A 71350-nucleotide genomic window follows, 5' to 3' on the forward strand; every position below is an offset into this window, starting at 1 on the left:
CTACTCGATCCTAGACGTAAGAGTCCGGGACTCAGGATCGTCTCCACAGATAGTCTGTGTTGAGGTACTTTTAGTCCATCAGGGATGGGACAAACTGAAAGTAGGGGACCCACAAATATGGGTCAGCGTGGTCCGATAGTCGATATCATAAGGGGCAAATATGGTAACAAAGTGGTGGCATGCCTTTTTATTTTTTATTCTTGCTTATGTATTTTTAACCTGTCTTTTATTTCTGTAAAGCACTTTGAATTACTCTGTGTATGAATTGTGCTATATAAATAAACTTGCCTTGCCTTGCCTTGCGTCACTAGTGCGTTTTCTGGTGTCATCTACCATGTCCTCCTCAGTGTCCATGTCTTGCTTTCTGCCTCTGGTTCTCCTCAGCAGCTGTAACTGAACTGGATAAGACCAGACAGTGATGAGGCATAGACAACTCCATAAAAATGTCTAAAGCTTTCATTCGTACATTCTTAGTTAAATCCTTAAACCCATTCTCTTCTCTTTTTTTTTTTTTTTTTTTAAATGTTCCACATTGTTCACATTACTCTCCTCCTTTTATTACCATCCATCACTCTCTCCATCTTTCTCCCTGTCGACTTCAGCCTCTTTAATGCCTGCTGTGGGCAGGTCAGATCAATAATCTAAGACTAACTGCACAGACATAAACACGCACATGAATGCACCTAATATAAAGGCAGGAAAATGAACAAACTACACACATTAAAGGTAAAATATCTGGCCCCTTCAACTGCAAACACAAAAACTCGTGTTGTAGAGATAAAACTGTTCTCACCCATGTTTGATACAACTACAGCACCTGATTGTTGAAAACAGACAAATATAGACAGTGGTACAAAACAGAAATGACTGGAACTGAGGATGAAAAGTAAAAACATTAGACAGATAGGTAAAGCATAAGACTAGTCAACCACCTTCACAGACTGGCTACACTTCCAGAGATGGCATCAGCCAGAGAGAGCATGGTGCGATTACCATCATGTGAATATGTATGAGCAGAGTGGAGCTGAGGTGAAATGACTTGTGTCACATCAGCGGGACCACAAGTGGCTGACGGGCCTCATCACGCACAGCCCCGAGCGGCCCGCGTGTAAAGCGCACTCGTCTGCTTGCGTAAAAAACCTGATTATGACTTTTTAGCTTTTCAGATTTTCTCTGCCCCTCGCTCAGCAGCGAATGCACCCAGTCACAGTTACTCAGTCCCAGCCTCTGCACGATTAGGCACCATCTCACTCCAAGCATGACCGATTCTTCTGCTCCCCTCTCACACACTTGTCACTCCCCAGTGAGGTCAGGGGACAGACAAACCGAGGACTTCATTCCTTACGCTTCTGTCGTTTAAATCAGGTCGGATGAGTGTCATCCTCCCCTCCCCTTTAAGATCATGGTAATCTGATTCTTTCTACCCATGCCTCTATTCACTCTCTTCTCCACTGCATCTAACACTCTCAGTTTATCCCCCCAGCTCAACTTTTTCTTCTTCACGGCTGTGATGAATTATGCCCTTTGGAGCAGCTCTACAGAGCCCTGTACTGTATATCTGCTGTGTCACCAGCAAATATACATATCCCCTCTATGCTGCTCAGGCCACTCTATGCCCTTCCACTATATGCTCACCCTGTTGCTGATGTGTCATCTTGGCTGACACCAAACACACACAATAATTACACACAATACCAAAGCAGCCCAATAACACATACAAACAACATGGCGATGAGTTATGTTGTATGTTTTACAGGCTTTTAAGTTGGCAGCACAAAGCAGGAGCTGCACACAGAAAATGTAATATAACAAGTTGGAAAGTTTTAGCACATATGTTGAATGAGAAAAATATCCCTACCTTTAAGCAGACAGAATGGGACCAAACCAGGTGTCCTCTCCTGAGTTGCTATTTTGGGGCCTTTGGCCTGAAGTTTCGTTGATCCAATAAAAGCAGGAGATGTGGCCGATTCTTCAGCATGTGCTGACAACAACACGACTCCATGCAATTATCATTGGGTTGATGTAGACTTTATTTGCCTGTTGATCATTGTCATCTTTGGCCAGAGCTAGTAATATTTGCTTGTATTTTCATCTGTTTTGGCATCTGTCTTCGTCTGCTTGGCCATGAAAGAGTTGAGCTGGGGGGGATAAACTGACAATAATTATGTGCATTGCGTCCACCAACTGGTAGGAGCATTTTCAAGTCACAGTGCACACAAAAACAAGACAATCTCATATTATAAGGGACAGGTATCAACTCTACATGCATCATGTAATAGCTGTGCTCAAAATCTTCCACTTTTATAATTCTGCTGTTCACTCAGACAGTAGAGTAATAAAGTGTCTGCTATTTACTGTAAAACTTGAAAAGTAGATATAATCTCTGTTCCACTGCAAGTTGCTTGTATATTTACATATACTGTATGTAGGTACCTCATGATTCATACAGAGCACCAATAGCAGGCTGAGATGGGGCTGGGGGTATGAAGGCAGCGGCTATCCAAACAGTCTCATAAGAAGCACGTTGTCTTAATTAGGCCTGACAGCTTCCTCAAAGAAGATAAAAAGTGTGGAGCCCCAGACCTGGACTCATGCATAATGGGTGAGGAGTGTCGGGAAGAAAAGTATGGCTCGCACTTCACACTCATGTAATTAATGCATGGATTAGGATATTGATAGTGCAGAAGGTGTGCATAAAAATTTGTGTATGCAAAAAAAAAAAAAAAAAAAGTAATGTCAGGGAGCAAATCAGACAGCACAGCATCTTTGCAGTGTACTACACCGAATATGTTTGTACATGGGAAGAAAATCTATTCTCTATTTTCTCTATTGATTACTCCACTTTTAAAACATGCTCTGAAAGCAACACAGTATTTGCTCCATTGTGCTCAACTCTTTTCAGAGCTTTTAGAAATGAAACATTTTTTCTCTCTCTTGAATCGCAGGCGTTGCAGAGTTGTGGCCTTTGAGTTTCATCACACTTTATCAGGTTGACCAGAGGGTCCTTGTGTGATTTACCTTTCCTATACTCCGTCTAGCTCTACCGTAGTCATATGCTCGTTTCCAAGGCAACCAACCAGGACCTGTGTCCAGAGAGGGTTGACAGACGTTCAATGGAAGAACATGAAGCGTTGGCTGCTCTTACAAAACACCCTTTATTAGACTGTTGCAACATTATCTGTAAGCCTGTGCAGTATAAACAACCACTTTGCAAAAGCGATACTAAAATGCAACTTTTTTTTATATCCAGGATCTTTATTGCCTAACAAAATTGCCTAGTATAATATTTTCCCTCGTCAAATGGATGAGGTAAACTCGATTTTTCAGGATAAGCTGGAACCCCTCTGGAGAAAGAAAAGACTTAATTTTCTTTTCCCCTGGGTCACCACATCAAATAAGCCCTGTTAATGTAAAGAGAGAAATTAGAGGCTTACAAGAAGTGAAAAAGAAAAACAAAACTCAGTGGACCAGCACTAAGAGAGAACACTACTATCAGTTGTCTAATTAATCTGTTGGCTCGGTGATGTTCAGGGAGTGGAGGGAGGGACGAGGAGCTGCAGCGACAGCAAGAGACAAGAGGAACAATAGAAATCTCAGTCTCACACATTGTCACTGGGGTCTTGAATAATCCTGTTATTTTCAGCAACAGAAAGTGACAATTATTAGCAAGACACTCGGTTAAAAGCACTTCAAGGGTCACAGAGTTTTGAGTTGTTTTGTGTCCACATGGGTAAAAATACACTGTAGGAACAAAGCTAACATAATGCAAAGGTCATCTAGACATAAATCTGAGGTCAAAACTCATTTTTGAGCTGCCCCTTAAAGCAGTGCTGTTGCTCTCCAATAGGGGGTGCTGTTTCCTGTCTTTGTGATGAGGCTGAACAGTGTGATTGGGCCACTTCATGAGAAACAGAGCTCTGGTGCTGGAGGCCAAGTGACTCTCCCAAATTTATTCCAGTACCCCAGCACTCACCAGCCCACCAAATGTTAATATGAGTCATACATAAATTCCTTGCTTCTCTTCTTTTGTTCATCACATTAAATTGGACAATATATAGGGAGGATATTGGTGTAAATGAGCTGCTATGGTGTCACTGCAGGTGCAGGGTCTGGATTTTGTCTAATGAGCACACCTCTTTTTAGTTTTCCTAAAATGTCTGCAGACAAAAAGAGATAACATAAGACCAAAACTCAAACAGGAAATTTCCACACAAAAGAATAATGAAGGAGCGCATCAGAATGTGAATGTTGAATGAATGTTGCTTTAACCAACATTTTTGTGCAGAATTACTCAAAAAATATATATTTTACAGAGCATCTTACAGTTTTAAAGAAGATAATAATCATGTTAAGGTCATGTGAAGGGCAATTAAGGAAATTTAAATTTCATTTAGTGAGGTCAAACCTGCTGAATTTAAGACTGTGATTAATGAGATAGAGAGAGAGACAGGACGCTGCTGGTGGCTCATTTGCTCTGCTGTTGGGGAACGACAGCTGATAGTTGATATCTAATCAAATTCAATTTAGAGGGGATGTTTTCATTATGCCTGGAGCATCAGTCAATATGTCTGCCCTGAATCCAGCTCAGGGTGATAAGAGCTTTGGTGCAGATCCAGGTTCAAAAAGAAAATCTTTTCTTTTCCCAATTTTATCTTACATTACGAAAAAAAAAAAATTTTTTGCCGTGATTTCAAGCTGTATTTATTTTTACATTTGAATGTTTATCTTGTCTGAAGTGACCTGTCTAAGGTGTACCCTGCTTCTTGCCCAAGCTCGACTTCAGCCTCCCGCAATAGGCAGTATAGAATATGGATGGATGGATGTGCAATTGCAGAGTGAGGCAGGCAAATAATAGAAAACTCTCCTCTGTTTTTTTCTAGTACTGAATTTTATTCCTTGTGAAATTTTTCTTGATAGACTAGAGAATAAAATGATCAAGAGCAAGAGTCTTTCTTTAGACAACACTGTCCCTGGTTTTCATTATTTCATTCCAATTAAGAAGCAAAATACTGATTGGGTGACGTTATACATCTACCTGTCCATCACTAAGTCAAAACCTAAAAGAAAAGATCAAAATTGTGAGCAAGGAAATAGAGGCTGTCGTAAAAAGGCTTTGCATTCTCAAATTCAGGTCTTGTACGGTAGATTAGGAAGTCAGAGTCCTTCAGTTTTCTTAGAGTAACCGCGAGTATCCCTGTGATGAAGTCTTACAGATCTGAAGCGCATCAAGAGACATATCTAAGAGAAGTGCCTTCAGTTTTTATTCATGTTCCTTCCCATTTCTTTTTCAAGTGAGCTGCAGCTTCAGAGAGAGGAGGGTGACGAAGAGAGGCAAAGATAGAGAGAGAGAGAGAGAAAGAAGGAGGGAGAGGGAAAAAGAGAAGTGTTTTCCGATAGAAATGAGGCGAGTCGAAGTAGACTCTTCAGTTGGGTTGAAGCTGTCACTGCTTAGTTCAAAACATTCTGCCAAGCAAAACAGCCAAAAGCCCCCCAAACATTTTATATGACTTCACTTTGAACATCAGGGAAACTCATTCATAAGCAGGTCAGGCTCTTTCAAACTCTGAGAATTTTTTTGAATCAGTCCCCCATCGAATAATGAGTTAAAGGCTGTTACATTTCTGGTGGTACAATTACTTTTATTCATTGTTCCAAAATTTTGTTTGGTGCTTAACTTTTGTCCATGTGGCTTATTGGCAAGCAGCAAGGAGTGAATTTATCATAACCGCAAACATGTACTGCAAATAAACAGACGTTTGTAAAGCTATCTTTGTAAGGACACTCTGACATAATACATTCCCCAGCCCCTTATCCTAATCTTAACCATCACAACTTAATTTCTGACTCCAACCTCATCCTGATTCTAACCAGAACCCTAAAACCAAGTTTAAACCCTCAAACAACTCGACAAAGGTGTGTCAGAAATTGAGGACTGGCCAAAATGTCCTCACTACCAAGGTATAAAACTCCAACTGGTCCTCACACTGCTGGACTAGTACATAATCACTCACACACACATGGTTCTCATATTCTGGAGGACAGCTGCAGGGGCGTGGAAGCCTTGGGAAAATGCATCATGGACTCAGGCCAATCAACTTCCTCTGTAGCCAGCACCTGTTTGTCTCTATCTGCTGCTGACAATTTCACAATACAGAGTGATTATGAAAATATACAGAGATTAATACATCATAAATAAATACTGCACACACAAAGGTAAACACTATAGATTACTGTCACAAACATGCCATTGTGTGTGTGTTTTTTTCTGAAGTCACACAGTAGAGTAAGCACATGATTTTCTGCTCGCATGTTTATCACTAAGGTTTATTCAACAGAGATTATGCAAATTTGAGTCTATTACACATCCTGCCCTAATTCACTAAACCCTGTTATAATTAAGACACACATCCACCATGGAGAAAACCACACTCAAACACGGACACATATCACAGCACTAAAGTGCTACCTTGAAATATTCCCTCGACCAAAAAGAGAGATGAAGAGATGCTGAGATGATGACATTTAATATGCCGTGATGTTTTTGTCACTCAGACAACAGGAAAGCTGAGTGTGTGCCTGTGCACATGTGTCAGTGTGTGTCACAAGAGAGGCCGTGCACGTGCACGCGTGTGCGTACGAGCTGGGGGGTGGGGGTGGGTGCAGGAGTTTAGACGATCTTCTCTGAAGCGGCCCAGGCAGGCATCAGCACTCAATCATCCCAGATCTGCCAGACGACACCAGCAGAGAAAACACATTACCCGTGTCGTGTCGCCTCGTCTTCATCTGTTGTCTTCTCTTTATTATATTTAGGGCTGCCTTGCCTCAGGGTCAGGTGACAATCTGCATTCTCTTTCTACAAGTTTTCTCAAAACTGTCTAGAGTTTTATTTTATTTTATTTTATTTTATTTATTTATTTTTTGTATTTTATTTTTCATTGTTTTTTTTTTTTCTACCTCTCTGTTAAAGGGGAGTTGTTGATGGTTTTTAATCCCTACATGAGTCCCTTTGCAGATGACTCTGCTGGCATGGTGTCAGAAAGCAACTAACAGAGAGCAGCGCTACGCATTAGACAAAAGATGAATACCCTCAGAAGGGAGGGAGGGAATAGAGAGAAGAGGCAAAGAACCCATTTGATGTGCCTGTCTAAGTTTTAGTAAAAAAAAAAAATAGTTCTTTATAACAGCATATAAATATATAAATGAAACACTTAAAGACATTATCAGGCACTTTCATTTCCCTCTGTCTTTTGTGTGCTGGTTGAGGTGGGAAACTGAAGAGAAGTAAACACATCTGCATATCTGAGTCATTGGTTCCAAGGGAGATGTTATGGGCTGTCTCTGCAAATCTCTTCTCTGTGTAGCTTATAGCCCACAAACAACAAAATCAGCACCCCTGTTCTGCTGATGCCAGGTCAGATAATTCAGTACGGTTTTAACTGATGTGGTTAAATCTGAGAGGGGCAAATCTGATTTCAGCTCTCCTGATTTCTCTGCTGTGCATCGTTTTAGTGTATCTGTTCCCGGGTCTGACGACATGTGCTCACGGTCTACAGCAGAGGAAGGCGGTGTATGCGTCGCTGCCGTTTAGTGTTCACTTGACGGTAACTTGGCACAGTCGGTGTAACGGTGTGGGCCAAGACTGGTCAGGCCCTCTGTCTCCACGGTAGCCATCACCTGGACAACCAACCGTGCCAACCCTGTGGCCACATTTGAGGGATCAGAGGAATGGCATCAACTGGCAACAAGCTTTTGACTGGCGTGGCCCACACCTACAGTGCAAGTCTTCCCAGTTGACCCCTTCCCTGTCACTGAAACAAATCACAGCAGATTTCTTGAAAGCTCTACAGAACACATTAACCATGTTTCCCTGAACTCCTCATTGCTCAGTAGGTCATACTGTACAGTATAACAGGTAACCACTAATTGAACAGTACATAGAGTATAAGAAGATACAGTGTAATTGCCCAGACTCCATAACCTTACATCTTGTCATCTGTTACCTATATGTATAAGTACATGCTGTGCTGGTGCATGGTAAAAAAAAATTACACTTTCAATTCCAAAAAATTAGGCTGGAATCCAAAGCTTTGCTGCAAATAAACAAGCAGTTCAAGTAAAGATGTAAAAATGCATCTTCTTATTGATTAATTCTACTAGTATTCAATGTGAGGTGTCAAAGAAGGCCAGGAACAAATGAAGCACTTGGTGCTACTTTTGGTGTGTTTAATTAGCCATGTCTAGATTTCTTCTAACCTTGAGATGCTTTTACTTATTTGTAGCCCTTGTTCACTTGTCCTCGTGCATTTATTCCTTCAGGTCAGTGAGCGGAGTCTATCACTGTGGCTGTCACCCCCAGGACTGGGCTCATACAACAGGAATAATGAGCAACTATTCTGGTCTGTGGCAGCAAACCAAACGAGCTTTACAAAGAAAAAGGACTCCAGGGGTCAGGGCTGATGACCAACTCGCTTTCTCCCTGCCTACCATAAGCTGCGCACACACACACATACACACAAATACATACACATACATTTGCACACACTTCTTTATGACTTCCGATGTATGTCCCCAGTGTGTAGGGGTCACCATGGTAACCTTGTTTTCTGCAGAAAACGGCTAGGGTGCTGTGATGGGGTCTTGACCAAGGTTTATTGATCCACATGATTTGGTGCCTGTTTCAGAGAAAAATCTTGTTCTGTGTTGGTGAGACTTGCAATCGATACAAAAAAAAAAAAAAAAAAAAAAATCCCTGGAAACAAAGTTGATGAATTTATTCTCTTGAGATATTCGAAGTTTATGGGCTGTGTTTATGTGTTATTTGTGGCCTGTTGTTTGTTCCAGTAGTTCACTCTGAGTGTATCTGGTAGTGCCTTTGTATATTAGACTGTTTATGTACATATGAGTCTGTGTTCCATGGGTACTTCCTGTGGTTGTGCAGAGATACAGCAGAGATGATTCATGACTTTCGGTGTTTCAGAGAGAGATTTCACACTATAAATTTGTCTCTTTCCAACACACTGTGTCATACTCATAGATATGCACGCACATGAACACAAGCATATACACTGTGGTGCTGTTACAACTCCTACACAAATAGACAAAAATGAGTGCATCTTCGTTTATGCTTTTTGGATGTAACTGACAAAAATATCTTTCACATGCACTCATTTCGCATTTCCTCTGACTAGCAGCTCATGTTTGCGGTTATAAATATCATAATCACTTAACAATAGGCAACATTTACTCAGTGGTGTCTTGTAACATTCATTCATATAAATAAGCAGTTTATATAACAGATTACTTTCAGAAATCTGTCTCCTAATTCGACACTGCACTTATCAGGAAGTGCTGCAGCACATTTGTGTCTAGTACAAAGGATAAAGTCCTTCTTTGTTGTCCTGTGTGTTCTGCTGTGCGCTGTGTGCTTCACGGAGGTCATGGCAAACAATAGCCCACAGGAAGTTAGAGCAGCTACAAAGGCACGAGAGCTCGAGACTATATGAGAGAAAACAAGCATTTATATGTGTGCATATGACTTAGATGCATAACATTTTATACAACAGAAAATAGAAACTATTTCACAGTTATTCAAAGTAGCAGCAGTATATTCACTCTGTCCCTTGTCTTGCCACCACTATCATGTTATCTTTAAGGGGAAAGTCCACACAAAGGAAACTTTACAGTTCACTTACAGTACCCATTTACAGTTCAGTCAACATTTTTTCCTTTTTCAAATGAAGCCACAACTTCCTCATTGCTGTCTTTCCACGCCTCTCTGTAGCTCTCTTTCTCTTTTTTTCCGACTGTTGCGTCACTGGGTCGTGGTTTTCTCACTACTCACAGCGCACAGGAAATGTGTTGTGGCAAAACAGGTCCCTGTCACTGTTTCCACTCCTCACTAAGTACCACAAAGCTAAATTTAACACCAATAACAACATCACAGGTGCCCAAAATACTAACTTCCACATACATAGAGGTTTAATTTAACTCCTCAGAGCTATTTATACTTAACCATGTTAATATACTTATGTCTGGGTTGAGGTTAAGTTTACTGTGTGACGTAGTGTGCCACAAAGGAAGAAGCACAAGCCAATTACTGAACCTTCGGGCTGAAGAGGAGCTAGTCAAGTGAGGACAGTTTGCTGCTCAGACTTAACTGTCCATGATTGTCACATCAGTAAAGGTTGGTCAGAAAATAGCTTGAATGGCACAATCTAACATCTGGCTGAGGGCCAGCGCATAGTTTTCACGCAGATCTGGTCATTATTAATCAGTTTATTGGCTTAGCCCTTCACTTCAGCTAAAAATGTTTCTAAAACAGATGAAAAGACATCCCTGACATCTGTTTGTACCACAGAAAGTACTTTAAATAAATGGCCATTATGAAAAGTAAAAGTCATTCCTCTTGAACAAGTGTAAAATTTTACGCAACCAAAACGGCTGCCACCTCAAAACCTTTGATCTGGTAAATATTAGATTGGCTATTTTAATTACATATATGGTTCTTGTGCTTCCTACCACAGAAAAAGGAGCAAGGAAAAATACTTTTGCTCTTTTTAGCAGGAGAGCGATACGATGACTGAAAAATACAAAACTGAAAGGTAGAGTACAAAAAGAAATATGTTGAAGATAGAAAAACTATCCAAACAAGCCAGAGGGAGAAAAAAAAAAACGATGAAAGAGTACAGGGATTAATCGGGCTGAGATGAGTTATATGTGAAGCTGTGTAACATTGGTGAACGCCATCAGATCATGTGTAGGAATCTATCTGTAAGGGCAGTATCAATATCAGCCCCTTTATCTGGAGCAGCTCTTCTCTACACTTTGTGTCGAGGGCATTGTGTGGCTTTGGGTGAACCCACCTTCATGCAGTGCTAGTGTATGCTCAGTATTGGTACAGATGAGATGGGGGGGGGGGGGGGGGGGGGGGTTGAAAAGAAGCCAGTGGACTTGGACCACAGCCAGGGCCAGAGTGGGCTCTACTCCGACTAAAGTTACGTGCTGCTCACTGGCTCCACTCCTTCAGTCTGACTGGAAGCAGATGTCAATCGTGGGACAATTACTCTGGCTGCTACCAAGTCACATTGGCCCAAGTCTGGTCTTTGTTCAAGTGGGTGCAAATTCAACTGTTCGTCCACATCCCGTATGCAATTTGGTATGTCTGACAATATTATGAAGAAAAGATTAACTGTATATTCAGGGTTTTCAGTTTCATTATCTAACTTTTTTTCCATTGCCTAGTCATTTATTCTCACTTACTCCCTGCTCTGTTTCTCCATGCCAATCTCATACCATCTTCAAGGCCATTCTGACTGTTTGCCACTGCGGGCCTATAGATAGGCTGATGTAAGGTAAGTGTGGTGAAGATTTAGAGGAAGCAGATTAGCTCTTATTGCCACTACTAGAAAAGGAACCTAAAGGCCTGCTATAAATAGGCAGATTTACTCCACCCCACTACTCAGTGCTCGGCAGGAGATCAGGCTTAGGACATCTGAAAGGCCAGGGTCAGTGTGTTACTATGGCGACACGGTCACAGCTCTGTGTGTGTGTGTGTGTGTGTGCGTGTGTGTGTTTGCCTGTGTGTTGGGAGTGATTGTGTGAGTGAATGTGTGAGTGAGTGTGTGTCTCCACCTCCTTGTTCTCCGGGGTCCTGTGTCTCTCCAGCAGCAGCAGCAGCAGCAGCAGCAGCAGTCACTCTCCCAGCCCCTGCAGAGACAGAGCATGTTGGGTAACAGCAGTCTGGAGTTCCCCTGGACTCGCTCCAGACCTCCTCTCCCTTCCCTCCTTGCTCTCTCCCACAGTCCTTCCCTCTCACCCACCAGCTTCCCCTTCTCCCTGCTGACTCTTTCACTTAGAAATGATATCGGTTTGTGTGTGTGTGTGTGTGTGTATGTGTAGGTGTGTGTAGGTGTTTGTGTGTGTGTGTTTGTGTGTGTGTGTGTGTGGCTTTTCCCAACATCCCATACAGTACAACTGCTGGTTTATTTGTCCTGTTCACAGCAGGCCATCCTGCTTTGTCATTGTCAGTGTTTTCAACACCACCCTTCCTCTAAACACCGTTTTTTCTATTAACCCCTGTGGGCTCAGGTTCCCTATTAAACCATGCTGTAGACCTGATCTAGAGTCAGTATCTGCTGTCTCAGCATCTTGACACATCTGCTCTGACTCATTTTCTTTATAGTTCCCCATTTTGAATATGAGAATTAAAGACAGCTTTCAAAACAATTTGTGCCTATTTGTAGGTCTGGCCAGGCCAAGTCAGAATACCATCATCAACCCATTCATCATCATAGCAACAAATGTTGGGTAATGTATGATGAAACACCTCATTTAAGTGTATTTGTCTGGAAGGCTTGATTACGTTGGCAGACACTTTCAAAAATCTCTTCAAAGAAATTTACAGAAACCTATATGATTCAGGTATTAAGAACGGAACTACCCATTTCTTGTTTGAGATGATTCAAAAGTTCAACTGTATTTATAGTAATATGCATTTATGGTCAGATCCAGTTTGGTTTCTTTTTTTTTTTTTTTGCTGATTTTTAAATCGCTGTGTACCATGAATCCTCTAACCACCAGATCCCAAACAGAGAAAAGTCAGAGAAGATATGACAACAGATATTGAGTAAAAGTAGGCGTACAAATGTGAAGGATGTCAACAAGGCAGCACAATTACTAAGTGGGCCTGTTTTAGCATGTTTACCTGCACCCACTCCATTCAGTATTTAGACTCTGTGCCAGAGGAACAAGCCGCTGCATGCTTTTGCCACAAAAGCACCCAACAGTAACTCACCCTGCTTTGCACCCAGCGCTGACAAAGCACAGCGTCACAGTTTCCGAAACCTCTTCTTCCACTTTTGCATCACCTTGCATGCAAAACAAAAACCAGAAATGTCAGTCAGTGTATCTGTGTGAAATGACAGGTCATACACACACACCAGATCTTTGAAAGTAGATTGACATTTAAATATAGTACATTAAATGACTGTACAAATGATACTTTAAACTAAAATGAATTATTTCTCACCCTAAATGTGAAGACTATTTTTAAGATCCTTATTCCTGATATAATTTAAAACAGAACGATACATATTAAAACAACTGAATGAACTAGTAATTTAAAAATTAGACAACAAGAAGGAATGCAAGAACTGAGTAAATGTCACAGACTCATCTAGCAACTGCTGACGTCGGTAAAGTCTAGCCCAAGAATATTTAGTGTGTGCATGATTATAAAATCCCTGTGATGGACTGATGACCTGTCCAGGGTGTACCCCTGCCTTTCACCCAAGGAAAGCTGGGTTAGGCTCCAGCAGATCCCTGTGACCCTTAAAAGTGGAATAAGCGGGTATAGATGATGAATGAATGGATGATTATAAATTCCTTAAAAAATAACTTTTAGGTGGTGATTCAAATCAGTGGTCTGAGGGTAAAGGAGGAGTTGAAAACTATGTTTGTAACCCCTGCAAAGAGAGATTAAGAAGATAAGTGACTTAAATTAGATTGGTTTATTTGTCTGGCCGGCCTTAAACAAGACCACAGAGTCTGGGATGTCTGAGCCAGAGCCAATGAATGAGAATGAAACACAGACAGCTTCCTCTTTCCACCCATCAGTCGTGCTCCTCTGTCTCTATGTGTTTTTTCTTCCTTTCACTCTATCGTTTTCTCCGACCCAGCCTGGTGATATCACGGAGCAGCGGATGCAGTGACGCTTCCTGTTTGGTTTTCAGTCTCACTGCTAGCAACTACACAAGCAGCAGCTTACTGACAGCTGTGAGTGGAGCTGGAAACATGCAAATGAATGGGGTTAAAAGTTAGAGCTCATTGATTGTGTTTGCAACAGCTGCTTTGAAAATCATATTAGGGTCACTGATCATGTTTTCTGTGTTGTTTGGTATGTGGCTCATCTTAAGCTGCTTGTTGTAGTTCATGGCTCTTATACAGGTACTTCTGCAACTTCTGTAACAGTGTAAGAGCACAAATCACTGTAGGTGAAATAACACAATAAGCAAGGTCACATAGCATTCTTATTTACTGTGTGTGTGTGTGTGTGTGTGTGTGTGTGTGTGTGTGTATATATAGTCATATCATATATACATGTATATACATGTATATATATATATACATGTATATATATATATATATATATACATGTATATATATATATATATACATGTATATATATATATATATATATATACATGTATATATATATATATACATGTATATATATATAGAGAGAGAGAGAGAGAGAGAGAGAGAGAGAGCGAGTGAGTGAGGGAGAGAGATCTATACACATTATGTATGTAGATATATATTCTGTATTATCTGTTCTGCTGCTGAAAAGAGCAGGGGTAAGAAAACTCCAACTCCTTTTCCTCATCATCTGTCGCTAGTTGAGCGTCTCCTGGTGACAGACAGGCAGGCACTGTGACACCCAGCCCTGGCAATAGAAGGCAATTATAAGCCCTGGCGAGAGCTGTGGCAATGGGGAAAACTTTTATACAGCCCCCCTCCTGGGGCACTGACATGCAGACACACTGAAATTAATTGCTACAAAACATCAGACGAGCTTGACGCACACATGTGCATAGTCAAACTCCTGGAAAGGAGAAGAATGAAACAATACGCATCATGCGACGTTGCATTGATGCTCGTGAGGAGGAAGAAGAAGAAAGGAAAGGCAGCAAAGAGAAGCAGCGAAAAAACAAGTAGATCCCTTCCAACAAATCATGTTTTCATCTAAATAAAGAAGCCAAAGACAATAGACTCGGGTACCTTGGAGACCAGGAGGACTATTTCTCCATGGCAACCAGTGTGGTGTGTGACAATGCCGCAGTGCGAGGGTTTGAACTGCTAAAGCTGTCTGGGAATGCAGAGATAGATTGGGAGAGAGAGAGAGAAAGTCAGAGAGTGAGACCCATGGAGGGCTGTCTGTGTGCTCATAATGAGAACACACACTGTCACAATCCCACTGAGAGAAAAATGGAAGTTCATGACTTTCCAACTCACGTTATTTTCTTTCTTTGACTCTTTAAGTCAATACAGAGAGAAATCCTGTTCCTAACTAAATTATGACACTAAGCCTGTTTATGTTTCCAACAGTGCATATCCAAATATTCTCATACATAAACTTTTCTCTGGTGTTGCTATGGAGTTGTTCCCTTGTTTGGCTGTTAGAAAAAAGCAGCACCTTGTGGCCTTCGTAGGAGATTTATTTTAATTGTGTGGTGTATTGTGGCCAAGAGAATGTCAGACTATATGCTGGGTGTGTGCTGTCAGCACACTTGTGGATACATGCACTCGCGTTGGCCCTTGGACATGATCATGAGGGTGTTTGTGTTCAATACACCACATGCATAGCATGTTTGGATAGCAAGACAAACACAAATAATGGAAAGCGTTGGCGTGTGTTCTGGTAGCAACTCATGTGTGTGATCTTATTAAAATATGGGTGATAAAATAAATGTAAAAGCGTTTTACTTCCAGTTTGTTCATTCCTCCTCATACATGTTATAATCCAACATTTACTCTTTTCTGTAATCTTGACTGTAGCAGTTGCAAAGAAGGAATGAGTGATTTTTTTCTGAAGTTCAGTTTGAGGCTAATGGATTTTTTTTTTTTTTTTACAAACTGTAAATTGCTGCAAGTCTCAACACCATCCTCACCCATTTCTCTGTGTCAGCATCACCCGACAACCATCAACATGCAATCTCCTTTGTGTGTCTTTATTTTTATTTGCAGTGCGCTTTATAGAAATTCATTACACTGTCTGCCGCCGGCGTAGGCAGAAAAATATTCCCTCGGCTCGGCTGAACTCTCACCCTCCTTTAATGTAAACACTGCTCACCAGTCACGTTCCTCCCATTAAGGTAAATGCCTGCATTATGTATAAATCCAGTCTCTTTAATCCAGTTGTGCCATTAACCTGCACACCTAGTTGTTTCCAAGTCCTCTCGAGAAGAGAGTGAGTGTGACCGCGTTAATTTATAATAGACGATCTCAACTTTAAGCATTAGAGATCATTAAATGACTTATAAATACTTATCACTTTAAAATCTTTACTCTAAATGGCCTGAGGAGGAAAAAACCATTGTCCCATAAGCCAAACCATTCTGTCAGGTATTCATTTATTCATTCTGCCCTCCCTCCCTCCATTTCTTGTTTTTTTTTTATTCTTTATAAATGTTGTTTGTTGTTTTGTCTCACTGCCTCGTCAGCCGTCATACCTGTTGACGCATGGCACTCAAAGTTAAATGATTATCGTATGACTGTAAAAGATTGCAGGGCTTTCTGATGGAGACCTGTCGCCTCAGCCCTGTAGGCTATCCCACATTGGCAGTCTCCAGCTGGTGTAGAGCGGAGGACTGGGGGGGGGGGGGGGGTCGCGGGAGAGAGAGGGGGGAGAGGGGCTTACCTGAATCAACCTGTCGTACCTGCCCTCAGGCCCACCTGTCAACAACCTAGCGACAGTCGTTTTCTCTTTCACTGTCTCTCAGTCGCTTTCTGGCTCAACATTTCCATCACTTCCCCTGCTTCTCTATTTCTCCTCACACATTTATCTCCCTGCCATTCACCCTCTCTACTCCCTCACTTTACTTCTGCTGTGACACTACAAAACAAATAACTCTCACCTGAGAAGATGTGTCTCTCTCGGACTGTCATTTTCATTTCACAGCAAGTTATTGGGAGCAGCTTTGGCCACTGGGCCCAAGGAGACTATTTGTCTTGGCAACTTCTGATCTGACTCAAAACTCAAACTCTGGAGAACTACTTAAAGGTTTGTATGTGTGTGCGTATATGCCTTGCCTGTTTGGATAACACCAGGTTTAGACAGGTCATGCTTTGAGAGAGAGGGTGATTTTAGGGTAAGTTTACCAAATTTTTCAGTAGTCCAGGTTTTGTGTTTATAGCTCTTGGTTCAGAAAGGAAAAGATAAAAACCAAACTTTGTCCCTTTTCTTTTCATTCTCTCACTAAATGTCAACGGCCAAGGAGAACGCAACGATGATGGCGTGACTGTCTGATGCAATAATAAACCCACGCTGCTTCAAGTCACTCTTCCACATAAACAGATGTGGACTGGCAGAGCTCCATGAGACTGTGGACTAAAGCAAAGTTTAAATTTCTGACAAAAATCTTAAGACTGTCATAAAATACAAGCAGCTCTTGGTGTCTGGATGTTTTCTGTCTGCTCAGACTACGTATGTACATGAGTCACACCCAAGCGTGTTCGCTAAAGACAACAAACCAGTTACTGCTCAGTCTGGACGCTGAGGCCACATCTTTCTGCTTCTCTCGCTCCTCGTCTCTTCCTGTCTCGCTCTCTGCCCATATGAAGACGTCAGCACTGTGAAAAACAGCTGGTTTCATTCAGCTCAGTCAATTGGCCAATAACGGAGCTTTGGTAAACTTTAAAGGAATCAGGTCTGGCCTGTGCCTGGTTTCCTCCTCCATAAACTGACTGACAGCTGACCATACTGTTAAACTGTTAAACATGTTAAACTTAGGATGGAAGAAAGAGGAAAGCAAACCAAGAGAGGCTTGTGTTGGATGCTACTCTCTGGAAAAGCCTGTATGCTCAGAAAGATTGTTAGGTGCGCAAAATCTCATTTCTCATTAATCAATAACAGCACAACTGGTGCCTTTACTTATTAAGGTGGGTAAAATTCAATAGCATTTTTAAGCAGAGTATTTTACTTTGAGAAGCGGCCTCAGCAGACATTGATCTGTCACTTGATCTCTTAAGTTAATGTACTGGCTTTTCAAGTCCCAAACATTAAATCAAGAAGGACTGCAACACTGGAGACGCCATACACAGAGCTGACCTATTATCTGTCAACATGCTGGGGTCTTGCTGCCCACGGATTATGGTATACATAGCTCTGACAAACACAGAAAAGTGGTTTGTGCCACCTTTTAAATGTTACCCTTCGCTGAGCTGTGGCTGCTGCATGGTGTGGGGAAGCCCCATCATTCAGCACACTACCGGTGACTCATCGGGAGCTGAAAGGTCAGAGGTCAGATCTTTTGTCACAGGCATCAAACAAACAGGCCAGGGGCTCAGTGAGTCACACATCCTCTGGGACGTGGTGGGGTCGGTTTGTGGGGGCCTTTGTGCTATGTTTGGTAATTGTCACTCTGTCACCTACCACCTTCAGGAGACAACAACAGGCAGATAAGCAGATAGACTGGCTATTTGATGCTGGGGTCCTGTTTCTGTGAGATACGGTAACACCAATCCTGCTCCGCTGCCTGAGGAGAAATATGACGGGGAGGTGGGGTGTAGTGGGGGATGCCTGCAGTGATCTGAAGTGTGAGCAGATTGCCTTTCAAATATCACTGGGACCTAAAACTTTAGTAGGTCTGCTCCCAGAGTAAAAGAAAACTTACGATCTTACCCACAGATAATCATATGCTGCTAAGACAAGGCCGGCATTCCTCAGCGGCATTCCTGGACTCCTCTGAACAGAGCAAATAATGACTGGCTGCTTCACAGCAGCGACAGGTGGTGTGTTGTAATCTTCTGTATTGTGTTGTAATGGGCTGTGTTAGGTTTCAATAAGTGAGCCAAGGTTTATGATGACTGGAGCGATGAGTTGAGGTGTCAAGTATTTAAAACAGACATACTGGATGTCTTCATCAATGGCCGTTTCCAGAATCCCATTAGAGCCATTTGGTTTTTCATGCACATCAATTAGTCCTTTTACTACACTGCCAGTTTGCCCAACATTTCCAGCACAATTTATCCCTCTTACACCAGTTTGTCTTTTACTAAGCACATCTCACTCTGTACGTTAAAGGTCAGGCTGCACACTCCTGCCTGCTTTAAAAGCTGGGAGAAAAATGACATTTATCAACCGCCCCCCCCCCTCCCCTTCTGTTCTCTGCTTCTTTCCCCTTCCCCTCTATGACTATAGGCCAATATTCAACCTGTCACTCTGCACAAGACAATAAGGCTTCCACTCTTCTCCCATTTAATTATCAAGTCTTCATGTGTGTTATATAGGCCCTGACACATCCAGGCCAAATTTCATTATTTATCATCTTAAAATCCACCACTCTTACCCAGTCCCACTGGACAAAATAAAATTAGAACAACAGAGTTCTGTACTCAAAAATACACATGAATTCTGCTTCTGTCTCTCTCTCTCTCTTTCATTACACTATCACTCCCTCCCCGTCTCCTCTGCCATGTTATGTAACATCCAGGCTTTGGTATCTGTCATCATGCACCTTCCAATCTACCATCATGCACACCAAGCTGAACACACCTGTATGCACCTTGTTGGCATGGAGGTCCCTGGAAGTAAGGAGCTGTGACGAAGGAGCAGGAGTGTCTGTCTGTCTGTCTGTCTTGTCCCTCTGACTGACTGCCTGAAACTGGCTGCTGACAAATGCCAGCACAAAGCTTGGTATTTGTTCCCACGTACAGGATGTGGGTGTGAGGATTCTCTCTCGGTCTCTGTACTTTCTATTTTTCTATCGCCTTCACTTTTCCTTCCCACCTTCTCCATCTCCTTTTCTCAACCTGCCTCCATCCCCTCGCTATCTGGAGCTCTATTTCTTTGCTTTCTCAACCCTGTTCTTTTATTTTTATGTTCCAACTCTTCTCCTCCACCTCCTCTCTTTTATTTTGGCTTCCATATTTACTTCCTTGTCTTTTCTTCATGGCAGATTGGGGCATAATTAAATATTAACTAGTGCTTGTGCATGGTATGTGTTTGTGTGTGCATGTGAACTAGGGCGTGGTGGCTGCGTAGGTAATGGGAGAGCCGTGCTTTCTCTCTAGCTGGCAGAGCGTTGGAGTTTCAACAAGCGAGGACTCCTCTGGCTGGTTTATGTGGGAAGAAATGGGGAACACACCGAGGAGAACAAACCAGCTGACCCAAACACACAAACAAACATGCAACACTGCACACACATCAGGAGCACGTACATCCACACACACACACAGACTAATTCTCCTTTCCCTGCCCTTACAGAATCGGGCATCCACCCCCTCCATGCATCACAGTGAAGGGAGGCCCAAACAGCCACTATGAACTGTTTATCATCTTTATTACTTTATTACTTTATTACTTTTCTGAGAGTTTTCCCTAACCTGATTTTATTACATTGTCATCAGATGATGAGTTCTCTCATCTGCTCTCTCTGCTCTTTCTTCTTTGCCTTGCCACAAATTTATCGACCATGGTAACTGATGCATGACAGCAGAGGGGGATGCAGTGAGGAGTGTGGATTTGGTATCATCATCTTGCCACACAGTTAGGCTATAGTCATTTGGCATATCTCACAAACATCACATCCTACCTCGTGGCCTTTTCTCCCCTTTTCATTAACAGGCTCATAGAGGAGTGGTAACTCCCTTGCTGAATAACAAAATATAAACTCAAGTTTTAAAAGTGTATGAGCGGTGGGAGCGCCATTTTCCGTCTAAAATACCACACTACGGTGCAGTGCCTCATACCTTCAAAAGTGATTAGATTGGATCGTTTATACACATCTGACTCTATGAATAAACAACATTACACATTCTCCAGCTGCGCCCTCTACTTCAGGCTTATTTGGATTTTGTGAAGGAACCTCTGCTCCAGATCATCCATAATATATGACAGAATTTTGCTATCAGTCTAATGGGGGTAAACACAGATATTTGCCAGAGGCTGAATGGGAAATGCCTTGGAGAGAATGCAATCCAATAAAGACCAAACCCAGTGCGAACCTATGTTTTGTTGCAATATGTAATCTATCTATCTATCTATCTATCTATCTATCTATCTATCTATCTATCTATCTCTCTCTCTCTCATGCATTTTGTCAGTTGTAAGACTTCAGTAAACTGTATTTTTTTGTTATATCACCAACACATGTGAATGTGGTTTGAAAGCTGGTATGCAGTTGGTAGACCTTGAGTCTAAATCAAATGATGCTTGAAAAGCAGGGAGTCTCACCTGCGCTGCCCTCTCCAACAGTAACCTATGTCTCTTTTCTCTCTCTGTCTCTCTGTCTCTCTCTTTCTCTCGGGCCCCTCAAAGTGTCCTGCCCACGATGTTTCCCAATGAGGTTGCTCGCATATAGATCCAGTCAGCAGCAAGGGAAACACATTGATTTGCCGTCAGCATCCAACGAGGAGTGCTGGCGCGCCACCAGTCCCAGGTTGGGGGGTGAAGGGTGCATCGGTATCCCGCAGGCGTCCCAGCAGCTGTGGGTAGCGTTGTTAATGCGGCCCATTAGGCCGCTGAGTGGTGCAGAGATTCCCTGAATACTGAGCGGGGGACACCCCTCAATTAGACGGATCGCCCCGCACCTCGTCGGCATCCGCGGTTATCTATTCTCATTAGTCAATGACACAGCCGAGAGAGATGGAAAGTTAACAGAGGAAGTTTTCTACCAGCCTGCAAACTTTACACACTCTAATATTTAGAACTCCATAGCCTCAAGTAGCCTATAAGAACAGTACAGGTCATAATTTAACACGTCGGCTATTTATTCATAATCAGACTAATGGGCTAGAAATGCATGGAGATGTATCTTGCGATGATAAAACTAAAACTATAGGAAAATTATGTTCCAGCCTGCAGGATGAAGTCGATCTTATTCTAGTTATAAATTATCTGTAGTCTGCTGATTTGGTTGAAATATATAGAGTCGTTGCACTTGGGATTGAAACGTTTAAAACCGCGTCTTAAATGTTATTCTGGGAGGAGGCCTGTTAACTGGTAGGCTCATCTCAAATAATTGTAAATCAGTTTGTCTGCTGCACATAAAGTCTAAGAGTCCAGCTGAGGCTTGTGTTTTAAGCCGAGAAGCAGGATTCTGCTGCTGACATTAGTTATTGTGCGCGCTGGACATGATTTGCACTCCAGCTTCTCATTCACTGCCAAACAGCAATCAGCGCTGCCTCAGGAAGCTCCAAATAAGGACAGGGAAATGGAAACCCACCGGAATAGGTCCTTATGTAGTCACGACCTTATAAGGCACGGCGGAGCAGGGCTTTCCGGCAGCAGCCCAGCCTGCTGCACAGATGGGAAATCCAAATCAAATCTATCGGGCGACGGGGAAAGAGCAAGAATTATACTGCTGTCTCAAGGAGCTGTTCTGCTATGAAGATACATTGATCTGGGACAGAGGTGGAGCGGCGTTGTCTTCGCAATTTACTGCAAAAGCTTAAGATAAAGTCTCTCTTTTCTGCTTTCCCTCCAGGCCAGCGTCATGTGTCCTCCACTGCAGTGCCTAAATATGGGCTTCCTCCTCTCCAAATATGGACATCTACGTCACGGCAAGAGGGTATAAAAGGAGCGGGGAAACCTCTCAGCTCAGAGAGCCCTGAGAGTCCACAAGAGCAACTGTTAGAGCAGAGCTAGACAGAGAAACACATTGAAAGCCCTGACTGAGAAATATCACATCAAACGTAAACAAGTCAATTCAAAATAACATCCATCCAAGAAGGTCAAAACCTGACTGGATAAATAATTTAATACAGAGAAAGAAAATCAAGATTAATCTGTTGATTCATTTTTGATGAGTTTTAGGGAATGAGCATAAAGGACACTTCTGATTTTTTTTGAAAAGACAAGTGGATCTTTACTCATCTCTGAGAAAAAAAAAACACGGAAAACGGGACAGCTGGAGAGAAATTGTCACGGAGCAAAGGCAGACAACAGCATCTTCCACGGCATCAGCAGAAGTGTGCAGCGCTCGAGCTCCCGAAGCTGGGCTAAGTGATTCCCACCACCTGCGAGGCACCGCTCCGCCAGCGTGCACACAGCCACCCGCCATCAGTGCAGCTTCAGTGCAGCTTCAGTCCTGCAGCTCCAGCACAAGCAGAGGATGGCTGCAGCCAAGACCGAGATGATCCTCCCAGCCCTGCCGATCTCAGAGCCTCTGAGCTTCCCTCACTCCCCCATGGATAACTACCCCAAGCTGGAGGAGGTGATGATGCTCAGCTCTGCAGGGACCCCCTTCCTCACCGCCTCCGCACCTGAAGGTGCAGGCTTCGGCTCCGGGGAGCCAGGAGAGCAGTATGACCACCTTGCTGGAGGTAAGAGTTGAAGATTTGCCCTTTTTGCCTCTGTTACTCTGTGCTGCCTGTTTAACTGAACTAGGGATTCGAGTTACGAAAAATAAACAGCTGCTTAATTTAATTATATTTTGCTGAGTATTGATGAATATTTTGAATTGATCATATAACTGCAGAGATATTAATGTCAAGCCTGTATACGTTTATTTTATCATGGCATGTGGTGAGACATTTTATAACGTGGGATTACAGACTAGAGGTAGATTTGAATTTTAGCTGACTGGACACACTATGTAAATAAAATAAAATGCTACAAATAAACAAAAACAGGGAAATTGAAAAACATCTGACTTAATGCCAGTTTATTAAAAGCTCCATATCCCTGTGGACTCTCTGAGGACTTAAACACTGCTCAGTCACCGCATGCCTGTAGACACTCCTACAGCTCAATTCAAATTGCATTCCTAAAACCAGCTGAACTGCAGTTTCAGTAATCAATTGCCTCGGGCTCTGAGATGGGCTTCAAGAATGTGCGTAAGTGTGCATGCGCGTGTGTGCAAGACAGGAAGACAGAAAGAATGAAAGAAAGATCGAGACAGGGTGAGCAGAGGAAAATGTGAATCTAGAAAGCTTGCACAGCAGCTCTGTTTATGTTTGCAAAGAGACTGTCTTAGAGTTGATGGGGACAGAGTTTAGTTGGAGGGGGTTTCTCTGTGTGGGCACCTGATGGATCTGTCACGGAGGAGAGGGGTAACACACTGTCCACTGCTCTGGCAGGATTCCCCCTCGCCCTCCCTCTGGATATTGACAGTTTAATTAATGTCTCTCCTTTCTCTGTGCTCCTTGCAGATACATTACCCGATATCCCCTTCAATTGTGAGAAATCAGTGGCAGAGCAGACCTACCCCACCCAGAGGCTTCCCCCAATCTCTTACACAGGCCGCTTCACCCTGGAGCCCGCCACCACCTGCAGCAACAGCCTCTGGGCGGAGCCCATCTTGGGCCTGTTCACCGGCCTGATGAACAATGTTGCCGCCAGCTCAAGCTCTTCCTCTGCTGCCTCACAGACCTCCTCGTCCTCCTCTTCATCCGTCCCATCCTCCACTACTTCTTCCTCTTCTACCTCCTCTTCTCAGAGCTCCAGCCTCAGTTCGTCCATTCACCACAGTGAGCCCAACCCCATCTACTCAGCTGCCCCAACCTACTCCAGCCCCAACTCTGACATCTTCCCAGACCAGGGCCAGGCTTTTCCCAGCTCGACAGGAGCAGTGCAGTACCCTCCTCCTGCCTACCCTAACAGCAAGAGCTGCAGCACTAGCTTCCCTGTGCCCATGATTCCTGACTACCTCTTCCCTCAGCAGCAGGGAGAGATCAGCCTGGTGCCCCCTGACCAAAAGCCCTTCCAGAGTCAGTCAAGCCAGCCCTCCCTCACTCCACTGTCCACCATCAAAGCCTTTGCCACCCAGACTGGTTCCCATGACTTAAAGAACGCCTACCAGTCCCAGCTGATTAAGCCCAGCCGCATGCGCAAGTATCCTACTAGGCCAAGCAAGACACCCCCTCATGAGAGGCCCTATGCTTGCCCCATGGAGACCTGTGATCGTCGCTTCTCACGCTCTGATGAGCTGACACGTCACATCCGCATCCACACGGGCCAGAAACCCTTCCAGTGCCGCATCTGTATGCGCAATTTCAGCCGTAGCGACCACTTGACAACACACATTCGCACTCACACTGGTGAGAAGCCTTTCGCCTGCGAGATCTGCGGACGCAAGTTTGCCCGCAGTGATGAGAGGAAGAGGCACACAAAGATCCACCTACGGCAAAAGGACAAGAAAGCAGAGAAGGCAGGAGCAGTGGTGGTAACAGCAGCACCGGTATCAGCGGCTTCACCTGCCTCCAGCTACCCCTCTCCCATCACCTCCTACCCTTCTCCAGTGTCTTCTTACCCATCTCCAGTCACCTCCTGCTATTCTTCTCCTGTTCACACTTCCTATCCGTCTCCCTCCATTGCCACCACCTACCCATCAGCATCCATGTCCAGCACCTTTCAGTCCCAAGTTGCCTCTTCCTTCCCCTCCTCAGTCGCCTCCAACATCTACAGCTCCCCCGTTCCCACCCCGCTGTCAGATATGCAGACCACTCTCTCACCAAGGACAATCGAGATCTGCTAAAAAAAAAAAAAAAAAAAAAAAAAGCAAAGAAACTTTTTTCAATCTCTTCTCCCATCACCTTCCTTAAGAGTTCTTTGAGGGGAAAGAAATCAGCATCAAAAGACTTTGTTTTCCCCTCCAAAAAGCACTTTTCTGTCTGCTCCCTGTGCAGAGTTAGGTGAATCTTGAGAGTTACCTGAAAGAGAGAAAAAGACGCATGTCAAGGACCGGGCAAAGACAATAGAAGATAAAAAGGGATTTTTTTTTTTCTTTATCTGTAAAACAAATGCAGCACTTCAAGTGTGGAAGAGACTCAACGACTAGAGAGTAGAAACAATGATGTTTCTCTCTACAATTAGGTACACAGAAATCAAGAGACAGATTGCCAGCAGTTGTGGTGCTAAGGCACATTTGCCCTTGCAGGCACTCAGTACAAAAAGACATTGAATGATATACATAAGCTATGTATATTGTACATGTGCCATGTTTCGTTTTTATCATTCTTTGGTACCATTGATGTGAAAAATTATTTGCATATTTGCATTGTATTATTTGAAGTGAGCAGGGCCATATTTTCTACATACTTTCTCTATTATGTAGTGACGATGCTGTGATACGTTTTGACATTGTTTGAAAAAAAATCACTTAAGTATTCAAGCATGAGTAAGAGTGATGTTAGTTTCTGTTTGTAAATATCATCTACTGGTACTATCTCTTTCTCTCTTTCTCACATGTGACATATTGCTTGGTTATATGGAAAAATAGAGAAAAGAAAAAACATTCTAAAAAAAAAACAAAAAAAAAAACAACAACAACTTAACAAGACAATTGCTCCCGTTATTTGGTGCCTTTTGTGAAGCCTTGCTGATGTTGTGACTTGGCTATACGCGAGAGAGGATGCGCTGCATCTTGCCTTAAGGGTTGAGGGAATATTTTTGTTACAGAATGTAAGTCATACTCAGAGGGAGGAAAAGGGACGAGCTATGAGGGCACCGCTTCATTTCATTAGAATGTAAGCAAAAAAGGAGAAAAATTATAAAGTATATTTTTGTAAAACTTGTAAATGTAAATATCCACATCTTCAAGAGCTGGAATGTTGAAGTTACCTACTGAGTAGGCATGGGATTCTTTTGTATGTTATATACATGCAGTTCATTATTTTGTGGTTATCTTTATTTTGTATTTGTGTTTGTTAAAACAAGTGACTGTTTCTGGCTTCTAAAGACATTGAATGCGCTTAACTGCCAGTGGGATATTTGGTGTACAAGATATCCTTCCAGAAATGAAATATAAATAAAAATATAAATATATATGTATACTTGTTTTGGTACTTTATTGTTCGACTTCTGTGTTTTCAAATATTTACATTGGTACTTGAAGACCATATAACAAGGTCGCCTTCATTACGATACACCCCACACTCTGCTTTGCATCATCTTTCATTCAGGAATATATACCATCACATTACATGTTAAATGTTTGAAGATTTTTAGTAGATTTTAAACCATGTCACATCAGAGAATCACCCTTTCATTTAAGAAAAGTCTGTAGAATATCATCTAATGAAAACTCATTTCAATCGCTGTTCTCCAATTGAACCCTGTATCAATTATAACGCTAACGCATGACTCCCATGCCTATAAACACAGAAGATGAGGAATTCTTATCTAGATCAAACATGCTCTTGAAGATATTAAGCTTATCTAAATTTCCATTTCATTTTAGATTTTATGATACACACTGGCCCTTACTGTTGAGTACATGCACTTCCAGCAATTTGATCTTTAAGCAAAATGGGAAAAAAATAAATCCCCTTCTGTATGCTGTTAAAGAAATGATTTTTGGAGGGGGATATTTTAAACCGACTGTGCTTAGACATGCTCAGGGTTATTTTCACAGGCTGCAGGTGAAATCCATCACACGGTAATTACCTTCTTTTCCACAAATGTGGTCGGCGAGATGCTGTCACCTCATTGTGAACGAGCTGTAACACACAGTTGGGCAATATCTGTGTAGGTTAGGTTGAACTGTTGCATGCGTGCAGCTGAGCAGACTGGCCCTGAAGGTTTAATCCCTGTTTCTTTTGGTTTTTCAAGCAGAATATAATAACAGCTTCGACATACTGTCATTATTCATCTGCCCTGTTCCCTAGGCAAGGAATTCTTGCTACATGTTTGAGTATGAAAATAAAACATCTTGGGTTTTTTTTTTTTTTAGCCTAGGTTGACAAGAACCGTCCTAAGTTTTTCTCTCCAAGCTTTGGAGTAATTTTGTGTTGTGAAATGCACTAACTAAAACACTCACAAATGCAAACACAGCTAAAATAGAAAGAAGGAAAACAAGTAGAAGAGAATGATAGAGGAAAAGAGAAAATAATTAAGATAATTGGTCTCCTGATCCCAAATTGACTTTCTAAATTGGGTCTGATGAGTTGTGTGTGTGTATGTGTGTGTGTGTTCGCAACCACGTGTATGAGTGTGCATGTTTATGCGCACATGTATGCAGGCATGTGTGTACAATATACACAGCAACCGTGTATAGACTCTGACTAATGTAGTTGTTTCCTGCTGCGTGTCTCCGTGCTGCTCAAATGATGTCTAAGTGTGTAATTGTGTGAATTTTGCCGTGCTAGCAGCCACTGTTTTGCTGTTTTTCTCTTGGTTAAAGCTCAGTGTCCCCATGAAACAGATCTACCTGGCCACCACCCTCTCATCTGCTGACACAGTGTGTCTGAAGTTGTGTATCTGCTTAAGTATGCATAAACACACACAAAAAAAAAAAAAAAAGAAAAGGACAAAGAAAAAAGAACTGGTAGCAATGTTCTGTTTTCTTGGAAGAAACCTAAATGGAATCTTTATGGAATAAATAAATACAAACACACACAAAAGGATATAGTACAACAAATCACACAACTCAGAAGTGTGGCTGATCTCTATGCTAAGCTGATGTTGAAATAAGGCTGTTGAGGAACATCCAGCTTTTCTTGGTATATTTCAAACCTCGTTGTGTGGCTTAAAAGTCATTTCCTGTCATTGTTTACAGCATTATTTTGGTCCCTGGCTGCAAATCAAGAGCCATTCACCAGCTTTTGCATCACAACTTTCTCATACTAGCATGCTTTAAGGAAAGTCTTTCACTTGATGTGTAAACCGCAGGCTGTGCTTCTTTCAGCCTGTTCTCATGTTTAGAGATAGTATTTCAACCAGTGTTGGTTACACAGGGGAGGCTGCGGCCCAAGTTTGTCACAGTCCATAACCAAAATGCTAGAGAGACAGACGGCCAATATCCCTCAAAGTAGAAGGGAACTCTGCAGCCCATCATATCCTCTGATTCAAGCCTCTTCCTCACATATCAAAGCTCAGGCTCTGGGCCTGATCTGTTTAGGGAGGTGTGAGAGGAGCGTGAGAGGAGTTGGGAGTGCAGTTGTGTCGTGGCTTCAACCCACAGCAGAGCCACCTCACGCCCCCCAACGGGCTTCCACTTCAAGAGCTCTGCCTTTGTTCAAAAATGTATTTGTTCTCTCATTCTTTTTGGGAACAGTGTAAAACAAAAAAGGACGAATGGCGAAAAGAACCATTCTTTCTCCCTCAGCCCTCCAACCCCATCCCACTGCCACCTCTCTCACTCTGTCTCTGTCTCCATCTCTACCTCTCTCGTGCTCTCTGGTAGTGCATATTTTGCTAGAGATGCTAATGATCCCCCCCTCCTCTGTATTCTGATGCAAGGTCTGTCTACACTTTTCCCTTTCATCCACATACAAATGTGCTCTTATTGCCTCTTCGCCCTCGGGCCTTTTAAGATGCCTTTTTGAAATATGCCGTTTGATAAGCACATCATTGGCCAAGTCCCTGCAGTGATTAGAGCTCTCTTTAATGTGAGCAAGTTAGAGAGTGAATGAGGGGCTCCAGGGCCAGCAGCCATCCGTTCTCCACTGCCCTCACCCCTTGACATCTCCCAAGTCGCTGGGGAGAGCCCATTGCTGGGTAGGATGACCGGGAGCCCAGCTTAGCACGTAGAAACCGCTAGCCATCCGCCATCCTTCATCTCCGCATGGAGATTAAGCACAGGAGGAAAGACACTGGAGAATCGTCTTCATAGAGACATGGTACAATATGCTGGAAGGCTAGATTCCTGTACTTTATCACAGGAATGTGACAGGAGGACTGCTCTCTAATGTCTTTTAAATATGCTCCATTGATCTCGTGTTCAGAGCCTCACTCTGTCTCACTGGGATGATTTTTTTTATCTTGCCAATAGGGAACACTGTGACGGTCGTCAGGTGCTTTCTACTGTTCTGCCTCTTGCGCTCGACACCTGTTGAGCCTTTTGGGATAAGAATGTTATATTTAAATAGCTTGATTTCCTGCATACTCACAGGTACATTTCAGGTAGATTGCAACATTTACACAGACACAGTGTTCAGGAAACATGCTTGGCATATCACAGTTTGAATTAAATATCAGTCAGAAACTATAAATACAGCAAACCTAAACTAAATGTAGTGGTCTGTCTGCTTTAAATTATCTCCTCTTGCTGTAAATAAAATAAAGCTCCACTGAAGGTGAAACAACAGATGCTCTGCTTTGCACATAAAAACACACAAGATAATCAAGGTGTCGCAAATTTGCTCTGCATTTCTAGGTTAAGATGTGTGACTCTTTTGCACGTGTGTTTGCTGCATAAACTGTTCAAAACACACAAGATGTAAGAGCAGCACAACTCACAAGCATCTTTGAAATTATTTGTGGCACACAAAAGAGATTTTTGATGTATCACTTCTAAAATAATCTACAGGTGTCCTGGCAACTTTAGCTCTACTTAATAAGCCATGCTTGTTTGAAGTACATGGCTTTGAACAGACAACAAAACAGTGCATGCTTAAGTACCCCCAAATATGACACCTCTTCAACTCAGCATCAAGAACACTACAGCTTTACAAAAGGCACCTGGGTGGCTCTGAAATGCAAACAGGCCCTCATAAATCTTTATGTGTCACGGCTAGTAAGTGGGCTCAAGTTGTTTTCTTTTCTGCCTGTGAGTCTGTCTATCATATGCAATCCCTGAGCGGGGTCTCTGAGGCTGGGTAAATAAATGCAGTCATGGCTATGTCTGTTGTCTGTCTTTATCAGAGGGATACATACTCTGCAGCAGATGGCTTCCTACTGCACATTACAGGCTTCTGACAGAACTGTGCAAAGCCTCAATTTGTAAATATAATTTCAAGCAAAAATAATAAAAGAAAGTCTTTAGATCAGAAAATACTGTGAATGTATATAGCAGTGCACCACAATTTTAGGACTTTAGAGTAGTGGTAGATTTAGTGGAGTACTGCACTGCCCTAATTTTAAAGCAAAACAAAATCATTGATAGCTCATGCTGCTTTTTTTGTACTCTCATAAACCTGCCTGTTTTCATGACCTATTTTATTCCACATGAAACAGTGGGGAAGCATTTTAGGGTCACTGGTTTTGATTGAACTGCAGTTCAAAAGTTCACAACAACCACCCTGTTGTCACACTGGCCCAGATTATAGGTGAGCGTTACAGTGCTGCATATATTTCCCCATGTTTGGATGGCTTTGTTGTTGAATATACAGTAGTTCTTTGGAAATCTACTAAACATTTAGCTTTTCACTCCTTGTTCCTGGCCACTGAGGCTTTTGTGTATTTTCATGTGAATAAAGTTAATACAAAAGTACTTTCTGTGATCAGATCTGCACCTTACTCTGATGTATCAAAAGTTAAGAAAGAGAGAGAAACAGAGCCCCAATAGAAAATCTGTCTCTACTCTCACCATGCCAGATGACTTCACCACCTGTCAATCACAAGGTGGAGACCAGGTGTCTGATCTGACACAGCAGCCACCTGTTCCGAGAAGCACACACTCACACATGCGATCCTGTATTTCCCTCCCGACAACACATCACCACTGACCATAACTTAATCCTGTCCAGTGTGTTTGGTCTGTGCACTGGCAAAAATAATCCCTAACCTACTTGTTAGGTAATACCTGTGGAATCAGCTGATAATAAATAATGTAATCTGCCGCAGAAATTAAGCTTCGGAATAAAGAAAAAAACAATATCACTGGTTCATGGCCATAAATAATAGAATGAGGACTAACAGCAGTGGAAAGAGACATCCTTTGTCTTAGTGTTCTATAGTTTTGACTTGCACTGACAATGGTACTGGGCGCAGTGGCTGTTGTGCTTTCATAATGCAGCACCAGGTATTACAAAGGCGGCACTTGTCATCTGGCTGCTAAGCCTCATTTAAAGACTGAGGCATAATCACATACAGGAAAAATGGAAATTGCTGTGTGGATAGATTGTAGAAGGTGAACAGCTGTGTGTCTGACTATGATCTGAAACCATCCCTGAGAGGACACTTTGGCAGGTCATCTCGACTTTAAACGGTTGCTCGAGGGTCAAGAATTGGGGTTTAGGATAGAATTAGGTTTATGTTGTAGAGTAAGGTTCGGAGTTAGGCATTGATTTGGGATGGATAGGGTAAGGGGATAGGGAAGGCAATAAATATTCTTTCTATATTTGTAAATGCAAAGTGCATGTGAGAGTGAGCACACACTGTATATGTGTATGTACAGCACATTTGCCTATATGCTGAAGTCGGTGTGATTGCAAGGGAGTGGGAGAAGTGAGAACTAGGGAGGAGGAGGATACAGTGAATGTGTATCATCATCTGGCCAGGTTTCCTTTCCTGCCCCCTCACTACAGCTGTCCTCCCTGTCTGATGAAAGCCTTGCACTGCTATTTTTGTCCCACAGTGATGAGGTGGAACTAATGGCCACTTTCACACCAGCTGATGTCATCAGTGCACTGCGCCTGGGGAGCAGGAGGAGTGGGAGCGGTCGGGATACCTGCTGAGAGCTTCTGGGAGCTCGTGTAAACACACATGAACACATGCATATATATATATATATATAGGTGGTTTGCAGCAACTCATCAGCTTGATTATTTCAAGCCTAATGTTCTTAACGGAAACTTTCAGGTCAAGAGTCTCCAAGGGTCTGCATGTGTTTAAAGGAATCGGATATTTTTACTGATTTAGCTAAGAGTTAGGTTGATAAGACTGACACCACTGTTATGCCTGATTAGAAAATAAAAATATACCACCAGCAGCCAGTCAGCTTAGCACAAAGACTGGAAACACAGGGGAAACAGCCTGGCGCTGTCCAAAGGGAACATATTTATGAGACAGCTATTAGAGCGCTATCAATCTCCTCATCTGACTGTCAGCAAGAAAGCAAGTAAGAATGTATCCCAAGATGTCTAACTAGTCTTTTAATGTAGACTAATTTCCTGCTGATCTATAAAGATCGAAACATAGACAATCTGCTCTTCCTCTGTCTGTCTCTAGTTAACATTAAGCAGTGTGTGCTGTGGCAAGCTGAGCATAGCTACATCTCTGTCACATCCACACCATTAGGTCCTCATTTAGAGCCTGTGACTGCATGCGGTAGCATGTCAGCATCTGTCAGCTCTGTCAACTGTGTATGTAGGCTTTTAGGATTCCTAATGTGAAACAGTTGACAGGTTATTACTGCCAAAGTGAAGCTGTGAGCCTTGACCACAGCTATAACCTAACTTTAACCTGGGAAAATTTGGGCTCTGCACTGAAATGCTTTGACAAGGTGAGACAAGCAAAGTTTTCTGTATAGCAGACTCCAAAATCCAGCTTAGTGTAAAGCTGTACATTACTGGATTTTGGCCATTCTGTTTCTGTTAGGATACATCTGTGGTCAGATCATGAACTGGACTTGCTTTCAGTGCTTAAATCATTTGGTTATAAATACCTCAGATACCCCCAGAGTGAAATGACCCCTTCAGCAGCCACATCTCCCCCTGCCCTCCATCATTTTCATTCTCTAATGTACGTGAAGCTGCTGGTAATGGTGTTAGATTGCAAAGAGTGCACACAGCTTGTGTGTCTGTGTGTGTGTGTGTGTGTGTGTGCGTGTATGTGTGTTTTTTTTTTTTTTTTACAGTTTGGAAATAACCCTGCAGTTAAGTATAATTCACACATAGAGGGCCATGCATTTGACCCACACACATGCACTTCAATGTGCTCTCTTTATACCTCCGGGTATGAGAGTATGTGCTTGCAGATGTGTACATTGTGAGCTGTACACTGCCGCTTAACAGAGTCCTACACTGTGAGTAATGACCCCAGCTTTTTTCTGTTATTCAGTCCAGACCAGAGGGCTAAAAGCTGCTGTGAGGATGGGAATGAGGGTCCCTCTCCTTCTGTAAAACCATAAAATGGGGAGAAATTACAGTTAAATGAATGGTTGTTTACCCACTGGAGTGTCCCCATATATACCTAATCCATCTTCCTCTGTTGGTGTGTGCGCATTTACATTCCTCAATTTGACTTTTACCTTTAATGTACATGATTGCTTTTATTTGGCCCTGAATTTTCTTTTTCCCAAACTAAATAATGTACTGTTCCCTGTCTTTGCTCTTGACTTCCAGGCTTGACTCCATCCAACACACACACGCACACACACATTTTCCCTGGCATCACCATCACCAGTCCAGCCATGCCGGAGATGCCACTAAGCAGCGGTGGAGGAACTGCTGCTCCTCTGCTGTGCATTATGAGGTAATCATCCAGAGAGACATGACAGCAGGAAAAATATGAGTGTGCACACCTCAGGTTGCGGTGTGGATGTCAGTGTGTCTACTTGTGTATATTTGTGATTGTTTGTGTCTCTGTATTTCACACCCTGCTGCCTGTCTACTGTCCATCCTCTCTCTCCCTCTCCTCAGTCTGCTGCTTTTCCTTAGTGTGTGAGATAGAGAGCAGGTGCATGGCTTAACTTGTCACTTTACAGATTTACTGTATGTCTTATTGGAGTGCTTGCTGTTTACCAGGAAACATCTGTCTGTCTCTCTCTCTGTCTGTTTGCCTGTCTGTCTGCCTGGGACCAGTTGAAGTTTACTGTCAACACAAATGCACAGATGGTCGATCAATAAGCAATGAAGCATGAGCCCACAACAAGGTTTCAGCTATTGACGGAAAAGTGTCTGGGTTTTAGTTTTTGGCACCCATTTTCACAGCTTCACTAAAAAGCAAAGTGAGGAGGAGAGCAAACAGGTCACTAGCATCACTAAAGACAGACTTAACTGAGAAGAGCTCAAACACAACATGCACTCATCTTCCTGGACTTTTTTCTACAAATTAAATGGAAACAGCATGCACTTTGAAGTCAACACTCAAAATATAATACAAGGACCTTGGGGGAAAAGACAAATGTAAATATTTTTCCATTACCACAATAATGTGGTACATTATAGGGAAAGAAGTGCATACTTTTCTTTCACTAATGAGTGAGAAATGGCTATGTAGCATTGCAGCCATTTTCAATAAAGCCACCTGATCATTTGAATTAGAAATTTTAGGTTTAGGAAATCCACTTTAGGTTAACTAAACAAAGTAAGTGGCATAGTTAAAGGTAGGGTTGGTGAGTCCTTTCAAAGGCTTTTTTTTTCTCGAGTTTATCTTTTCATATCGATGGCAAACAATAAATTAAAGACAAAATAAAGGAAAAGAATCAGCGGTGGAAGCAGCAGGGCTAAAAAAACAAAAAAAAACAAAAACAAACCAAAAAAAAGCCAACCAATAAATTTATTGGACCTGTATAAAACTGTTGGATAGCTGCCTTGCCTGTCACCCTACTTCCTACTTGTACTCTGACCTTTCACTCAATGCCCAAGGCAAGAGTCTCCCACAAGGCATTGCAGGCAGACATGATACAGGTCTGAGCTGTGGCAGAGGAAGTGCCCACAAGAGCTTTCTTTCACAAACAGAAGAGAAGTATTCGAGAAAGCTAAAACTTCAATTAAGTTGAACATTGCAAGAACAAAAACCAGAATTAGTATTGGTTTGGCCTTTGCATGATGGTGACAGCTGAGAACAAAAGGGACTGAAAAGTGACGCCATGTTGGCTATGTGTCTGCTAGATGGATTGGTTTGGTTTTGTTTGGTTGGGATTTTTTTTTCTGAACTCTGTAATATTAGCCAACATAACTGTTATACATTAGCCCCACACTAACATTACTAAGTTACACTGAATGTCATTAGCTTATCATCTAGCCAGGAGTTAAAAAAGGTTAATTTTGCATTGGGGGTGACACTAGAGCTGACAAAGTATTTCATCCCTATAACAAATAATATTTAATACAAATTTCATTATAGTCCATCCAGTAAGTGTTAATGCTTTTCACTCATAGTCATAAATGTCAACCTCACAGTAGCATTGGAAGCAAAATCATGTACCACATTTTGTGGCGATCCATCTCATTTCAGTCGAGATACGCCAGCTGGCGACTGTCATCTCTACAAAGCCTGAATTGTTGGAAACAGACTAAATGTATCCCATGGGTACAAAGAATGCTTGAACTTTCACAACTGTCATAGTGATAGAGTACATAGCTGAGGTGCCACCGGACATATGGGGCCACATGAAAGAATATCATTCTGGGGCTCTTACATAATGTTGTATGTATGTTTCTTGGTCCCTTGTTAGTCCCAGGCCCTTGGAATTGTCCTAACCTTCGCCACCTCTACAGCTTCCATGATACATAGTTATATGCAGATGTTATCCACATGTTCTCCATGCTGTTTATAACTCCTATGTTCTATACAGTGTATCATTACAGTAATAGATCAACATGTGCCATGTTACATTACAGACTGTGCAGTGGTGTGCTGTATGTCATTAGTGCAAAGAATGAATGCTGGCCTGTGAAGTGTCTGCTACAGCAATAAGCCACTAGCTGCAGGCTGCACAGAGAGCAGAGCAGAGACAGGGAGAGGGTGGGAGCGCTAAAGCTGAAACCAAAGAGCGGGCCCAGCCCAGCCTGACTGGCGGCCCACCACCACCCCTGCAGCCTCCCTCAAGCCTTCATGTGATCCATTCTCCAGAAACCAACTAGAAGAGGAAATGTCAGTCTTCTAGCCAGCCAGGAAACCTCCATGCCCAAACAAGGAGCTTCCTGCCCTGACACAGCTCTTCCTGTGGGCTATGTAAGGACTTTCCTGCCCTCTTTCCCTCTCTTTTCCCTCTCTCTGTGTCTGTGTCGGTCTCTCTCTCTCGCTCTCTCTCTCGCTCTCTCTTTCCCTCTCCCACTCTTTTGGCAAGCTGCCCTTCAGCAAGCTGCCTCAGTGCAATCCTTTTTTTCCCCCACTCTTGCTAGGTGTGTTTGTGTATACGTGCATGTGTGTTTACGTTATGTTATGCTGGTCCATCCACTTGCAAAATAATACGGTGTGTTGCAACACAGTCAAAATATTTAATCTATCTACAGTAGGGTGTTTGTGATGCATTAAGTTTCCATTTTTTCCTCTGTGTGTTGTGTGTATCTACACTACAGAGAATATGTCAGGAGGGCCTGTTGTGCTGATTGTGCAATTAACCTCATCCTGCTCTTTCCAGTCATAATTTGGCCTCTTTTACAAACTATTAAAGGTATTTTAATGTTACAGCTCAGGTTGTGACATGCAAAGGGTCTATAATATAACCACAATTTGAGAAGACACTTGTGTTGGCTGAGTTGTCACCCACCTGTAGGACGAGTTTTGAGAAACATCCCTGAGGTCGATGTAAGAGTTAAACTGTATCTTGAGAAATTTAAAATGACAAAGATATTAAATACATGTTTCATCATTCAAACAAAAAAAATCAGCTAAACGATGATGTGAAAATACATCTGTGGGTAACAGTGATTTCTAGGTATAATAACTACTCCTACTTCTTTTTAGAGTCAGAGTGTTGTGTTTTTGATTTTTCGTAACCACTTCTGACACCCAGGTGCTCCTGTTATTAATAATTGGCCAGTCTCACTGTTTTCTATTTAGAGCTGAAGGCAAAGGCAAAGGCAAAGGCAAATTTATTTGTATAGCACCTTTCATACACTACGCAATTCAAAGTGCTTTACAAGGCATATAATTACATTAAGAGCATTAAAAGCATTGAAAAGAGCATTTAAAAATAAAGACATTTAACATAAAATAAATTTAAATCAAGTAAAGTAAATTAAAATAAAACATAAAAGCACATTAAGAAAACAAAGATAACAATTATTCGAAGGCAGCAGTAAACAACAGAGTTTTCAGTCCAGATTTGAATGAGCTGACAGTTTGAGCAGACCTCAGGTGTTCAGTAAGTTTGTTCCACAAATGAGGAGCATAGTAACTAAATGCTGCTTCACTTTGTTTGGTTCTGGTTCTGGGAACACACAATAGACCTGTCCCAGATGACCTGAGGGGTCTGGAAACCTCATAGGGAACCAATATATCTTGGATATATTTTGGTCCACAACCATTTAGTGCTTTATAAACTAGCAATAAAATTTTAAAATCTATCCTTTGACCAACGGGAAGCCAGTGTAGTGATCTGAGAACTGGTGTGATATGGTCCAGTTTCTTGGTGTTTGTAAGGACTCTGGCAGCAGCATTCTGGATTAGCTGCAGCTGCCTGAATTACTTTTTGCTAAGACCTGTGAACAAGCCATTACAATAATCTAACCTACTGAAGATAAATGCGTGAACAAGTTTTTCTGCATCTTGTGTAGAAAGAAAACCTTTTATTCTAGCAATGTTTTTCAGGTGGTAATAGGAAGATTTAGTGATGGATTTTATGTGGTTGTTAAAATTCAGGTCTGAGTCAATGATTACACCAAGGTTCTGGCTTGATTTGTAGCTTTCAATGACATGGAGTCAAGGTGAGCAATGACCTTTGACCTTTCATTTTTGGGACCAAAAACAATCACTTCTGTCTTGTCTGTATTGAGCTGGAGAAAATTCTGGCACATCCATTCTTTGACTTGATTAATACACTCACATAATGAAATTAGAGGACTATAATCATGAGATGATACTGATATATAAAGTTGGGTGTCATCTGCATAGGTATGGTAGTCAATGTTGTAGTATTCCATAATCTGAGCAAGGGGCAGCATGTAGATATTGAATAAGAGAGGACCAAGAATAGACCCCTGAGGAACCCCACATTTCATTTTTGTTCGCTCAGACTCATAGTTACCAAGTGAGACAAAATAGTCTCTATCTTGTAAGTAAGATTTTAGCCAATTTAACACTGAGCCAGTAACTCCCACCCAAGCTTCTAGTCTATGAAGCAGCACATCATGATCAACTGTGTCAAATGCAGCACTGAGATCCAGTAGTACTAAAACAGAGGTTTTGGATTCGTCATTATTTAAATGTAAATCATTTAAAATTTTAATAAGTGCAGTCTCAGTGCTGTGGTGTGTGCGAAATCCAGACTGAAGTGCATTAAAAAGATTGTTTTGCACCATAAATCTGTGAATTTGTTGAGAAACTACTTTTTCAATTATTTTTCCCAGAAATGGAAGATTTGATATTGGCCTGTAGTTACTTACTGCTGAAGCATCTAGATTAGGCTTTTTAAGAAGAGGTTTTATAACAGCAGTTTTTAAGGCCTGGGGAAACTGCCCTGACTGAAGAGAACTATTGACAATCTGCAATACATCTGGAGCTAAGCTGTTAAAAACATTTTTAAAAAAATTTGTTGGTAAAATATCAAGGCAGCATGATGTAGATTTTAATTGTAGAAGCGTTTCTGTCAGAGCTCTGTGATCAAGGAGATCAAAATGTTCTAGATTCGCTGGAGAACAAGGAGGCACAGGTGATATTGTCATGTTCCTAGGACTGCAGCTAGAGATAGTTTGTCTTATCTTTAATATTTTGTCTGTGAAAAAGGCTGCAAAATCATTGCATGACTTTTTGAACAGCAGTTCAGAAGGAAGAGAGGTGAAGTCACTCTCAGGCTGACAACAAAAGTCACAGGAAGGAACTCATCTTTAAAAAGTAAAACCATCTTATTTGTATGGCACTGGGGATAGCAGTGTCAGTTTGGTTTTATCTGGTTATTATATTTATGGGTTCCACCTAACCACATTTAGCTAGAAGAAATCAAGCCAAAACTCAGGTCTTAGGAGGTTAAGTCAACATTTCAATTTGTCCAAATACCTGCAAAGCAAAGGAAACTCCCATCATTTTCAGCTGAAGTTCCTGTGTAGTGCTAATCAGCTAAATCAGATGCATAAGTACTAAGATGAAAGCACCCACAGAGCTGCTCGCATGGCTATGGACCGGTTTTAGTTCTGTTTGCTTGACTGCCTGCCAGATTTCTCCGAATGTCCTCAAATGCACCCATTGTAAACATCTAATTTATCTTATTGTCAATTGCAACTGTACATTGTGGATGAATGGTGGAGCACAGACAGCTCTGTACACATGTAGTTCTATTGTCAGAAATTAGGAAAATAATATTTACATAGTGCTACAGTAGGAAAGGGCAGGTACTCTCATTCCTTATCGGTTCCTCTATCAGTTACAACCTGTATTGTGCAGTATACCTTAATATGAGGGTTCATACACACAGACATATTTGTATGTATTGTATGTGTGCACATTTAAAAGCGTGTGGTCTATCACGCGGATACAAATCCCTGCTACTACAGCAGCATGTGGCACAGTATTTATGTTACGGCTGTAGTTAGCCCCGAGTGGTACATTTCATCTGTACCACTTTCAATTGTATTCAGACGTGGGAGTAGGAGCACAGGGTTACCTCGCTGTATCTGTAGCTCTCACAAAGAACAGCGGCATGCTACTGTAACAGTATCTGATTTATGGCAAAGGGGGCGAATGAGAGGCTTTACAGCTCAGAGCAGGCTGGCAGCATACATCAGCTGGGTCTTTTGTACAGAACAGCAGGCTTTTTTTCTCTTGAAATACATTAACACAATGTGTACTGAATTAATGAGATTAGATAGATAGATAGATAGATAGATAGATAGATAGATAGATAGATAGATAGATAGATAGATAGATAGATAGATAGATAGATAGATAGATAGATAGATAGATAGATAGATAGATAGATAGATAGATAGATATTGTTGCCTTTGCTCCCCATTTATTGAAATATATAAATGAATTTATTGAATTGTAGACCTACACTGTAGCAGAAGTTCATCCTTGTTTCTGACAGGGTATCAGGACAATGATTTTATGAGATAGCATTGTTTACAGCAACAGCCTTACATAAGATGTCAGTTTTTCCAAGAATTTTACGTTTTCCATAATTTGCATATTGTCATATTTTTTTATTCAAATCAAGATAATATTCCTCAGCTGTATTTTGAGTTGTAAACTGGCTGGTATTTTTTATTTATTTATTTTTCTTACTGTTTATCTCCTGATTCCAGGAATTTGGTTTCAGGTTTTTACTTTTACTATAAACATTTGACATCTTGCAGATGCATGGGCCACTGATTTAGCTGACTTATCCGATGAAACACGGGCAGGGAGACCTAGCCTATAAAAAGTGGTAGAAATTCTAAAATAAGTCAAGTACAGGAAACGGGAAAATCTATGATGACAGAGGGAAACATTTTATTTGGCCATGACTTGATTGTGAAAAAGAGGAAGGCACTTTCATCCATCTCGCTTGTGTTCACTGTGCTGTGTGTTCATGCACAATGCTTAATAATCAGGCTGTTTACAGTGGAGTGCTCATATACTTACAGTAGGTGTGCTTTTAGGGCTATTACAGGACTTTATTTGCACTTCTTCCTTGCCAAACTATGCCTTGCAAAAGAATTTTACTAACAGTGCTGAAAGCAGTCTGTTACCTTGCTTGAATAGAAAAACGCCTGACACGACAAGAGAAAATTAGAAAAAAAAAAACAAAAAAAAAACAAAAAAAACAACTCACTATGTTTCAGTCTGCAAAGGCCAGGAGTGAAATCCATAAAAAGGGATTTTACATGGCTTTTGAAGAGACACAAGACTCTCACCACAAATATCCACAACGCTACGGTGACCCCAAAACCTTTCTAAGCAGCGGTGGAGGATGTAAACAGGCCGTGGACGTCTCCTCTTAAAACCGCAGCGATGGCACTTTGTGAGGGGAAAAAAGCAGATTAATTGAATTCCAAAGGGGAAGAATTTCTTTTGATCCGTGCAAATTGATTTTAACAAAGTGGTAAGTAGACATTTTACAAAACGCAGCTGTCTCTAGTATCAAAGCTGTTAAGATTTTGTTCTGAAGGTGTTGTGGTTTGACAGGACGTTACTTGACATGCTGTTACTACACCTTGGAAGGCATCACCATCAACCTTCACACACACACACACACACACACATTGTCGACATGTACTCACACACCCTCACGTACACATACAGTAACATGGGTTCTCTCATATGGCTGCCTGTCTTGCAGCAATTACATGATGTGCGGTAATTGCCAGTCTCTAAAGCGGACTCTTCAGACACACTTCAAAGGGAGCGGAGCGCGTCCACGGACGCAATTAACAAGATCAACGGAGCCCAGATGAGCTGGCGGGCCCCGCGCTCCTCTCCCCATTGTTCTCATTTTCACTCTCATTAGCGAGTACGCGGTGGGAGGGGGTGTGGGGGGTGGGATGGATTGGACACCTGCGGAAAAGCGGGGTGCACTGTGCTCGGCGCGGGGAGAGAGACTGGCACGGAGGAACTAACACTAGCGCAGCGCAGGGACACTGGTGTTAATGATGGTTGTCTGAGCTACTGCAGGGAAGGACACAAACAGCCAGCTGTGGGTGTCCAGGCATGTGAGGAAGTGGAGACAACGCCAGTGAGAAGGAGTGTGTGTCCCTTTTGTATGTGCGCGTGTGAGTGTGTGCGTTTAAGAAAAAGAGAGATAGAGTGAAGACTGTCTGTGTGTTTGTGTGTGTGTGTGACTGATGCACCTGGGAGAGGATATCACCACGGCAACTGGATTGAAGCTGTCAGTGCACAGGAGAGGCTGCAGTTTCACTTTTCATGCACGCACATGGGTGCACACTCTGAACGCACACTCCAGTTAACACAGCCTTGTCTGGTCCCTGAACATCTCTAGTGACACCTAGAGGACACCGAGCGGAAACAGACAGACAGACATGCACACAGACAGATAGAGAGACGGTCCTGGATATTGTTGATTTACAGTCTGATGTTAAATGACATTTCTAAACCAAAACCAGTGAGGAATTTCATATTTTTCCACATTTCCCAAGTGAAATTTATCACTGCCCCAGTTTGGGATAACTTGAGTTGATTGTGAATGTGGGAGACAGTTAAAGTATCTGATGATATATCACCATTCATCAAAAGCTGCACAAAATTTCCATCCTTCACTCATCTGTCTTTATGGCCGAGCAGCCTACTCTCCACCAGTCCCCTTAAGATCTGAATATTGCATCTCTGTGGCACCAATTCAATTTCTGCAAGCAATAAACCAAATGAGTATATATATATATGGTACACTACAATACATTTGCCACCACCAAAGGGGAAAGCATTTAACTTTAGCTGTTGTATTCTTTCAAAGTTAGATTTCCTGCTGTCTAGACCACTTTAGTTTTGGTTTTTATCCGAATGCAGCCTGGTAGGCTTGTAAAAGCCTATTGGTTAGAGCTTTTAAGAGTGCCTTTCATTTATTTCTCCTGAATGTTTAATGCTACAAGGCCCAGTAGTGGATAGAAGACTTTGAAACGTGAGGGGATGAAGGCTGAAGTGTGGCACATGTAGCAGCAGTCAGTGAACTTTTATCATGTAGAGGTGCATTAAAATACATTACTGCCGTTCTGCTCCGGAGTACCTCTGAGATAAATGGACTAGAGAGACGAAGGGAAAGTAATCATAGTAACCTGATGCTTTTCAGTAATTTCCATCCTTGCCCACTGTGGCTGAAATCATCCAACTCTTAAACACTCAGTGTGCAAATATCTTGACACAAGGTCATACACGTGACTAGGAATACGTGCCCTTTTTCGCACGACAGCAAAACCGGACGAGACATTGTAGTCAAATTGTATAGTGCAGAGAAATTACATCAAACATCAAACCCTGACTTTGCTCTATCAATCCAGTCTTACCCTGCCCAGACCACATTCTTCCAGTGCCAAACCACAGGAGGATGAAGAGGGTGGGGGAGCTGAGACCATTGGCCGGCTGTAAGAACAAAAGATTTAGGAGGACTTTAGTTTACACCAAAAAAAAAAAAAAAAAAGAGGCTGGTTTTCTTGTACATGCTATTGTTATTGTCATTTGGTTTTTATAAGCTGGAGTGAAAAACTGCTTGTGTGAAAACAAGGTATTAAAACTGTTGGATGTGTTTCTTCTCTTGGCAGTTGGCCTGTTGATGGTAATAGAGTGAGCTAGCTATAGTTGGCGGTGTGGCTGTGATTTGTACAGCAAGGCAAGTGCTTCAGAACAAATTGTACCATGCGGCAGAAAGTATAGAATGTGCAGCGTTATTCTGGCTGCTCAAAGCAGCTCCGCTCCATGTGTAAGGAAGAAAATCTTGGCTGATGTATGTACACATTTCTGCGTGTGTATGTGTGTGTGTGTGTGTGTGCCCCTAGACACACTAACGCACATGCAGGTGCACACTCTCACACACTCACACGCACATGCACACGCACACAACATTGAACCACACTTGGCTGGTACAGATATGCGACATACAGCACAGTTTGGTAAATGTCTGTCTCTGCAGCTTAGCGAGAAAGAGAACACCGTGTGAATGTGTGTTTACATCTCAACTCCAATGCTGTGAACTTCGTTTCACAGCGGCCAGATGGAGATTTAGCATGTGAACATGCGCACCACAGAGATGAAAATACACATAGCAAAAAGGACTAAAAACAGTCTTACCAGTCTCTGATTGAATGTGACTCTTTTGCATTGGAGGCGAAATGTTGTTCAGTTATAAGGGTTTGAAAACTCAACAGTAACTGAACATCTGGACCAACATGCCCACCCAAGACATAAAAACTCAACTTCTCTAACGAGTGCATTAACAAACAAAATCAGTGACTTAATGTTCTTTAATCAATCATGGACATGCATGTTGGAAAAACAAGACAGACACACAAATCAGAAGACAGCGCATCTGTAAGGAACAAAAGCTGAAGCGTAAAAACAGTTTAAATACTTGAATTATGTAATATATTGTCAACAGGCGCAATGTTTTATAAGTCCAGACAGATGTAGAAAAACAAAACTTTTGACCCACATCCCATCTGAATGTGTGTGCGTCCATACATGTGTGTTTTTATGTGGATGGGAGTGGCCATGACTGGTAAAGGGGACCAGCAGACAGACAGACAGAGAGCGCGCCTCGGCTTTAACAGGCCCTGTGTAATTATGGTCAACCACACTCCCCACCGCCACCTTTATTTATAGGGTTGCAAACACACTGGGGCTTCAGAGTGCTTTTCCCTGTGCATTCCAGCACATTGGGACTTTTTGGTGTGGGGGTTGTAAACAAATGATATTTTAAGTTGAGTGACTAAACGTTCGAGTGTCAGGGGGTTGGGATTATGTGTATGTTTGTATGTGTGCTCGCTTACTGAATTTGGGATTTCTCAGACTCCAAACTATAGAAAAGAAAACCTCGGCTTCACCAGATGTTAACACCAGAAGGCCCATTCAGTGGTTCTTACAAGAGTGCCTTTCCTTGTTCCTTGGCTTTAGAAATAACTTAGATCAAGATAGAGAGTAACTCAAGCTAACTAATCCAGACAGAACTCATCAAAGAAACATGATGTGGAGGTTTGGTCAGAATCAATGGGGAGGGACAGTCTCTGGCCACAAACCTCTGAGGGCAGCAGCCCATTCACTCCGTAGCCCTTAGGTATGAACCACAGTACCCCAGGCCAGCTGTCACCTTAGGGACGCAGCAGAGCAGAAGTTAACAGACGTGAGTTCATACGAAGAAAGAAGAGGAAACACGTTCATGTGAACTGCTGGCTATTTCTTGACTGGTTTACCGAGAGCATTTCCAGTTCTCGCCTCTCTTTCTCTTTTGCTTTGTGGCTGTCGAGCACATCTGGTGCACAACTGAAGGAAACGTAAAATGTTCAGGATATCCTGTTATAAGAAACTCCAGGTTGAATGAAAGCGAGCAGGGTGGGTGTAGGAAGAGAGCTCGTGTGTAAAATGCCTGTTGGTGGACACATGACACAGGGCGGTTAGTAGGCTAAGGCCGTTTAGGAACATATGAGCAGGTCCTGCAAACTCTGCATGTGTGCGGTGTGATGTGGTGGGGAGGGCAGGGGGCTCATATTGAGTGCAGGTGTGCTGTGAAAGACCGAAATGGGGGTGGGGTTATAAGACGTGAACGGGGAAAATTAGGGGCTTTGATGAAAACCAAGGACATCTGTGATTATGGTGTATGTGTGTTCATGTATGCCCGACATATTGGCTGCAGCAGCCTCAGGTGTTCTATCTATCTAGTTTACATCTATGACTTGTCTGACAGCAGTGAAGCTCTTCACAATAAGGCAGAGCAGAAATTCTTCATCCCAAAGGTGACTCATATTCAGAGAGGAGTGAAAGAGATGGAGATGGGGTGTCATGAATAAATCATTTAGTATCAGTTCACTCTTAGTGAGGCTAAAGCCTTAATGTTCAAACTGGTGGCACCTCACCTCGGCCAATGTGCTGGATAATTGATGAAACTTGAAATGATTTCATGTAATATCAAACTCCTACGCTCACGTGCGCACGCAGTCGCCCCCTCCCAAGCCCTCTGAGGACCAGCACTTTCATTCTTGCAACAGTATAATTTTCTCTGTAATGCACCGACGGAGTAGCTGACCCAGCTGTAACAAACACTTATCCCGATTTAAATCTTGTGTGTCTTGCATGTCTCTGGGATGTAATGCGGCTGCACAATGCTTAGTTTGCTTTGTGTGGCAAATGCATAAAAAGCATATAGTCTCTATAGAACTCAGATAGCTGACAAATAGGGAATCATATGAACTATAGATAAACAGAGAGAGAGAGAGAGACAGCCAGAGCGGGAAGTTTCTCACAATAACAAGCTGTGTGTTGTGAGCCTTTTCTCAGCAGTTGTGTTTACCCTTGCTAAGTCCTCCAGGGGTAATTTGGGGAGAGGAAGAGAGACAGAAAGTTAGACAGAGCACAGAGAGACCAAAACTAGCAAATAACTGTCAGGAGGCAGGCTGTCTCCTTCAATGTTAGGTGCTTGTGCTGACAAACACACAAAGTCAAGTACACAGCGGCACACTGATGCATCAGTGTACGCACATAAGATACTTTTATACTTTGTCTCTTTCCAGACATGCAAACTCTAAGAACTAAAGCTGAGCTTTAATGCATTACACAGGCATGAGGATTCGCTTTGTTGTAGTTGTTTGGCAAAGAACCGTTAACGATGCACCTTCAAACTTAAGCATCAGTGACAATATCTCACTCCCATCCATCACTCGCTGCTGGCGCTCAGAACTGGGAACGGACTCATCCCCTCCCTATTCTTAACCAACAGGAGGATGAGAAAATACCCAGACCAGGGTCAGCGGTTGGGTCAAGCCTCTGTGTGTGAGCCAGTCAAGGTGACATGGAGGGGGGCTGAGGGTTTATTCCTTGTTTCCATACAGACCCCTGGGTCAATATTGACCATCAACCATCCGTGAGCTTGGCTGGACGCCGCTTGACTTTTCAGACTTCAGGTGATTCTAGTTTAACAGTGGGAGATAAAGTCAGGGGGAGGGGGGCTCCAGCGTGGAATGAAACCAGGCGTAACTGCTCGTACACATGCGCACACACACACACTCAAACCTGCAAAAGCACCAGCCTCAACCTGCCATCTGGAGAAGACAGGCAAGTACAGTATGTGGAGGCTTTACAGTGAACTGAGTGGGAGCTGCAGCAGTTTGGGCAGAGTGACAGAAAAGGTGACAGAGAGAGGGAGGGAAAATGAGAGGGAAGAGACAGAGAGAGAGAATTGGTGGGGAAGGTGCAATGAAATGTAAAATGGGATTATAACAGAATCACTCAGGCCTTTTATATTTGTTGTAACTGGACGTGGTCAGACCATCTTGGGTACCCATTTGTCTTTTGGAGTGCCGTTCAAGCCTGACCTGGCAGGCCACTGGCCCACCTTTCCACACACACACACACACGCACACACATACACATACACACTAAGTTTTGTTATCCCCATTCCTTCAAAGCTCAATACACAGTCCACTGTTGTAGTCAGAGGTGACACCTCTGAGGTACGATCCATAATGCCCTCCTCTCATTGGCAGAAAGAAAGAAGGAGCAGCTCTGGGCCAACAACAATACTAAATGAAAACACTTCAGTCACCACCACAAACCAGCACCACTGAAGGGGAACTATGCTATGGCTATACTGGGATATAACAGTCCAGATTAAGGCTTTACTTTAAACATGAACATTGTCTGAACAAAGCCGGGGATTCAAAATAAAAACGAACATGCTGACTGGACATCCACTGCTCCGATCTGTAGGTTTTTCATAGAATTGTTTTCAAGTGTTCGCCATCGAGGGCAGCTTAGACTAAACAAGTAGGATGTCTGAAGCCCTGTGGGAAGCTTCTCAGTGTACATGACAGGACACAGATGAAGCACATAAAGATGAAACAGATGCCACCAGATTCTGTCATCAAGAACATTTTGAAGTTGTCAGGGAAGGTCAGAATATCCGGTCCCAAGTCTATTCCCCTGCTTGTGAAAGTTTACAGGGAAAAAAAGACTCTTGTGCCTTGTTCATTTCTTCATACCATTTGTGAAAGTTGTCTGTGAGGAAAAACAGGAAAAGATTAGAAAAAAGATGGAGAGATGAGAATGGGCAGAGAAGAAGGGAGAGTAAGATGATGGAGAAAGAGGAGTTGCAATCATCTTGGAGAGACTGCTTCTTTGTTCTGTTGCATTAATCTGCTTTTTTCCCGTTCCCCTGCTCGTTCTTTTGATCCGCTGTTGGATCATCCCCTTGATGATTCACTAACAGCAAAAGAAATTAAATACATCAGATTGACGACCCTCCCCACCCCACCGCCCCTCCTCTCACTGTTTCTCCCGTCTTCGCCACCACTGCCTCTCTCCTCCTCATCTCCCTCCATCGCTCTTCTCCCCGAGGCCTCCATTTCTTCAATAGATAAGCAGCGCATCCTTTCTTTATCGCTTCACTCTCCATCTCTATCCTTTTTCCCTTCTTCCTTCTTTTCTGTTTTTTCCCCTCTGTGCTGTGTTTAATCCCAGCCTTGCGGTGGATGCATGTCAGAGATGTAATTCCATTGTTAAACATGCTCTTCTGAGCCCCCACCCCACCCCAAACTCGGTCGCTCCCGGGGCCACATGCATATTCATCAGCTATCAAAAACAAAAGGCAGATCACACTGTTTGTCATGTGCCACAACCAGCACCATTCAATTGATTCCCTTCTTTGCTGCTTCTGGTGGATTAGTGCATGTTAAACATATCTCAGACACACAAATCCTAAGCACTAACATCCAGACATTCCATCAGAGAAAGAGGGTCTGCAGTTTTTGCAACATGCAGGAAAAAGCTACTTATACTTCCTCCCATATGAGGAGTGTGGAGGGTAGTGATAGTTGGAGGCAGTAAATGACAATTGCAGTAAAAGATTTAAGAGCAGTGTAGGAAAAAGGGGTCAGTTATGCAAAGGGACGTGTGTGGCTCTGTGAGACTGTAGGGCATTCATCAGGCAGTCCTGCACAGTCTGAGTCCGTCCTCAGGTCCTGCTACAGTCTTTTGGGTGATGTCCAAGATGCACCGGCACACAGCTCCAGGTTCCAGGCTCCAGGCTCCAGGGCCAGACAGATGTAAACACGGCCTGACCGCACACAGAGGCACAGCGCCTGGCCTGCCCTCACCTCGCACGTAAACAGCCAAGGAGGCCACACTGTGGGCCAGGGGACAGACAGCACTGAACTTGGCTGGAGGCAAGGAGGAAGGGGAGAGAGTGGGGAGGGGGGTGTGGAGCAGGGAAGAGAGGGAAAAAGCAAAAGAGCACGAGGCAATGAGTTAATGCTTGTTAGAGCAGTTCACATTTCTGCGAGAAACTGTGGCATGAAGGCTGACTCGCCTTAACATTGTATATATTCTATTGTTCTTATTATTTGCAGTTCCTAATTGCAGTTCATGCCACCAGCAGTGTGTGCATTCGGGTAGATCTGCTTAGATATTTTTTCCAGCGCCCTGTCATGACAGATGCGCTGGGCTCCTTGTCTCCTGTTTGATTTATGCGTCAGGACAAATATGGGTCAAAATGAAACATCCAACATGGTGGTTTCTTCTTACTTGTTCTTCTTCTTTTTCATTCCCTTTGCACTTTCTTCTTTTCAAAGCTTGGCTCAGCGGGACTGTGTGTCTCTGCTGTACCACAGCCAGGTTGTGTGTTTGCGTGTGTGTGTGTGCACGTTTTGTGTGATGAGACGTGACAAGCGCCTTCATCCTCCCCTCAGACGCCGCATTCCACAACGCTGTGCCACTCGCTCCGTGTGGCGCGCTTTTCATCTTTCCTCTACCCGTTCCTTCCTCCTTCTTCTTCTTCTTCTTCTCCTCTTCTTCCCTATCCGTGCTCTTCTTCTCGCTCTCACAGGTGGAAGAAAGGCGCATGGAGGAATGAAAGGGACAAGATTCTAATTAGAGGAGGAGGCTGAGACAAAAGCAGGGGGATAACGAAGGGAAGCAACGATAACACATGTAAAACACAAAGCCTTAATCTTAGAGTGCGTTTGGAGGGATCTCTCATTGCTCTCTCTCTCTCTCTCTCTCTCTCTTTCTCTCTCTCTCCAGCGAAGCGAGGGTTGTGTGTATGGGAACACGAGGGGATAGGACGTGATTATGAGCAGAGAGCTGACAGACAGAGAGATTGGCGTGTGTATGTCTGCAGAGATGTATGTGTATCCCCACAGGGCCTTCAGCTCCCTCTGTTCATAGAGACCAACTTAAAAAACACAGCCATGTAAAAACACTCAGGCAGTTGTACTTTTAACGTTGTTTACTTATTTGGAGAAGAGTGCAACAAAGTACCAATTTATTTAACCTAAGGAAGTGTGTCTTCATTCAGCACCTGTGAAGAAGTTTCATGCACAACTAAAGTTGCTTTATCTACGTTAAGGCTGTCGAAAAATGGGAAGCAAAGACAAAATCCTGAATATATAATCACTGCTGCCTCTCGGCTTGGCCAAAAGTGACGCCTTCTCAAGCTCTCCCCATCCCTCCCTCCAATTTTTTTTTTTTGTTTTCTTTCCATGTGGATTCTGTTTACTTATTTGTGCCGCCTCTGAGCTTCTCTGACACGTCGCTGCACCTCTAGGGGCCTAGGGTGACATGATAGGGCTTAGGGACTTTAGTTTCATTGCCACTGCTGTGAAACTCCATTCAGATGATGAAACTGCGGTGCAGCTGTGTCTGCGGCTCACGGTGGGATGCTGGTGTCTTTGTGGCTCTCTGCAAGATGAACTGTCACTGATGAAAGCTCCTGCAAATGTGCCTTTTTAGCCCGGCCCTATACATCTTCTCTGAGAAACCACTGTGACCGTCGTCTGCACGCGTGTATTTGTTTTATTCATTCTAATAAAGTCCACGCTATTGTTATGATCTTTCCTAACTGTCTCATACATACACACACACACACCCCAAAAGTATGAGTACATCGCTAATTTATGTGTGTAGACATCCGAGTGAAGAAACAGGTTAGAGAGTCTGTCAAATTACTTTTCAGTGTATGTGGGAAAAATGACAGACAGGTGTCAAAAAGACTCCTTTGCACAAATCTTGCCATGAAGTTTGGAGCCCGAGTCACAGGGAAAGTGAAAATAACAGTGAAAGATAACCTGGCAAGGCACATTTCCACAGTCTTCCCTGAGGTGATGTAAGACTTTAGACAAATGTCTTGTTTGTTCACCACTGAATGGCCATCTTTCAAGAGGTGGCATGCCAGCACAAACACTCTCTCACACACACACACACACACACACACACAGAAGCAGATCATTTTTCTCCCTCATGAAGTAGGTAGTGAGGATATTACAAACCAAAATCATAACGCATTGCTGTAGGCCAGAGGTCGGGCGAGGAGAAGAGAGGCAGCTGTGTAATTAAATTACTGACTAGCGGACAAGGGGACAGAACAGATAGATAGATAGATAAGGAGCATATGTGTGCATCAGTGTATGTATGTGTATGTGCGTGTGAATAAGAGAGTAAAGGCGAGGAGCCTTATCCTCCATTAATAACAGTCACTAATCCCCTGATGTGATTACCTCTCTCTCCACCCCCCCCCCCCCCCCCCCCCCCTTCCTTCCACACTCTTGCTCCCATTCAACAGCGCCAGCCACTTGTCTTCATGGCAGAGCTCAGCTGGTCCAATCCCCCTGAACAGATCCAAGACTTCCACTGTGTTCAGCTGCCAGAACGATGGAGGTCTTCCAATTTGACGCCTCTCCTTACTAGAACTCGCCTCTGGGCAGGTGTTTAAAAAAGCAAAAAGTCAGTGGTGTTAGCGCAGAAAAGGAAGCAAATTTAAACAGATTAAGACCCATGCCTCTGTTCAAAGCACTGACACTTAATGCTGAATGAATGAGCGATGATGTGTGATACGAATCGTACAAGATATGGTTTGGGATGTTCAAACGTTTATGGAAATATCTGCGAGCATAAGGATTATGGGTGTGCAAAGGGAGGCAACAAGCATGTCAGTATAGCTATTTCTGTCCTCAATGACTGGCTGCCAAATGCATTTTTTTCAGTATTTGATAAACTCGCTACATCAATATAAAGTCTAGTGTGTTTCTATGGAAACTTAGACCTCAGAGAAGCTTGAAATTTGCCACTTAGCTCAAGATCTGCTCAATAACAACATGCCTGATAAACTGTTACAATACATTCAGCTATGATTCACACAGCAAGTTATGCATCCACACACTGAGGTATGTTAGTTTCAAAAAAAAACAAAGGCTTTCAAAGAGAAAAGTTAGATTTTTAAATTAATTTTAAAAATCTGCCTTAGTGGCAAGAAAAACAAGTTAGTTATATGGCTTTTAACAGCTTTAACATCAATTATGTCCATTGATCGTTCGAAATTCTTCAAAGTTACATGGCAATGTCATTTTGTAATTTACTGCACACTCAGAGAAATAAGGAAGACTAAAAATACTTAGAAATAAATCCTACACCTACAGATACACAGAAAAACATGCTTCAGACACTGAAACAGCCAGACAAACGTGGTTACACACACACGCGCGCGCACACACACACACACACACACACACACAGGCTGAATGCAGGTCCCTCAGGGATGCAACAGTGCAGCACAACGTTGGACTTGGTTTACTTGGTGATGTCTCCATGGCAACAGTTATGTCTGACCTTCAAATATGTGCACTATCTTCCATTTGGCTCAGGTTGGCTAATCAGGTCACATCAATGCACACACAAATGCTCTGTCAGATCTCATCATGCATCAGAGGAAGTTGCGGATGTTTCAATCACTATTTAATCTGTAATTTCTTTGTATTGTGTCCAGCTCACATACAGCTTATGGTCCTGATTATTAAGATTAACGCTTTGCCTTGTTTTCACTTTAATAAGATGAAAAAGTTTCCTTTGAGTGGTGAATGAATTGGTGGCAAAACCTTGAATGAATTGGTGCTTCTTTCATCAGCAAATAAGGTCATTCCCCGACGCTCTGCATGCTTTCACAAACTGGCTCTGTGTCCCCTTTCTCTTTTTTCATTTCGCCTCACATTCCTTCCCCTTTCATTTCTGTTCAATACTCTCATCTGCTCCACTGTTCGCAGAGTTCACATGGCACTCCAGAAGGGCCAACATCTGGCAGCTCCTTAAGCCCAGGCTTGTGCATCCGTTCTGGGGCAACAAGGCCTGGAGACCAGTCCCTCCTATGGTGTTCAGTCTTTGGTGTGTGTGGTACTGTTCACAACCTCCACTTCCTGTGTGCTGGTGCCTTGATGTGGCCAGAACCATAGAGCATGATTTATTACAGTACTAACTCTGTCCCTACTGCTAATACTGTCATTATTATGACCATACACTCCCTCCTCCTTCCTCAATCTCCCACCTGCAGTCTCACACTGAAGCCTTTACTAGATACAGCTGACACAGCTCTGCATGGCTTACATAAGGAGCATTGTGTTGTTGCCTTAATGGATGTTTAGTCTAGAAGATGTTTAAAGCGGATGGAGGAGCCATGCTGTGAACGAGGTGGCAAAGTTGTTGTGGCGATGACACATTTTGTAAATCGACTGCAGGTCAGTGAGATCAGCTGTTTCCGTTTGTGCTTCACTCCCCTTCCTTGTCGTATTGACTCCTGGCTTGTTGCCTTGTGTGGTTTGCTGGTGGCAGACATGGTCCAAGAGGAACCAATAAGGGTGGGGGTAGGAGGTAATTGGTTTTTGGCTCTGTGGCCAATGAAAGCGACCTCATCAAAGTCATCCAGCCCGTGCTGCCCACAACCATAGTCGTCTCTTTTCTGCTGTTTATGCAGTGCCACACAGTGTAATCAGCAGGGCCTGGACAGAGAGGAAGATGGATGAAAGGAGAAGAGGATGGAGAGGTGCAGAGATGGAGCAAAGCACCGGAACAGGAAGTGTTTATTTAAGCAAAGCCAGAGTGAGTAGGCAGAGGGAAGAGGGAGAAGGGTAGCAGACAGGAGGAGAGGGGTCGAGAGAGGAAGTCCACAGAGGAGGGATGTGGGAGAGCTGTGTTTACAGGCCATGGTTACCCAGTGTACTGTGGCTTTGGTGTCAGCAGCGCTCACTTTTTGATGGGCTACCACTGTAAACCAATAATCAAGCAATATTTACAGCACCATAGACAATTAGTCAATTTTTCAGGAAGTGAGCATTTGCAGAAACAACAAAATCAACAATTCCTTCAACACTGGCCTTTATAAAGACATATAAACAGGCAGAAAATAAAGTGAAGGCCTCCTTTTTTCAAACATCCATTCATGCCAAAATTATTTAATTTGTGCACAATGAGACACACTACAGTGCCATGTGGTCCCTGGTGAGACACAAGGCTTGGGTATCCCCCCTGTGATCCCCTTTTATTGGGAAACTCCCTGGAAGGCAGCTGCCTCAAAGATCCCCAGAGGTATCAGATCTCTTCCTCTTGCTCATCTCCTTAATTAGGACAATTAAGAGATTTACAGGACAGATGGATGGAAATCCAGCTGGCTGCAATGCCTGCCCCAGAGGACAGCACTGCTGATGATGAGGTGAGATGAGGAGTGAGTGAAATCATGAGATCAACTCGCTGGTGGGGCTTTGGCGCCCTTTAGTGGTTACAAACGGATACTGATGGTGACAGCAGTTTTAAGATGCCTGAAGACTAAAGCTTGTTAAAGTCTCTGTTTATATATCTACTAAAATATATCTATTTTGATAACGTCAGCTCCTTGTTTTCAAAATTATATAGACCTCTTAAGTGTAGTTGTTGGGGTTATAAGGACAAAAGTTCAAATTGTTGCCATTGTGGAATTAGATCTGAAGATAGGATGTTTATGTGAGAGGTCTGTTTCTCCAGCTGACCTCCATAACCTTATGACCCATGATGAACTGAAGTTTTATTGCACCCAAGTATCATGTGTCTGGTTTTGTTCCCCACTATACAAATAAAGGACTGCTAAGTGAAAAGAGTGAGAGAAGGGTGAAAGTCGCATGGGGAGAGAAGAAAGTCTCTTCTCTCCATCTGCAACTGAGGCATTTTCACTTGCAGACTGATACTCGGTACAAAGTTGTCGTGTGTTTCATTGCCTTCAGGGAAAAGAACCATGTCAGTGTAGCGTAAACCTGACAGTAGTCTATTCAGTTTACAACAACAATCAAATTTTGTCAGTTGTGAGATTTTAGGTTTTAGTTTTTTAAAGCAACCTTTTTAATTATTAGTCAATTAGTGCCTAGTCTATAAGTAAATCTGTAATGCTCATTTAAAACATAAAAGTAGAGCACAACACAAACTGTTTTACTCAATAAAATAAGGTGTATTACATGAACGTACATTACAGATGTTTATTTAAAGTCAAAACTATGCTAAGTCTTTTCATATTCTTTCAGTTTTTTAAAGTTATAAACAACATGTATATTGTCAGAAGAAAGAAAATATCAAAAATGACCAATTAGTTACAATAATAAGAAAACGCTGAAGGTAAAGGCAGATTCACAGCAACACCCAGTGATCGAAGAATAAACATTTATAAAAGCCAGACTATAAGTCTTGTGATTATATCTTCTTTGGTGAGCATCTGCAAATTAGCTTGTTTGGTTTTAATAAAGTGCAGATTAACTGAGTTTTAAAGCTCTTGTAGTAACTCAGAGCCTCTGTAATGTACCGCTCTATTGTTCCCCCACCTGCAGACAAGAATACAAAGAGGCAATCACTGTAAAGTGTGTTAATTTGTTAAGTTCTCCATTAAAATGTGGCAAATTGTGCAACCACTCACATGTTCAAGTTGCCTTGTTTCCGTTTTATTCCTGTGAACACGAAGTGTAAGAATCAAATTAATCTAGGACTTTTTTTGCATGTGTAAGGCGCAACGCTGCTATGCATACTCACGTTGAAGATACCATGTGATTGCTGTGGCAACAATCAACACCACCAGTACCACTGGTACGACAATGGCAGCCAGATGAATATCGTGACGGGCCTCGTCAACCTCAACCCTCGCCTAGCAGAGAGGATTCAAAGACAAGTTTACCCTCAGGGAAAACGACGCTCCATTTGTCTTGTCAACAGTAGAGTTGCATTAACAGTTTTTTGTCGCCAGGAGGCAGGTTATATTATTTGTTTATGGGTTATCAAACAGCTGCCTGCTTTTACGTCCTGCAAATAAAAATATTATTATGTCCAAGTTGATTTTTTTCTATTTGACCACATTCTAGACCAAAATATTGTACTTCATTATGTATATTGTACATATTGTAACTACTCCATTACATTTATTTTACTTAAATCATTATTTTACAGATGAGGATTTTTCACTTGAAAACATAATGCATTACTAAAGGTTAAACTACCTAACACCATATAATAATTAAATTAAACTGTTTCTGTTGGCTTGTGATTAAATGTAAGAACTTTGACATCATACACAGTTATCTAACCTAAACTGTCCCTGTTTACTACTCACAGTATCATGAATATCGATTGGTGTGGCGGTAACAAGATAGTCCCTCTGATGACCTGTCAGCAAAAAAGAAAATATGCTAAGAGGAGGTTCGGAAAGTGTTGCTTTTCATATACTGTAACTGCTAAACAAGAAAAAAAAAAAAAATCTAGCTTACTGGAGAATTTACTGTGACACATAAAATGTTTTCTGTTAATTAGGGAACTGTGTTTTTTCAAATTTTGTTTTTAAAAAGTGTTGTGTAGTATTTTTGAAGGGGCTCATTGAGGTGTGAGTATCGGTCACTACTTCTGCTCTGGTAAAAACTGAAAAGGAAATAATTGAGCAATTTTTACTGAACAACAGTAACCTGGAAACACTACAGTGAACAGTTCACATATGAAAACACTGATCATCTCCTGCCTGATGGACCAAAGCAACACACAGTAGACAGTGAGAACAGGAAAACAACACCTGTTTCTCCAGTAGTGATGGTCAGGACATTGCTGGCTCTACTGGTACCCAGACTGTTCTTGGCAAACATGCGGATGTTGTAAGTTGAGGGATTTATTTCAATTATTGTGGCCTCTGTCTCGTTGGAGCTGAAGTCTACAACTGTCTTTATGTAATCCCATGATGCTGTGGGGAACAAAGACTTTACATAGAAATGCCAAAAACAGAGTTTCACACCTGAATTACAGTGACATATTGTGCTGTAGCAACAATTTAATATCTACATTTTTTCTCTTACCATTCATTGCTTTATATTCCAGGTAATAGCCCGTGATGGGGCTGTCCCCTTCGAACCCTGGTGCCCAACATAGGGAAATTGTATTATCTATGACCTCTTTTAACTTAACTACTGGAGGATCTGGGGGCACTGGCGGACACACAAGCAAAGAACAACAAATCAGTTGATTGAGCAAATTTGTACGTCTCACGTGTCCTGTTCCACAGAAGGACAGGTTGTGATTATCATCACACTCCTGAACACAACGGCTCTAACTGGACACTAACAGCACCCATGTAATTTCTCTTGGATTTGGATGTAATATCTTAAGTAATAAATGTATAAACAACAACATTAACCAGTGTCAGTTGTAGAGACACGTTTTAGCGAATCAAAATCATTATCACCTTAAATGTTGTGTGAGTGGATTAATTTTGAATTTTCAAGAGCTTCAGGAGAGGTTGAGTTAAAATTTCAAAATAAAACGTGAATACCTGAAATCATGCTTGTGCTTTGTCCCCAGTCTGTGGCAGCAGTAACTGGCTCGACTGTCAAAGTTGTGTGAACTTGGGAAAGAATAAACAAATGTATTTTCCAGTCACAAAAAAAAAATAAAACAAACTGTTTTTGTAAAGAAAACTTTGATTTCATTTTAATTTTATAGTGTTAAAAATGTTTAAGAACATACCTGAAGTGAATGATGATGTGTCTTGAATCCACACTGTAGCACCAGGGGTGTTAGACTCAATAAGTGATGCTGTTGAAGTTATATGGACTTGAAACGGAATGAAATACAAGTCTCTGTAAATTACTTGATATTAAATGGCATCACAATAATATTTATTTTTTTTTGTCATATTTGCATACATGCTTAGATTTCCCAGCATACCCTCATCCAGGGTGGAGCAGAAAGGTGCAGTTGCAGCAGGTCCTATTCCAGCATTTGTTTTGGCCTGTACAAGCACGCCATATTTGGCCGAAGGCTTCAGGTTGTTGAGAATGACACTCTCGACTTCTCGTGTGGCCGTCACACTTTGGTGCTGCCACTTTTTATACTGTCTGTCTGTAGGGTCATACTCTCTGTAGCTAATGCTGTAACTCCGCAGAACCCCATTTCTGAGATCAGCCCTTGGTGGCTGGTCACGAGAATAAAACAAACTCTTTGAATATTAAAGTATTTCATTGTCTTTTTTTTTCTTATATTAATGATAAACTACTGAATATACCCAGCTACAAATCAAGGACGAAATGGCAATAAATAAAGATTCAAAACTGGAACTTCACCTTCCACGTGACTTTAATACTGTGAGGACTGAGGGCCTCCAAATGCATATCCAGGGGAGGCCCCTCTGGTGCTGCAGGGAATATACGTTTTGAAGAAGAAACCCATCAAAAACAATGAATTATCCATTTGTAATTATTCTATTTATCTCAAAAACAACAATGACAGACTCTACCTGCTTCTTTGGTTGTGACTGTCAGAACGTTGCTGGGCTCACTCATGCCCACACTGTTGACAGCAAACATGCAAAGGTTGTATGTTTTGGCTGGACGCAAATCCACCACAGTCACTTGAGTCAATGCAGGATTTGAGACTTCAGTTCTTACGGCGGTATCCCATGATGCTGTGCAACAGGAATGCTTAGATAAGATAGGGCATACTCCAAAATATTACTTCAACTGATATGATGTTGCCTCATGCTGATTAAGCTCATTGAATTGTTTTCTTGTGCTTACCCTGTTTGTTTTTGAGATCAACCCTGTAAGATGTGATGGGCCTGCCACCATCAAACCCAGGAGTCCAACGAACAGTGACGGTTCGTTCCTTCACCTCTCTTGGCTCCACCTTCAGGGGATTAGGACGAACTAAAAAATAAATAAATAAAAAAATAAATAATGCCATGCATACATTACCCAAACAATTAGCTGGATAATTTGTTGACAGATTATAAACAGAAACATGAAAACAGTTATACAATTTACAATTCAAATCTAAGCTAAGGAATTTATGAAGTAATATTTCCTAAATGTACTTGTTCCAGCTTCAGAAATGTGAGAATATTCAGGCGTCGTCATAGTCTCTGGGAAACTGTGAAAGTATAGTCCTCATGTTTCAGCGAGCAGGGAGTCACCAGGAGATCCCTGTAAACTTCTGTTATCAATACTAACATACTTTGTTTCCTGCCCTTCAGAAAATTTAATTTACCCGGTGGGTCTCACCTGCCACAACCGTCAGGGTCAGCTGCTGTTTCTGATCATTGAACCAGCCCGGTATCTCCACACGGCAGCCGTACATCCCCGAGTCACTCTCCTCAACCTGTGTGATGGTCAGCGACACATCACCGCTGCCCAGATCACCTATGAGCTGGTACCGCTCCGACAGTCTGCTGGTCACTGACGTCCCATCTGACTTAATCACCTCGTCGGCACAGCCACTGTTGGGGATGGCTCCTCTGCCCCAGCACACAGAGAGCCTGCCATAGTACTGAGCATCATAGCTGCATGACAGAGTGGCATCTGTTCCCACTGTGGCTATGACGTCTAGTGTAGACACACAACCTGAAAAAGCAAGAACAGTTGAAATGAGAAATACTTGTTTAAACACATAAAAGAACAAGTTGTCATTTAATACAATCATTATAAAATGAACAGGCAATTGTCTTACTTAGGAGTAAACAAAAGAGAAGACTGTAACACAAAGGAAAACATCTCCTGCCCAAAATCATCATTGTACAGTTTGTCTCTGTGTGATTCAAAGGATTAGTTCACCAAGACTAAACCAAACCACAGTGTGGTTTCAGCTTTGAACTCTATCCAAATCACATGATGCTGTCCTTGATATGCTCACATCAACAACTTGTGCTGGCAGAAGAGGAATATAGAAAAGAGCTGTTTCCTTTCCTGATGGTTTCAGTTCCTTAACCTAGAAGTGGTACACTGTTTCATTCTTATGATAAACAGTGTCAGGGTGGTGTGTAGCTCTGTGAGCACGTCTCATTCTGACGATAAGAGAGACAGAATCGAGGTTATCAGCACACTGTTTTGACTTCTGTTGTTTGTTCTCTGTCCTTGCAGCGTTGATAGGGACACGAGAACACTTCTGAAATTTCAATCATTCAAATTTCACACTTTTTGCCTGATAGAGCAGCTTTGCATACAGAGAAATTCTTTAACAAATGTTTTTAAACTGAGAACACACTGGGAAATATTTTGTTCTAGTAGAAAAAAAAAAATCTCCAGACACTCTAAAGCTAATTTTAATGCTTCTAAACTTCGACAATCAGAATGTGAACACAACACAAACAACATATTTTTGATAAATCATGTACTTTCATTTCCAATACGCCCTAATATATGAAACTAAAGGAAATAGACTGGTTTACTCAAGGGCCATGCACTTTTGAGTGATCTTAAGACTGCTGAGTAAACATTTGAGTCTGCTGGATTTTTAGTAACCCAGTGCAAAACTTCCTCTTTCTCTCTCACTGACTGCAGTAATATTAAAAAAAAAAAAAAAAAAAAAAAATCTGTAAATTTTCTTGATTAATGGAGAATTGAAAACAGAAAATCACACTTTCTCCTTTTTGTTTCTTTTAGTATTTGCAAAAATAAGAGAATGTTTCTGTTACAAATGCAAATAATCTTAGTTGTTTGTGATGTGCACTAACACTACCTTATGTGGATGCAAAAGAGAGACACTAAAAAGACAACAATAAAGGAAATGTCATATAAAATAGCAACAAGTCAAATATTTCTAGTGACTATCTTACATCTGTCCCGAAATTCCTGTAACCCGTCAGCATTTTAATCACTTAATCAGAAAATATACGTTCACTCATGAGTCCTTGGATCAGGACTAGACTGCTACACTAATATGTAAAAAAACACAAACAACAACAAAAACAGCATTGATACTGACTGTAACAGTTAACATAAAAACAAGAGCTAGAACAGGATAAAGCAACGCTTCTTCTGCTGAAATGTGAAGTGAAATCAGCTTTCAATACAGTTTGCCATTTTCAATACCTGAAAACAAGGTCAAAATTGAAAAAAAAAAAAGCTTGTTTGTTAAAACAAATTTCAATTTCACCATAGACAAAAAATATGTTGAAAGTGTTATTTACATGAACCTAAAGCATGAGGTTAGGCATAGTGTGTATGACAACATCAATCAACATTTTACAGAACTAAACATCAACAAACTGGGGACATTGATGAGCGCATTAGGAGGAAATCTCCAATATTTTGATTAAAATGCTTCAAAGTCCAGTAGGTGGCACTGTGTCCGCAAACAGAAACCATCCACAGTCCTTTTAAGGATATGACTTTACATTTGGGTGATAATGAATGAATCTGAGGATAGTTGCTGCTGCTAAAATGTTAAATGACACTTGTTTTAGACTTGTTGTTCATGCAATGCTGAGTGTTGCTCAAGCCTTTGGACACTGTCATAAATGTTCTCATCTTCTTGAGATGACTTTTTCAGCAGAAATCTTCTTCCTGGTTAAAAAAAACGTAATGTAATTATTAGGTGATATTATGAAACCCAACAACATCATCATATAGCAACACAAAATAATTATTTTTTTATTTTTTGACTCTGCAAAACATTATCTTCAGTTGTTTAAAAGTTGTTGCCTTTTTTTCCAGTATGTGTTCACAGTAACTAATATACTTGAGACAAAGCATATGGTTAAAACTAGGCTTTGGGTTACAGATATAGACAACTACAATATTGTGAGTTAAGGTTAAGAATAATATATCTAATATTATAATAATCTGATACATAATTTAAAAAACACATTAATTGGTGAATCTGAGGGGATCAAATTACATGCTATCCATCCGCGGTCTCTTTCTGCAGTTTGTGCGTTTCAGTTCCCAGGACTTCAACTGCTCAACAGGTGCAACATGTAAAATTAATAAAAAACTCAAGAATATTGCATACTTACGGAAAATAAAGACGAGGATTAGGATTACAATGAAGGAGGCAACAACTCCCATCCTGACAATGTTCCCCTCTCCAGTGAAATCTATCATTTTTTCCTGTAATGAAAATGAACCTTATTGTGAAGGACTGGGTCAATTACAGTTGCCACATATGTATACACACACCTCTGAGAGCCTTTACTCAGCCTAAGGCTTTACAATAGGAACTGTTACTTTTGCCTAAAACATTACTTTTTCAAAAAATACTAAGATTACAATGCTAGTTAATAATTAATCAAACAAATGTAAATATTAGTCAAAGATAACACAAGTAAACACATCATGCAGATTTTAAATGAAGGTTTTTATTATTAAAGGAAGACAAAATCCAAAACTACATGGCCCTGTGTGAAAAAGTGTTTGCCCCTAAACCTAATAACTGGTCGGGCCACCCTTAGCAGAAACAACTGCAATCAAGCATTTGCGATAACTTGCAATGAGTCTGTTACGGTGCTGTGGAGGAATTTTGGCCCACTCATCTTTGCAGAATTGTTGTAATTCAGCCACACTGGAGGGTTTTCAAGCATGAACTGCCTTTTTAAGGTCATGCCACAGCCTCTCAATCGGATTCAGGTCTAGACTTTGACTAGGCCACTGCAAAGTCTTCATTTTGTTTTTCTTCAACCAGGTGGACTTGCTGGTGTGTTTTGGATCATTGTCCTGCTGCAGAACCCAAGTTCGCGTCAGCTTGAGGTCACGAACAGATGGCCAGACATTCTTCTTCAGGATTTTTTGGTAGACAGCAGAATTCATGGTTCCATTTATCACAGCGAGTCTTCCAGGTCCTGAAGCAGCAAAACAGCCCCAGACCATCACACTACCACCACCATATTTTACTGTTGGTATGACGTTCTTTTTCTGAAACGCGGTGTTACTTTTATAGAAGACGTAACGGGACACACACCTTCCAAAAAGTGCAACTTTTGTCTCGTCAGTCCACAGAGTATTTTTCCAAAAGTCTTGGAGATCATCAAGATGTTTTCTGGCAAAACTGAGACAAGCCTTTATGTTCTTTTTGCTCAGCAGTTTTCGTCTTGGAACGCTTCCATGCAGACCATTTTCACCCAGTCTCTTTCTTATAGTGGAGTCATGAACAGTGACCTTAACTAAGTGAGGCCTGCAGGGGGGGGAAACACTTTTTCACACAGGGCCATGTAGTTTTGGATTTTGTTTTCCCTTAATAATAAAAAAACTTTATTTATTATTTAAAAACTGCATGATGTGTTTACTTGTGTTATCTTTAACTAATATTTAAATTTGTTTGATGATCTGAAACAAAGTGTGACAAACATGCAAAAAAATAAGAAATCAGGAAGGGGGCCAACACTTTTTCACACCACTCTATATATTTCATATAAACCATGTAATATTTCATACCAACGTTGGAAGACTCTCAACACTGAATAATTCTGGGACACCTTCTTCCACACTTTCTGTCAGTTCTGTAAGAAATTGACAGAAGTCACTTCAAAACAAAGTCTGTTAAACAATGTGAAAATAATTTAAATTCATAATGCACATATATGAACAACTGATGTAAGGCAGTTCAAGCTGCGGAAAAAACACATTTTTAAAGCTTGGTTCATTTACATTTTGGCTGACTTGCTCAGTCTGAAAAAGAAACAACCTGAAGTAGGAAACATTAAGAAAAATAGAACCTTAAATCCATCAAGAAAAATAAACTTTATAGATGAAAAGTTTTTAAACAAGAAATGATTTGATGTAATTTTGGGAACTCTCCCTGCAGAAAGACAGACAGTAGAGATAGTGTGACTGAAAAACAAACAGAGATATAAACAACTTAAATCAATTCCTTTGGGACACTAGGACACCATTAATCAACTGTACCTTTCAGCCATGTTTTAAATTCAGAGCTTGAGAGCTATAAATGAAATCACTTTACAGTATTACAAACCCAGTTTTGATGTAATATCACAAAGAAGAACTTAATCACTTACTGTATTTTCCCATATTCAAATAAATGTGAGACTATTTTTCCAAAATCATTCAGTATCATTTTTTTTTTCATGAGAGGCAAAAAACCCCACAAAACACATGAAGTACCTGAAGTAAAACTTGTGGTGATTTGCTTCCAGACAGCACCTGAAGGGGTCTTAACCTCTTCGACCATCCAAGTTGTTTGGATTGGGAGAATTAGAAAAACAATACAAACATTTTCCAACATCATTGCTGTTTTAAATCCAAAGTGTTATCATGAAGAACGATGACACTGGTCTACAAATTTTGGGAAATTATTGACCTCTGAGATACAATGTGCTAATTCTCACATATTTTGATTAGATGAATTGGAAAACGGCCGATGAAGGTGCTGGTTTGCTAAAGCTTTCAAGATATTTCTTGATAAAGATGTATAGTTAACTACTATACTATACGAGTATATTTGCCTACAAGGGAGGGGGACATCTGATGATCATGATGCCTCATACCTTCTGGACAAAGTATGGTAGAAACCACACAGCAATGGAACCAACCCACCCACATTTCGGTCAGTTTTTCATGAAAAAAAAGCACGAAAATGTTTCGACTGTGTCATTTAAAAACCAATAAATGAATGGAAAGTTACATTATTGTATCAATAAAATGATACATTTATAATGACTGCTGTGACACCATTCTCATTGCTATGTATGATATTTTGCAGAAAAGTTATGAAGTTATAATCACACACCCTCCCTCTTAATTTGGAATTATTTTGACCTGAAGCTGTAGCTTGGAAACTGGAGCCAATTAACACTCAGGACTTAATTTTCCTTTATTATTGACCCAATTATGGTAAAATTTAGTTACTGTCATTTCCGAGGCTTTCTCCTTGTAGACCAGTGAAGCATGATCTTACACCACAATGTTTTTATTCACATTAAACAGTTTCACATACTTAAAAACACATACCTGAAGTGGCACCGGGGGACAAAGGGAACGAAGACTCAATAGTTGCTGATGATAAAGTTGTGTGAATTTTAAAAAAATGTTTAAATACATTCTCCACTAATTTGAGTAATGAATTTTCTGATTATATGTTGCATCTTCCAAAAAATGTTACCTTGACTCAGAGTGGAGCAAAGATCTGTTGCGACAGGTCCAACTCCAGCATTTGTTCTGGCCTGTATAAACACACCATAGACGGTCGAAGGCTTCAGGTGGTTCAGCATGACACTCTCGACTTCCCGTGTGGCCCTCACACTTTGGTACTGCCACTTCTCAATCTGTCGGTTCGCAGGATCATACTCTCTGTAGCCAATGCTGTAACCCAGCAGAACCCCATTTCTGAGGTCGGCCCTCGGAGGCTGGTCACAACAAAAAAAATTAAGTGTCTCAAAGCAGAAAAATATTCAAAATAAACGTAATATATGAAATATATTAGAAAAAGTTAAATGTATCCAGAGGTAGTGTTTTAAAAAAATTCGAGCTTACCTTCCAAGTCACTTGGATACTGTGAGAAGAGAGGGCCTTCAGCTGTATATCCAGGGGAGGACCCTCAGGTGCTGCAAGTTTAAGTTTAAAATCAAACTGTGGTCTTTATAACTATTCTTGATACTGTATTAGAAGTCCAAACTATACCTACCTGCTTCTTTAGTTGTGATGGTAAGAACATTGCTGGCATTACTCCTGCCTACACTGTTAGAGGCAAACATGCAAAAGTTGTAGGTCTCAGCCGGATGCAAACCCACAAAAGTGCTCTGAGTCTGATCAGGATTCAACACATGATTTATCACTGCCGTTTCCCAGGACGCTGTGCAAAAAAAAAAAAAAAAAGTGCAGTAAGAGCATTTGTACATTTTTAAAGATATAAATAGCACTGTGAACTTAGTGGTATTATAGTTTTGACTTACCCAGTTTGTGCTTCATATAGATCATGTAGGATGTGATGGGTCTGCCGCCATCAAACAAAGGGGTCCAGTGAACAGTGATGGTCCTTTTATGTACCTCTCTTGTCTCCAACTTCAAGGGGTTTGGTGGTGCTTAGAAGAAAAAAAAAACAAGACGAGTACTACAAAATCAAAACATTTACCAAGGATTCCTGAGGTACACAGTAATGACTTGTACTATATCAAGTAACGTAATTTACAGAGATGTGTTTTTTCTCTCTCTCACCTGGCACTACCATCAGAGTCAGCTCATGTGTGTGATCATTGAACCAGCCTGGTATTTCCACCCGACAGCTGTACACTCCCGAGTCGCTCTCCTCCAGCTGTCTGATGGTCAGGGACACATCACCTTTATCAAGGTCACCCAGGAGCAGGTACCGCCGTGACAGCCTGCTGGTCACTGTCGTCCTGCCTGCCTTGATCACTTCATCTGCACAGTCCCACAAAAAGACAGCTCCTCGGCCCCAGCATGCAGGATGCCTGCCGTGGTCCTCAGCATCGTACATACATGGTAAAGTGACATCTTTCCCCACTGTAGCTACAATGCTTTTTGCAGACAGGCAACCTGAAAAGGCAGAAAGTTACTGTTTCCAAAAAGACATAGTTGATAGGACAAACTGAATAAAATAACCTACATGACTTTCTTACCTAGTAGTTGACAAAAACTCCAACTCAAAGTAACGCATCTTCTGCCTGAAATCATCATTTTACTGTTACTGTGGCCGAATCTGGCGATGGTTTCACCTGCCAAATGACACTAAACGAAATCACACACTTCCCAAACCACACGATGCTGTGCTTACTGTGTAATAAGCTGACACAAATAACTTTGCTGTGTCAAGAGAGATGCTGAAGGGCTGTTTTTGTGGTTTTGGTTCCTTTTCCAAAAAGCGGCAAAGGAATATTTCTCCCCATGTAGCCAAAAGTAGCTACAGATCAGATACACAGAAATCGGTAGCTAAATAAAGTAAATCAATTATCTCTAATGGCTTCATAAAGTAAGATGTAGAAAACGACATGGGTGCAGTCTAGTCACTTTACTCTAGTTCTCTGTGGGTGGTTCTGAAAGAAAGACAAACCTGTAACAATGTTCTGTTTAAAAAAAATACAACTCATAGAAAAACACAACCCATAGTAGCTTTTATTTTCACTGTTTGGACACAAATCTCAAAAAAGGATGTGAAGAAGGAAAACGTATCCAGACACTGATGACACTGGGCTTTTGTATGGTTCGCCGACTGCTGAGTCAACATTAGAGTCTGCCGGATGTTTAGTAAATCAGCACAGAACTTCCTCTTTGATGGCTCCCACAAACACCTGTGGTGAGTAAAACTATCAGAATATTTAAAAATACAAATATGCAAATACTTTGGTTCATGTGCTATAATTATTTATAATATTTAAAGCATCAAACTGAAAAATGTACCTGATTTATAATACTTTACAGTATAGACAATGACACCTGTTAAATTTAAAGGTGAGTTAGTGACGGTACATTTGTTTGTATAATTTTGCTCAGAGAAGCTTATGTTAAAAAAAAAAAAAAAAAAAAAGGGTTTTTTTTTTTTGGTAGTTTTTTTTTTTTTTAAACACTTATGCCCTCGAACAATCACCTGGAGTTTCTATCTCATGCTTGACAACCAAATTTTCACATTAATATTTGGTATAGAATCATCTTCAGTAGTATTTTGATAATAATGTATAAGGTCCAGCAGGTGGCACTGTGTCCACAAGCATACGCTTTTCAAAGTTTAAGGCTATTATTGCCATGAAAGACAGAAACACTGATCTGCAGGATATTTTTTCATCTCCTGACATACATTTGCTGAATAACAGATAATAGTTCAAGAGGTCTCTTTCTAATGCAGAGGGGACGGTAAGCATCAGCAACATGGCAAGCAGACACTTCTTCACCCACAAGGTCCTTTTAGAAATTCGTGGTGTCTTTTGTTCACATCACACAGCTACTGGGACACTTTCATAAATGTTTTCAGGAGCTGAGGTGTTGAAATGCTGGAGTTTCTTCTTGGGACAAAGCCTCCTCCCTGGTTATAAGAAATGCAAACATTAAATAACATTCTGAGCCTAAGGAAGGAAGGCGCTCTGTCAACAGGCACCCACATTTAATGTGTAAAATTAATCTCAGTGACTCATGAATCACAAAGTATAATCCATTCCACACTTACAGATAATCAAGATGAGGATTACGATTAGAGAGGAGAGGAAAACAGCTCCCATCCTGATGATGTTCTCCATTTCAAAGAACTCTGTTAATTTTTGCTGCGATGAAAATCAATCTTATCATGAGGGACTGGGTCAATTGTAAATGGAACAGTCATCTAAAATTATATACCATGGAAAATATACTGTATAATCAAAACTGCAATATATCTTTGTCCTCTATTTACTTCCAATACATGTCACAAAATAACATTCAGTTAAATACACGTGGCTCAGATGTTGTCACACCATCCAATGGCATGTTATCACTTGTTTTTTGGACCATATTTGTGACTCATAATGACCCTACTCCACCTATTTGTAGACCGAGTACATCATTATCATGCAGTTACAAAAAACAAAAAAAAACATTATTGGCTATAAGCAGCACTAGGTTGGTTTAGGGGAAAAATAGTTTGGATTAAAATAACGACTTCCTTGATGTTACAGGGTCTTCATCATCGTCATTATCTGATCAACAAACAGTGACTAATTTCCCCTCTTTATTTGACGTCTAATTGCGAAACAATACCTCCATAGTTTGTGTGCATTTTAAATCCAATTTTCGCATTTTACATTTAAAAAACATCTCTACAGACACAAAAATACTAGATGTTTTGATTTGATACTACAGATATTGTAAAAATATATAAAATATCCCCATTTTTTAAAATAAACAGTACCATACCTCAGTTATAAGGCTTTCAGTTTCATCCAGTTTTGGGTCACCAACTTCTAGACTTGTAGGTGCACATGTCGATATTTCTGTTAAGAGTCAAAACCATCATTTTTTACCATTCATAAAGTACATTTTATGCCTAAAATTGAATCCAGTGAAGTAGATAATTCAATATCCCTGAAAAGAAAATTAAGGATCTGAAGTTGCAAAAGGAGAGATAATTTATATCAACCCTTTTTAACATGGTTTATTTGTTATTTCACACCTGTGTGCTCAGCCTGTCTCACTACAGGAGGAAGTGTGCAGTCCTGGGTAATGGGTTCCACAGGAGCTGGAAACACACACACACACACACACACACACACACACACACACACAAACACACACATCACCTTAAGACTCAACTGAGAAACGCCAGAAACCTCATGGTCACCCTTAACAGTCAGTATCAGTATTACCTTCTGCCATGACCAGCTGTATGTTGACCTTATAGTCATTAAACAGCCCTGGGATCTCGACCCTGCAGCCGTACACACCAGTGTCACTGAGATGAGCATTCAGAATGGTCAAAGATACATCTCCATCTGTCTTCCCCAGCAGCTGGTACCTGGAGGATTCCCTGAACTCTACATTCCCATCCTGGGAAGAGACAATGGTGTCGGAGCATTTGGACCAGGGCAATTTTCCTCGTCCCCAACAGAAACTCAAGACGCCATAAGTCTCAGAGTCGAACGTACATGGCAAGGTGACATTGTGCCCGATGAGGCCAATGACACCGACCTCGTGGGAGTGCACTGTGGAAGACAGCGTCTGATCAAATTGGATGATGCAATGCAGATTGAAATTGTAATTCTGAAATGTGAATCCCATGGCTGCACACTCACACAGGCATACACATACATCTCTCCACCCACAAGTACTCTACAAATACAGGGAAACAAAAAAGCACAGAATATTGACTTACCATGGGTCAGGATAGAGAAGAAAAAATAAAGACCACGCATGTGTGTAGGCTACTGTATAACAATGTCCTGAAGTGCAGATAAGACGAATTTCTCCACACACACACACACACACACACACACACTCTGGGACTGATGGTTTCAACACTGAAGTTTCAACTACCGCTTTTGAAAAATCAGGAAGGAAATCATTACAAGTTCAGTGGAAAAAAACAAGAAGAAAACAATGTCTTCTCTGCTGTTACAGACCGCATCTGAGTTTATCATCCACATAGAGCTCTTATCTGTAACAAGACAAGTGAGAATATTCCGTGCAAATCGATATCTGCTTCTGTGCTACAATATATAAAGAGGCAAAGGTCAAGAATATACATAGGAGCATACACAGGAAGTATCATGAGTAAGCGTCATATATTGACAGAAACGGAAGACTATATTTATTTATGTTTAAGGCTTGTAGTGTCCCTAAAAATGAGCAAAATCATTTATGTCACTCGGCATTTGTATTTTTTGCTCTTCTCACAGACTGAGAAATTTTTTTGGATTGAAGTCCACAGTTTTCCACAGGGATCATTAAAGCTTCATCTCATGTTGGGCAATAATTGTTGTAACTAGAGTAGCAGTAATAAACACACTGGAGGCTGGTGTAATTTGGCTGTGATGAGATGTTTTGAACACATTTCTCTCTGCTGGTACTGCAGCAGATTTTTTTTTAACGTCCTCAGATTGTCCCTCAGATGCTTTTCATGCAAAGTTTCTGTGAGATTTATTACAATTAGTGTAGGAGGTTTATCTCTGTATCAACACTTGTTTTCCTTTTAGTTTCCCAGAACAAAATGTTCAATGTACTGTACTTCAAATTTCCAAACCCATTTTCCACTCTCCAACTTTCCATTTAACTAATCCAATGTAAAAATGTAGGTTTTGAGTGAAGACAAACACCTATTATTGTTTAAGAAGCTGAACTTTTCAGGATGTATAATGAACTTGAAATTATCCACTAAGAGTTTCTTTTCATGTAACTTACAACACTTTTGGGCATTGTTGACAGACCTGAATTACCAATGCCTCTGTACTTGTACTATACAGAAGTATTTTTAAAAAAAAGTTTTGATATGTTTCCCACCCTGGGCAGGTTTGATGGCTTACCACATCAGTCATCATGGGTACACTGTTTTTAAATATCTTTACCTGACAAAGATGACAGAAGGATGAAAATGTTGTTCGTGTAAACACATTTGTGTTTAAAGTGCACATCCATTACATTTTTCATCGAAGCCTTGTAACTGGTCTGGTTCTTTCCAATGGAATAATTCCAGTTACACAGGAACCACCGTCTATAACACTGTAGAGTCAGACCCGTGATGTGCTGCACAATTACTTAGAGTACAAGTGGAGAGAAATAAAACAGGGCATAGCCCTTTTAATCATGTAGCTCAACAAAATATGAATATCTGTAAATGTTAAAGAACTTTACTGATTTTGCACAGAAATGTGTCGCATAACTCTTTTTTTGGCTCTAGAAAGGGCCTGATAAACCTGATAAATTCACTCAAGTGATGTCAGTTCAGTCAGTGTCATCTGGGTCTGAAAACTACAAAATGAAGAAAAATCTGGGGTATTAGAAAGAAGTGATTCATCAGATCTCTATGTCCCACATGATGCTAGTGGCTCTACACTGGCTG

The 71350-nt window shown here is 41.6% G+C and overlaps 4 protein-coding genes across 5 annotated transcripts; 1 reads left to right on the top strand and 3 right to left on the bottom strand.

Moving 5' to 3' along the window:
• The first annotated feature begins 22127 nt into the window (after positions 1 to 22127).
• egr1 (early growth response 1) lies at positions 22128 to 26487 on the top strand. Its single transcript, XM_026330550.1, has 2 exons — positions 22128 to 23043; positions 23872 to 26487. The coding sequence occupies exons 1-2, from the start codon at positions 22833 to 22835 to the stop codon at positions 25194 to 25196; spliced, it is 1536 nt and encodes a 511-aa protein (XP_026186335.1). The 5' UTR covers positions 22128 to 22832; the 3' UTR covers positions 25197 to 26487.
• A 28549-nt stretch (positions 26488 to 55036) lies between these two features.
• LOC113144809 (Down syndrome cell adhesion molecule homolog) lies at positions 55037 to 59753 on the bottom strand. Its single transcript, XM_026331038.1, has 14 exons — positions 59594 to 59753; positions 59149 to 59487; positions 58666 to 58794; positions 58386 to 58553; positions 58213 to 58283; positions 57818 to 58064; positions 57617 to 57703; positions 57423 to 57494; positions 56950 to 57078; positions 56673 to 56837; positions 56223 to 56275; positions 55649 to 55760; positions 55536 to 55566; positions 55037 to 55443 (listed from the first exon to the last, which is right to left on the bottom strand). The coding sequence occupies exons 1-14, from the start codon at positions 59655 to 59657 to the stop codon at positions 55386 to 55388; spliced, it is 1725 nt and encodes a 574-aa protein (XP_026186823.1). The 5' UTR covers positions 59658 to 59753; the 3' UTR covers positions 55037 to 55385.
• A 1387-nt stretch (positions 59754 to 61140) lies between these two features.
• On the bottom strand, positions 61141 to 66826 carry LOC113144516 (Down syndrome cell adhesion molecule homolog). The gene is made up of 10 exons (XM_026330627.1): positions 66453 to 66826; positions 66031 to 66369; positions 65769 to 65897; positions 65501 to 65668; positions 65350 to 65420; positions 64979 to 65222; positions 64828 to 64872; positions 63295 to 63359; positions 61881 to 61974; positions 61141 to 61428 (listed from the first exon to the last, which is right to left on the bottom strand). The coding sequence occupies exons 1-10, from the start codon at positions 66508 to 66510 to the stop codon at positions 61325 to 61327; spliced, it is 1317 nt and encodes a 438-aa protein (XP_026186412.1). The 5' UTR covers positions 66511 to 66826; the 3' UTR covers positions 61141 to 61324.
• A 538-nt stretch (positions 66827 to 67364) lies between these two features.
• LOC113144457 (hepatitis A virus cellular receptor 1 homolog) lies at positions 67365 to 69805 on the bottom strand. Of its 2 annotated transcripts, none has more exons than XM_026330529.1 (6): positions 69668 to 69805; positions 69162 to 69497; positions 68969 to 69034; positions 68713 to 68789; positions 67991 to 68084; positions 67365 to 67849 (listed from the first exon to the last, which is right to left on the bottom strand). In XM_026330529.1, exons 1-6 carry the CDS (start codon positions 69705 to 69707, stop codon positions 67761 to 67763), a joined length of 702 nt encoding a protein of 233 aa, XP_026186314.1. In that variant the 5' UTR covers positions 69708 to 69805; the 3' UTR covers positions 67365 to 67760. The 2 variants fall into 2 exon arrangements, with proteins under 2 accessions (XP_026186314.1, XP_026186315.1); XM_026330530.1 differs by having other exon boundaries at positions 69162 to 69513; positions 69668 to 69788.
• Between the last annotated feature and the right edge of the window lie 1545 nt (positions 69806 to 71350).

This window comes from Mastacembelus armatus, chromosome 10 (assembly GCF_900324485.2).
Source record: "Mastacembelus armatus chromosome 10, fMasArm1.2, whole genome shotgun sequence".
Taxonomy (NCBI): Eukaryota; Metazoa; Chordata; class Actinopteri; order Synbranchiformes; family Mastacembelidae; genus Mastacembelus; species Mastacembelus armatus.

Excerpts from the sequence above, each read along its gene's own strand:
- egr1 (XM_026330550.1), top strand. The coding sequence starts at position 22,833 with ATGGCTGCAGCCAAGACCGAGATGATCCTCCCAGCCCTGCCGATCTCA. Across the intron at positions 23,044-23,871 it reads GTATGACCACCTTGCTGGAG|ATACATTACCCGATATCCCC; the intron begins GTAAGAGTTGAA and ends TGCTCCTTGCAG.
- LOC113144809 (XM_026331038.1), bottom strand. The coding sequence starts at position 59,657 with ATGATGATTTTGGGCAGGAGATGTTTTCCTTTGTGTTACAGTCTTCTC. Across the intron at positions 59,488-59,593 it reads TCTCTTTTGTTTACTCCTAA|GTTGTGTGTCTACACTAGAC; the intron begins GTAAGACAATTG and ends TTGCTTTTTCAG. Across the intron at positions 57,704-57,817 it reads CTGCTCCACCCTGGATGAGG|TCCATATAACTTCAACAGCA; the intron begins GTATGCTGGGAA and ends TTCCGTTTCAAG.
- LOC113144516 (XM_026330627.1), bottom strand. The coding sequence starts at position 66,510 with ATGATGATTTCAGGCAGAAGATGCGTTACTTTGAGTTGGAGTTTTTGT. Across the intron at positions 66,370-66,452 it reads GAGTTTTTGTCAACTACTAG|GTTGCCTGTCTGCAAAAAGC; the intron begins GTAAGAAAGTCA and ends CTGCCTTTTCAG. Across the intron at positions 65,223-65,349 it reads GTATCCAAGTGACTTGGAAG|CCTCCGAGGGCCGACCTCAG; the intron begins GTAAGCTCGAAT and ends TGTTGTGACCAG.
- LOC113144457 (XM_026330529.1), bottom strand. The coding sequence starts at position 69,707 with ATGCGTGGTCTTTATTTTTTCTTCTCTATCCTGACCCATG. Across the intron at positions 68,790-68,968 it reads GAGACAGGCTGAGCACACAG|AAATATCGACATGTGCACCT; the intron begins GTGTGAAATAAC and ends GACTCTTAACAG. Across the intron at positions 68,085-68,712 it reads CTGAAAGCCTTATAACTGAG|CAAAAATTAACAGAGTTCTT; the intron begins GTATGGTACTGT and ends TTTTCATCGCAG.